At 41.1% G+C, this 72089-nt stretch overlaps 1 pseudogene; it reads left to right on the top strand.

Annotated features, from left to right (window-relative positions):
* Nucleotides 1-47819: 47819 nt before the first annotated feature.
* Nucleotides 47820-48271, top strand: LOC100426611 (protein yippee-like 5 pseudogene; annotated as a pseudogene).
* The last annotated feature ends 23818 nt before the right edge of the window (nt 48272-72089 follow it).

Below are 72089 nucleotides of genomic sequence, written 5' to 3'. Positions count from 1 at the left end.
TGTCTAATGTTGACAGTGGGGTGTTAAAGTCTCCCATTATTATTGTGTGGGAGTCTAAGTCTCTTTGTAAGTCTCTAAGGACTTGCTTTATGAATCTGGGTGCTCCTGTATTGGGTACATATATATTTAGGATAGTTAGCTCTTCCTGATGAATTGATCCCTTTACCATTATGTAATGGCCCTCTTTGTCTCCTTTGATCTTTGATGGTTTAAAGTCTCTTTTATCAGAGACTAGGATTGCAACCCCTCCTTTTAGTTTGTTTTCCATTTGCTTGGTAGATCTTCCTCCATCCCTTTATTTTGAGCCTATGTGTGTCTCTGCATGTGAGATGGGTCTCCTGAATACAGCCAGCTGATGGGTCTTGACTCTTTATCCAATTTGCCAGTCTCTGTCTTTTAATTGGATCATTTAGTCCATTTACATTTAAGGTTAATATTGTTATGTGTGAACTTGATCCTGTCAGTATGATATTAGCTGGTTATTTTGCTCGTTGGTTGATGCAGTTTCTTCCTAGCATCGATGGACTTTACATTTTGACATGTTTTTGCAATGGCTGGTACCTGTTGTTCCTTTCCATGTTTAGTGCTTCCTTCACAATCTCTTGTAGGGTAGGCTGGGTGGTGACAAAATCTCTAAGCATTTGCTTGTCTGTAAAGAATTGTATTTCTCCTTCACTTATGAAACTTAGTTTGGCTGGATATGAAATTCTGGGTTGAAAATTCTTTTCTTTAAGAATGTTGAATATTTGCATGCATTCTCTTCTGGCTTGGAGAGTTTCTGCCGAGAGATCTGCTGTTAGTCTGATGGGCTTTCCTTTGTGTGTAACCCGACCTTTCTCTCTGGCTGCCCTTAACATTTATTCCTTCATTTCAACTTTGGTGAATCTGACAATTACGTGTCTTGGAGTTGTTCTTCTCGAGGAGTATCTTTGTGGCATTCTCTGTATTTCCTGAATTTGAATGTTGTCCTGCCTTACTAGGTTGGGAAAGTTCTCTTGGATGATATGCTGCAGAGTGTTTTCCAACTTGGTTCTCTTGTCCCCGTCACTTTCAGGCACACCAATCAGACATAGATTTGGTCTTTTCATATATTCCCATATTTCTTGGAGGCTTTGCTCATTTCTTTTTACTCTTTTTTCTCTAAACTTCTCTTCTTGCTTCATTTCATTCATTTGATCTTCAATCACTGATACTCTTTCTTCCAGTTGATTGAGTTGGTTACTGAAGTTTGTGCATTTGTCACGTAGTTCTCATGTTATGGTTTTCATCTCTATCAGTTCTTTTAAGGTCTTCTCTGCATTGATTATTCTAGTTATCCATTCATCCATTCTTTTTTCAAGGTTTTTAGTTTCTTTGTTCTGGCTACGTAGTTCCTCCTTTAGCTCTGAGAAGTTTGATCAACTGAAGCCTTCTTCTCTCAGCTCGTCAAAGTGATTCTCTGTCCAGCTTTGTTCCATTGCTGGTGATGAGCTGCATTCCTTTGGAGGGAGAGATGCACTCTGATTTTTTGAATTTCCAGCTTTTCTGCCCTGCTTTTTCCCTATCTTTGTGGTTTCATCTGCCTTTGGTCTTTGATGATGGTGATGTACTGATGGGATTTTGGTGTGGGTGTCCTTTCTGTTTGTTAGTTTTCTTTCTAACAGTCAGGACCCTCAGCTGCAGGTCTGTTGGAGTTTGCTTGAGGTCCACTCCAGACGCTGTTTGCCTGAGTATCAGCAGCGGAGGCTGCAGAAGATAGAATCTTGCTGAACAGCAGGTGTTGCTGTCTGATTCTTGCTCTGGAAGCTTCATCTCAGGGGTGTATCCCGCTGTGTGAGGTGTGAGGTGTTGGTCTGCACCTAGTGGGGGATGTCTCCCAGTTAGGGTATTCAGGGGTCAGGGACCCACTTGAGCAGGCAGTCTGTCTGTTCTCAAATCTCAACCTCCGTGCTGAGAGATCCACTGCTCTCTTCAAAGCTGTCAGACAGGGACATTTACACCTGCAGAGGTTTATGCTGCTGTTTCTTTAGCTATGCCCTGTCCCCAGAGGTGGAGTCTACAGAGGCAGGCAGTCCTCCTTGAGCTGCTGTGGGCTCCACCCAGTTCGAGCTTCCTGGCAGCTTTGTTTACCTACTTAAGCCTCAGCAATGGCGGGCACTCCTCCCCCAGCCTCGCTTCTGCCTTGCAGTTAGATCTCAGACTGCTGTGCTAGCAATGAGGGAGGCTCCGTGGGTGTGGGACTCTCTGGGCCAGGCATGGGATATAATCTCCTGGTGTGCCGTTTGCTAAGACCCTTGGTAAAGTGCAGTATTAGGGTGGGAGTTACCTGATTTTCCAGGTGTTGTGTGTCTCAGTTTCCCTTGGCTTGGGTAAGGAATTCCCTTCCCCCTTATGCTTCCCAGGTGAGGTGATGCCTCGCCCTGCTTCAACTCTCGCTGCTCTGGCTGCACCCACTGACCGGTGCTAACTGTCCAACACGCCTCAGTGAGATAAACCCAGTACCTCAGTTGAAAATGCAGAAATCACCCGTCTTCTGTGTCGCTCATGCTGGAAGCTGGAGGCTGGAGCTGTTCCTATTTGGCCATCTTGGGCATCCCCCCTCTAGTTCTTTTAATTGTGATGTTAGGGTGTCAATTTTAGATCTTTCCTGCTTTCTTTTGTGGGCATTTAGTGCTATAAATTTCCCTCTAAACACTGCTTTGGCTGTATCCCAGAGATTCTGGTACATTGTGTCTTTGTTCTCATTGGTTTCAAATAACTTATTTCTGCCTTCATTTTGTTATTTACACAGGAGTCATTCAGGAGCCGGTTGTTCAGTTTCCATGTAGCTGTGCATTTTTGAGTGAGTTTCTTAATCCTGACTTCTAATTTGATGGCACTGTGGTCTGAGAGACTGTTATGATTTCCTTTCTTTTGCATTTGCTGCGGAGTGTTTTACTTCCAATTATGTGTTCAATTTTAGAATCAGTGCAATGTGGTGCTGAGAAGAATGTGTATTCTGTTGTTTTGGGATAGAGAGTTCTGTAGATGTCTATTAGGTCTGCTTGGTCCAGAGCTGAGTTCAAGTCCTGAATATCCTTGTTAATTTTCTGTCTCATTGATCTGTCTATTACTGACAGTGGGGTGTTAAAGTCTCCCACTAGTATTGTGTGGGAGTCTAAGTCTCTTTTTAGGTCTCTAAGAACTTGCTTTATTAGTCTGAGTGTTCCTGTATTGGGTGCATATATATTTAGACTAGTTAGCTCTTCTTGTTGCATTGATTCCTTTACCATTTTGTAATGCCCTTCTTTGTCTCCTTTGATCTTTGTTGGTTTAAAGTCTGTTTTATCAGAGACTAGGATTGCAACCCCTAGTTTTTTATGTTTGTCATTTGCTTGGTAGATATTCCTCCATCCCTTTATTTTGAGCCTATGTGTGTCTTTGCATGTGAGATGGGTCTCCTGAATACAGCACACTGATGGGTCTTGAGTCTTTGTCCAATTTGCCAGTCTGTGTCTTTTAATTGGTGCATTTAGCCCATTTACATTTAAGGTTAATATTGTCATGTGTGAATTTGATCCCATCATTGTGATGCTAGCTGGTTATTTTGCCTGTTAGTTGATGCAGTTTCTTCATAGTGCTGAGGGTCTTTACAATTTGGCATGTTTTTACAGTGGCTGGTACCGGTTTTTCCTTTCCATGTTTAGTGCTTCCTTCAGGAGCTCTTATAAGGTAGCCCTAGTGGTGACAAAATCTCTCAGCATTTGCTTATCTGTAAAGGATTTTATTTCTCCTTTGCTTATGAAGCTTAGTTTGACTGGATATGAAATTCTGGGTTGAAAATCCATTTCTTTAAGAATGTTGAATATTGTCCCCCACTCTTTTCTGGCTTTTGGGATTTCTGCAGAGAGATCTGCTGTTAGTCTGATGGGCTTCCCTTTGTGGGTAACCTGACCTTTCTCTCTGGCTGCACTTAACATTTTTTCCTTCATTTCAATCTTGGTGAATCTGACAATTATGTGTCTTGGGGATGCTCTTCTTGAAGAGTATCTTTGTGGTCTCTGTATTTCCTGAATTTGAATGTTGACCTGTCTTGCTAGGTTGGGGAAGTTCTCCTGGATAATATCCTGTAGAGTGTTTTCCAAGTTGGTTCCATTCTCCCCGTAACTTTCAGGTACACCAATCAAACATAGATTTGGTCTTTTCACATAGTCCCATATTTCTTAGAGGCTTTGTTTGTTCCTTTTCGTTCTTTTTTCTTTCATCTTGTCTTCACACTTTATTTCATTAAGTTGATCTTCAATCTCTGATATCCTTTCTTCTGCTTGATCGATTCTGCTATTGATACTTGTGTATGCTTCACGAAGTTCTCATGTTCTGTTTTCAGATCCATCAGGTCATTTATGTTCTACACTAAACTGGTTATTCTAGTTAGCAATTCCTCTAACCTTTTTTCAAGGTTCTTAGCTTCCTTGCATTGGGTTAGAACATGCTCCTTTAGCTCAAAGGAGTTTGTTATTACCCACCTTCTGAAACCTCCTTCTATCAATTTGTCAAACTCATTCTCCATCCAGTTTTGTTCCCTTGCTGGCAAGGAGTTGTGATCCTTTGGAGGAGAAGAGGTGTTCTGGTTTTTGGAATTTTCAGCCTTTTTGCACTGGTTTTTTCCCTTCTTTGTGGATTTATCTACCTTTTGTCTTTGATGTTGTACCTTTGAATGGGGTTTCTGAGTGGACATCCTTTTTGTTGATGTTGATGCTATTCCTTTCTGTTTGTTAGTTTTCCTTCTAATAGTCGGACCCCTCTGCTACAGGTCTGCTGGAGTTTTCTGGAGGTCCACTCCAGATACTGTTTGCCTGGGTATCACCAGTGGAGGCTGTAGAACAGCAAAGACTGCTGCCTGTTCCTTCCTCTAGAAGCTTCATCCCAGAGGAATACCCGCTAGCTGCCAGCCAGAGCTCTCCCGTATGAGGTGTCTGTTGACCCCTTCTGGGATGTGTCCCAGTCAGGAGGCACAGGGGTCAGGGTCTCACTTGAGGTGGCAGTCTGTCCCTTAGTAGAGCTCGAGTGCTATGCTAGGAGATCCGCTGCTCTCTTCAGAGCTGGCAGGCAGGGACATTTAAGCCTGCTGAAGCTGCTCCCACAGTCGCCCCTTCCCCAAGGTGCTCTGTCCCAGGGAGATAGGGATTTTATCTATAAGCCCCTGACTGGGGTCGCCGCCTCTTTTTTCAGAGATCCCCTGCCCAGAAAGGAGGAATCTAGAGGCAATCTGGCTACAGTGACTTTGCTGAACTGAGTGGAGTCCACCCAGTTCGAACTTCCCAGCATCTTTGTTTAAACCATGAGGGGAAAACTGCCTATTGAAGCCTCAGTAATGGTGGACACCCCTTCCTCCAGTAAACTGGAGCATCCCAGGTCGACTTTAGACTGCTGTGCTGGCAGTGAGAATTTCAAGCCAGTGGATCTTAGTTTGCTGGGCTCCATGGGGGTGGGATCTGCTGAGCTAGACCACTTGGTTCCCTGGCTTCAGCCCCCTTTCCAGGGGAGTGAATGGTTCTGTCTCGCTGGCATTTCAGGTGCCACTGGGGTATGAAAAAAACAAAAACAAAAACAAAAAAACAACTCCTGCAGCTAGCTTGGTGTCTGCCCAAACAGCTGCCCAGTTTTGTGCTTGAAACCCAGGCCCTGGTGGCATAGGCACCTGAGGGAATCTCCTGGTCTGTGGATTGCAAAGACCATGGGAGAAGCATAGTATCTGGGCTGGAATGCACCATCCCTCAGGGCACAGTCCTTCATGGCTTCCCTTGGCTAGGGTAGACAGTTCCTCAACCCCTTGCACTTCCCAGGTGAGGTGATGCCCCACCCTGCTTCCGCCCACCCTCCATGGGCTGCACCCACTGTCTAACCAGCCCCAGTGAGATAAGCCAGGTACCTCAGTTGGAAATGCAGAAGTCACCCACCTTCTGTGTTGATTTCGCTGGGAGCTGCATGCCAGAGCTGTTCCTATTCCTCCATCTTGCCAGCCCAGTCCTAATTTTTGTATTTTTAGTAGAGATGGAGTTTCATCGTGTTGACCAGGCTGGTCTTCAACTCCTGATGTTAGGTGATCCGCCTGCCTTGGCCTCCCAAAGTGCTGGGATTACAGGCATGAGCCACTGCGCCTGGCCCATGACACACATTTTTAAGGGTTTTGCTGTTTACTGCTCTCCTTCCTTTCATAAGTTTATATGGAGTTAAAATTCTATGATCAGTGTAAGAGAGTGTGTTCCCCTTACACTTTTCAAACTACATATTTCCATTGTGAGTAATCCTTTTTACAGATCATCTCAACTGGCACTCAAATCAATATTTGTCCAGTCCTGCCCTTCCTTGTCCTATGTATATAGGACACACTGCTCCTAGCAAGAAAGTTCACACCCAACAGAAGTTTTTTTGTTTGAACCTAAAAATAAAATGCTGACGGTGATTAATTCATGAAATCTTAATTTTATTCAAATTATATTAGACTATCCTAAAGGAAAAGAGAACAAAGGCAAAATATTTTTTACCTCAACCTATTGTCATATAGATAATCCTCAACTTACTTTCATTTATTTATTTATTTATTTATTTTTAGTAGAGATGGGGTTTCACTGTGTTTGCCAGGCTGGTCTCAAACTCATTACCTCAAATGATCCACCCACCTCGGCCTCCCGAAGTGCTGGGATTACAGGTGTGAGCCACCATGCCCAACTGATAAACTTCAACTTTCAATCTGCTGATCTACTTGTACATTTGCAATTCTTCAGAAATGCGACATGGCTGATATTTTACCTCCTTTGAAGAAATTTAAACTTCTTGAGGTCAGGAGCCATTCTTCTATACCTTTTATAGAATAAGTTAGAGAACCATAAGATGGTAGACCTGGAAATCGCCTCTGTATTTCTCTAGTCTGAATTTTTCTACAGATGGGGAAAATGGGTCCCAGAAAGGTGGAAGAACTTACCCATGATCAGGAGCTATTTAGAGGCCACCAGGTATTAGAACCTGTGTAACCTGACTCCTCTTTCAATGCTCTTAGCAGTGCCTGCCCTCAAAGGTAAATCTATGAAGAAAAGAGAACACTGCTTGTCTTATTTAGAGTAGGTTAATAAAAAGTGCTTCTCTGAATCATTCTGAATCTATTAGCTAGACTCATACAATGTTTGCAAGACTTGAATGAAATGTCCATTTCCAAGTGGTATGGCTTTCTCATGCATCACTGGAAGGGATTATTCATAAATGAACTCTCAGGAAATGGTATGGTTCATCCACCATAAGGAGTTACTGAATATCAACCAATTAAATCTTGGAGTCTGTTCCATCCAAGGACAATCATTTTTGGTTTGTTGTGTTCGTGTTGTAGATCAAACCTTTTATCCAATCTTCTGTTGGCTGGTATGTGCTCACAACTCACCATCCATCCAAGGCAGATAAATACTTTGGAACATAAGAAAAACATATTTAGTTTATTTGCATCCTCTTTTTAAATGACTTTTTTCATGAACTATAAGCATTCAGATTAATAAAATAAAGGTTTTAAATGGGGATGTACAATTAAGAAAGAGAAAACTAATTTCCAGACACCATAAGAGGCAAAGCAGTAGCTGGGATTAAATATAAAACTTGACTAAGACTATGGTAGTCATAGAAAGAGATTAAGAAAGGGAAAAGAAACAAAAAGGAAGAAAGAAAAAGAGACAGAAGGATTGATATGGAATAATTCTCATTATCTAAGAGGAGGAGGTCTTAAGCGATATCAGGTTCTCTATATCAACCTCACAGTGAACAAAAAAGTTGAATTCATAAGGTTAGTTCTCATGACAATTTTTTATAAAAGCCAACCCCTCTACACAAAAACATAAATATAGTAAAGGCATTTATTTGAGATGGTAAGGTAATGAGGTTCAAGTTTATAGATATTTGGTAGTCCAGGCTAATCTGACAATAAAAGTTAAAATATTTAGAGGTATAGATAGATATCATGTTTCTCAGACTCTTAACTAAATGCTTAATAAATATAATAACTTCAGCTAGGTATGACTTGAGAGTTGAAGTTAGACTTCCAGGAAGCTGTTCTATTTTGCTAATTAAAGACAAATGTATATGCTTGGGAAAATAGATAAATGAGTGGAAGGACATGTGTTATAGCAACAAAGGAACCTACCAATAATCTGATGTGGAAGGAAATCATGCTTCTTCTAAATACAGGTGACCCGCTAGGATCTGTGCTTAATGAAAACTCCAAAATTTGCTAGAATGGCATGAATATTTCAAGTTGAGCCATCACAGCTTGGGCAAAACATTTTTAAGACTTGTGTGGAATGTCTACTTCCAAGTAGCATGACTTCCTCATGGGCCACTATAATGAATTAGACTTAAATGAACTCTCAGGAAATTGTATGATTCATCCACTATAAAGAATTATTGGATATCAAGCAATTAAATCTTGGAATCTGTCCCATGCAAGGACAATAATTTTTGTTTTGTTGTAGTTAGTGTTTAGCTCTTTTTCCTGGTTAGTGTAATAAAACCATGCTGTCCGCATGTACACTTGGGCTGTCCACTTAAAACTGGGACCTGATACTTCTAAAAAACTGTTCTTGCCTTGCTGATTTTGGCAGTGGAGTTAGAATGCAAATTTTGTAGCTCTCTCTGGGAACCTACATGGAATTCTTTTACAGCTTAATTCACGACCAGTGAATAGGAGGGATACATTCTTCCTATTAGCTAGACTTGTGAAATATTTTTAAAGGATGTTTTGATTGATTGGTTGCTTCATTGTGTTAACTGGGTGGCGCCTCTCCAGAAACAGTAGGTTCTGAGGCATCTTTTACATAAAAATCACAACAGGTCACTCTGCAGTCAAAAAATCTTTCATGCCAGACGTAGTGGTTCATGCCTGTAATCCAAGCACTTGGGGAAGTGGAGGCGAGTGGATCACTTGAGACCAGGAGTTTGAGACCAGCCTGGCAAACATGGTAAACCCCCTCTCTGTTAAAAATACAAAAGTAGCCAGGTGTGATGGCGCATGCCTGTAATAGCAGCTGCTTGGGAGGCTGAGGCACAAGAATCAATTGAACCCCGGAGGCAGAGGTTGCAGTGAGCCAACATCATACCATTGTACTACACCTGGGCACAGATTGAGACTCTATCTCAAAAAGAAATATGTGTGTGTGTGTGTGTGTGTGTGTGTGTGTGTGTGTGTGTATGTGTGTATTTCATATCCTTACCTCACTCTTAGGTGAAATCTAAAGTCTTCAACATGATCCGTTAGGCCTATGTGATCTGGCTCTGCCTCAGTCTCCAGCCACCCACCTTTGCTATACAGGTTGAGGATCCTTAACCTTAAAATACAAAATACAAAATGCTTCAAAATTCAAAACTTTTTGAATGCTGACAAGGTACCATAAATAGAAAATTCCATACTTGACCTTATATGATGGGTTGCAGTCAAAACACAGTCAAAAGTTTGTTTCATGCACAAAATTATTTAAAATATTGTATAAAATTACCTTCAGTCTATGTGTATATGGGATACTTGGAACATAAATGAATTTTGTGTTTAGATTTACTATGGATATGCAAATATTCCAAAATTCAAAAAAAAGTCCCAAATTTGAAACACTTCTCGTCCCATTTTGGACAAGGGATAATCAACCTGTACTAGACTTTCTTATCTGCTTTTCCACCATGAGGCTTTTACCCCAACTATTCCTGCTGTCTGAAATGTTCAACATCTGGATAGTTCTTTCTTGTCTTCTATGTCTCAAGTTAAATGTTCCTTCCTAACCCCCTCCAATCCCAAATTAGATTCTCTAAATATGCTCTGTTACAGTGCCCTGCACATTTTCTTTGTAGTATCTACCACTGTTTTCAATTATGGCATTTATTTGAATAATTATAGCTTATCAGTGAAAGACAAGTTCCAGGATTTCAGAGACCTGTTTGTTCTGCTCAATGCCGAATGCTCAGGTGACAGGAATTTAGCATCTCCTGAATGGTTGGAGGTTTACAGTGTCAGGGCATTGGCTTTCCTGATTTTGGTCGGTCCAGTAGGCATTGTGCTTAAAATATTGTTCTGTTTTATTTTGTTTTATGGAGTAGGTTCTTTCCCCGCGCCCCCCCCCCCCCCCCGATACGGAGTCTCGCTCTGTTGCCCAGGCTGGAGTGCAGTAGTGCAATCTCGGCTCACTGCAACCTCCGCCTCCCGGTTTCAAGTGATTCTCCTACCTCAGCCTCTCGAGTAGCTGGGACTACAGGCACATGCCACCAAGCCTGGCTAATTTTTTGTATTTTTAGTATAGACAGGGTTTCACTGTGTTAGCCAGGATGGTCTCGATCTCCTGACCTCGTGATCCGCCTGCCTTGGTCTTCCAAAGTGCTAAGATTACAGGTGTGAGCCACTGTGCCTGGCATCAGTTTAAGACAAATGGGATAGCAGACATTCTTTCCTTTCCGGCACTCCCTCTACCATGCCATCATGGGGAAACATCTTCTTCCATGGACAGTGGGAAAGGGTGCTCACTCTGCAGAGAGGACAGATGGGAGCCCAGGTGCATGATCCAGGGCAGCATCTTCTTAGCTCAGAGGAGGGGTTGAGCTGTTATGGAAGGCCAGGTAGAGTCAGGACCCAGTCACCAAAAACCTGTATCATCTGGGTGCCACCCATGCCAGAAGCAGCTAGCAGTAGCCACCTGCCCTTTCTCCCCTGGGGCAGCTATGGGCTGACACCTGAATTCTCCCTAGAGCCTCTAGACCTGAGGCCACCCTCAAGAGCAGTGTCCTCTGAGGGGAAGAAGTGACCACATGGTACAGAAGCCTCGTAATGGCCTGTAATCAGTTTTTACACTAAAGGAAAAAGTAGTTTAACCTAAGGTCTTCCTACTTCTTCATCCACCAAGGCTGAAAAAGTAAATATTATTTTATTATGGGTTTAAGTTGACCTAGAAGAAAGGAGAACCAAAAATACTGTATCCTTTTGGGAGGTATTGTATGCCAAGAGGAGCCAGGGCAGGTGGTGTAGTAAAAGCACAGGGCCAAAGAGTCAGGAGGTTTGAGTTGGAGTCTTTGGTTCAGGCCTCATCAGCTTAGTCACTTCCCCACTCTGGGGTCCTCAATTTCCTCATTTTGAAATGAGGGGCCTGAGTGAGATAACAACTAAGATCCCTGCTGAGTTAACACAATGTTATTTTAGAAGAGAGAAAGAAGGGATGGAAGGAGAAAAAAAAATGGAGGAAAGAAGGAACGAAGAAAATCAGAAGGAAGGAAGGATGGAAGGAAGGTGGGATAACTTCTAATATCAGAAAGTAGGGTAGTAGAATAGAATTAATTTAACTGTAAGTGACAGGAAACTCTAAATAACAGGGACAAGCAAGTTTGAGGCTTATTTTTCTTTCACATGGAAGTCTAGAGATTGGCTAAAAGGGAGGGTCAGGGACCCAAGTTACTTCTATCTTGTTACTCTGCCCAGCATGGCTTCCATTGCCAAGTTTGTATCATGATCCAAGCTGTTGGCCAGCCATCTACTTCCACTCCATTGATGAGAACTTAGTCTTATGGCCACGCTGGCCTGCAAGGGGATCTATCATATGTAGTTTTTGTTCTGGTTAGCCATGGGGCTCCTGCTGAGGAGTAGGAGGAAGACAGATATTAGGGGATGTATAACAGGCCCTGCTAGAGTGGGCTTCCCAGGAAGGGTCAATTAGGGAGATGTCCAAAAATTGTAGAGCAGAATATCGGTACTGTAAATGGAATCAAGATCATTTAGAATCTGCCTGTTTAATAGTTTGGGCAAAATATAGGGCAAATGGAGCAATTAGCTTACTCCACATCTCAGGGAAAGGGAGAGGCTTTGGTTTTGTACAGAGGGGAAGTCATGGTCAACAAAGGAAGAGAAAACAGACTCTTAGGGTCTTCTGTAGACTTAGGAGGCAGGACAACATAAAAGAGTATGCAAGGAAGGAAAAAAAATTAAATAAAAATAAAATGAATGGATGAACAAGATTCCCACTGTCCCTACTTACTATCCAGTTAAATTTTTTTTTAATTAAAAAAAAGAAGACTATGTAAGGAAACAATGAACTTTGGCCCTTTAACAGAAAGAATCCAGAATCAAAAAACTTTAAATAAGACTGAGGGAAAATTAAAGTAGCCAAAGCAATACTCCAACTAAGCCAGATGCCTAGAATTTGCTTTCTTATTGTAGCCTATACCTAAGATTCCTTGTGTTATCATTTCTGTGTCTGAGATTGCTGGAGAGTCACAAAAGAGAAGGAGGTTAGAAAAACTAAGGCCTTTAGTCTCATGGTTGTAGCCCAAAGAGGGCATCCCTGCCTTCCTTCCCCACCTTCCACAAGCTATGAAAAAAAGTGGAGGAGCCGGTGCCCAGGAAGCTAGGAGATGACAAGTGAAACTTGCAGCAGGGAAGAGAGGGCCTGACACCCCACCACGTGCTCATCTGTTAGGAAATTTCAGCTCCCTTACATATACTTCTGCATTAGGAGGGAGACACCCAAACCAACAACCCAGGCAGAGGAAAGAGAGTAAAGCCACTTGAGAGAGGCCCATCTTCACCATTCAACTGTGTCTTCTGACCATGGTCACATCCTCACCCTCCTCTCTCAGTCCTTTATAACTTCAGAGAGGAAATTGCACAGAAAAAAGAAAAAAGACAAAGACAGGTAAATATGTTAGTTAAGGTATGTGAGCTGCTGTAACAGCATAACACAATAAAAGTTTGTTTCTGTCCCACCAGTCTAATGCGTGGGAAGGATAGGGGAATCCAGGGAGCCATAGCTCTGCCATCTTCAACACATGACTGCCAGCGTTGCCCTGAGCATCGGCATCCCACAGGCAGATGGGGAAAGAGCTTGTGAGGTTGCAAGTGGGAGGCTTTTATCATAAACCTGGAGGTGGCACACATCACTTCTGCTCAGATTCCACGGGTCAGAACTCAAGCGTGTGACCACATTTAACTCAAGGGAGACTAGAAGCTGTGAAATACATGTTTGCTCAGGAAGAAGAGGGAATGAGTTTGTGATCAGTCAGCAGCCTCAGCCTTAGTGGACATGAGAGGGCAGGTAGAAAATTCGGGAGTGATCTGTACCCATGGGGTAGTGAGGGTGCAAATCTAGTTTTGCCTAAAAAAAGTATTTCAGACCACAGACTCAATTAGAAAATAGAAGGTTACACTGGTTAGTCCTCCTTCACAAATCTTTGCTTTGTTTCCCTTAGTCCCTTGCATCATGACCCCAGTGTTCAGCTCAGATCCGATTATCTCAGAGAGTGAGTGCACTGTGATAAACAGCCAGAGTCTTAGGGTTGCTAAGAATGCCAGTAATTATCAGGCACATCTAAAAGATTTGTGAAAACCTCTGTACAGTTGCTGCTAATACTTGAATACTTTCTGCTTGAATACTTTCTATCCTGGAGAACTTTTTATCTTAAAAGACAACCTAAGCCATTAATTTACTAATTAAATGTTTTTTTTTTTTTTTTGAATGCGTACCCTCCACCAGGCACTGGGAATACAAGGTCACAAAAACCTAGATCCAGTTCTTAAGAATATCACAGTTTTGTACAATTTCTCTACTGTTTATGTTTATTACATTGGGCCACAGTTCTGCTTCTGCTGATGGTACTTCTCATTACCCTCCATTGCAGAGGTTGCCCAGGTATCTGAGTGAATTCCAAGCACAATACAGTAATCCTCTCTCAGACCCCAATCAACCTCACCCTAATTACCCCTCGAATCACCCTAATTATCCCTAGAAAAGTCAATCCTGGCTCCCATGCGACATTTGAAAATTGCCTACATGGCATTTTCCAAACCCGCTTATCCTCAGAGGACTTTTTGGAATCAGTCATTTGTCTAGTTACCAAATTACTTCTCCTCTGCCTTTCCAGTTTGGTTTTCTAAATTCTGCCTCTGGGTCCATTTCAAAACCTGTAATTGGATCTTTCAGGGGCTGAGCCTGCTGCGAAATGTCTCAGTGCCCTTGTTCATATTCATCTTGGAAAATCCACCCATCAGAACTCATTTTATGTGGCAAGATATGCCCATGCTTTTCATTTCAAAACCACTGCAGGGGCTGCATCTGAAGAATGGCCACCCATCTCACAGCCGCCTCCCACTTTGTGTTGCTAATTCAAAATATAATCTGTGCCTGGAAATCACGGGGGCTTTCAAAATTGTTTTAGAAGATATTCTAATGATGAGTTGCAAACCCTCAGGATCCTCTTCCCTGACTCCCCATGGCCCACTCCCTCACTTTAGCTCAGCCTGCATATGATCTTCCAATCTTTGCTCTTGGCCCTGCCACTAGGAATTCTTCCCTGTTCAGTCTACCAAACTCTGCTTTAAAGTTGGCATTTGCGGGTTGGTAAGCAAAAGTTATTCCTAAATGTCCCTATTTCAACATTTAGGCAAAGCCCAGTATGGTTTTTAAACTCTACTTACTTCCTTCTACTGGGCTTTTCCTGTTGTAAGTGGCCCTGAAAGGTTTTAATGACATGAGGAAACCAGCAGGAGCACCAGCAAGTGACAGATGCCCCTGGGCACCTGGTGTGCAATATCCCACTTAGTCCTCCCCACCATCCTGTGAGGCTGGCTCTATCGTCCCAAGGCTGCATGTGAGGAAGTGAAGCAGAAACAGGTCAAGTAACTTGTTTGATGTCACCAAGCTGGCAAGTGGAATTCGAATTCACATAGGCCTGACTCCAAAGCCAGAGCTCTTTCTACCACTCCAGTGAACTAACATCCTTATTTGAAGGTTGGAACTAGTAAGGCATATAATCAGGGACAAGGCAATTAAGCACCTCTGAACCTGGGGTTTCTTCACAAATGAAGGTGGACTAGATGAATGCTAAGGTCCCTCTCCCTAAAATTTTCTCTTTCTATTGATCTAGGGCTAGTGGACTCTGGAGGGAGAACTCACACCAATCTCAAGCAACAGCAGCAGGTATAGTATCAACAATAAACATTTATTTAGTGCCCATGCTACATAAGACAAATTATAGCTTTATTTTAATTATTCTAACAAGTCTGTAAAAGCCTGATTATTATCCTCCTTTTTATAGATGAGGAGACCAAGGCTCAGAGTAACATACCCAAAGTCACACAGTTAATAAGAAGCAAACCCAGGAATGTCTGACTTTTAAGTTCACACTCCCGTGTCCACCACTTTATATTTGTAGGGAAGGTGGGGAGAGGATGGAGGGCAGGTATTGTAAGATTTGGTCATTTAAGGCCAGAGAATTACCTTACAGAGTGGTCACCTGGCAGAGTGGTCAGAGGTAAGTCAGTTGAGATGAGAAGAGGTGCTTAGAACAGGTAATTAAAGCCCTGTTCTAGTCTCTCTCACTAGACTTTACTCCCAACCACAGGCAGATGTGCTACTTATTTCCACACATGGAGTCCTGCCCTGGAGGAAGCTTTGCCTAAGAGAGCTTGGCTTGGCATCCAGTCTTGCTCATGGAGACTGCTATCTTCTAAGTCAATAAACCTTTTGTGCACCACCCCACAAGCCCCCGCCATCTCATACTTGTCTTGCCTCTCCGGACTTTAGCCTAGGTGACTTACAGAAATGCCAGACTTCCAGCCCAAGCCCTGTCATGCACAGCACTTTTCTGGGGCTGCTTCAAGGCTTGGTGTATACTAGATAAGGCTTGCTGGAGTATGATATCACCCGCTGTAATGGAAAGGAACAATCAGTGGTGAAAAAAAAATGAGGCTTGAAAAATAAACAAGGGTCCATGCCTGGTTATTCCAAGGTCAAGCCGGGTTTGCAAAGCAGATGCCCAGCCTGATGGAGCACAAGCATGGGCTTTGGAACCAGATAGATCTGGATAAGATATGGCTAGCCCCCATTTCTGGCTTCAACTTGGAGTGTCAGTCAGTAAAATGAGGATGACTGGAACCTTGTAGGGTGGTTGTAAACATGGAAAACATGCACGATGCTTTAAGCACTTTGGAGAGACGGAGAGGAGGCAAGTCCTGTTACCATTAGTGTTAAGGAAATAGCATGAAAAAGCCTTTTCCCTGCTTTGAGTGCTCAAGCAAGGATCACCATTTTTCACACTGTTTTGCTTCTCCAGAAACTGGGATGTGGCTATTTGATGAGTAACACCAACAATACCCACTGAACACTAATGTTCAGAAGGTAGCCAGTCTCTGGAATTGAAAACCAGCTCCTGGAGGCTGCTGGAACACACCACTCAGAGCCTTAATGAAGGGGTCTTACAGCTTTTTAAAATTTTTATTTATTTATTGTTTTTTATTATTATTATTTTTTAGAGATGGAGTCTTGCTCTGTCTCTCAGGCTGGAGTGCAGTGGCACCATCTCGGCTCACTGCAAGTTCTGCCTCCTGGGTTCACGCCGTTCTCCTGCCTCAGCCTCCCGAGTAGCTGGGACTACAGGTGCCCACCACCACACCTGGCTAATTTTTTGTATTTTTAGTGGAGATGGGGTTTCATGGTGTTAGCCAGGATGGTCTCGATCTCCTGACCTTGTGATCCGCCTGCCTCAGGCTCCCAAAGTGCTGGGATTACAGGCATGAGCCACCGCGCCCGGCCAGGGGTCTTACAGCTTTTTACATACGGAATTTTCAAAACTCACCTTTTTTCACTTCAAAATAGAGGTGTGATAACTGCCTGAATGTGATTATTATATAAGAAAATGAAGGAATATAGGCTAAAACCAGTAAAGAGGAAGGACAGGTCAGACATAGCAAAAATATGTCGTCTGCGAAGCAGGGCGGGTCGAGAAATGTGGGAGGGACGTCCGGGATGGTAAATGGTCCCCTCATCATGCAGGCAGCCCTATGTCCTGGTTAATGTCTTTGTCCTGGAATTGTTTTCAAGAGCACTGCCTTTAATTCTTAGAGCCGTCCCAGTGTGGATGATAAAGTCTTGGGTCACCTAGACATACAGAATATAGAGCAATATAGGATATCACTCCCACATTTATGTGGGAGGGGCAAGCTATATATGCTCTTTGGGCTACAAAGCCCCAAGTTACCCCAGGCAGATGGACACTCAGGTAAGGAACTTCCATAGCTGTGCTGTCTGAGCCAGGGCACTCTTCCTCATATTTCTACTAAACCCCTCTGATTGTCACAGGCTCATTTGCTGACTGGTGAAATGGAAGTGGATACAGAGGAGAAAACAGAAGGGTGTGGGGGCAAGGGAGGAGGGATGGGATAAGCCTGAGGAGTCATAGGATCATCAGTCAACTATTCCATGCTATGGTATCAAATGGGGAAATGGACTCAATGACTGTGCTTGTCTGCTGTGGTTCAGTTTGTCTTTTTGGAAGGCAAAGGGATTGCTTAGAGCATGGCGCCATTAGTCAGTGGCCTGGCTTGGCCTAAGTCAGTGTCTCCTTACTTTACCCTTTGTGTTCTGAGATTCCTAGGAAGGATCCTAAAGAGCTCACCAGTTTCTGACCATTCTGAGGCTCGAACGTGGGTTTTTGGTATTTGTCCCAGTCCCATCAGAAGTGAATATGTGTATACATGTGTCCGGTGGGCCTCGTGGATGTGCCTTGCTGATCCAGGATGAGCACAAAGGCCTCCTAGTCTCCATGCCCCACCCTGCTAGGCCCCTGTGTTCTATTTTAACAGCTCCAGGGTAGCCTGATCTGAGGTCCTTCCATCCCGTCCCCTCCTTGTTTACTGGAACATTGGGTCACCGCAGTGCAGCTGGAATGCAATCTCTGGGCAATTCAGTAAGGCTGAGGCGGGCCCTGCAAGGCGTCATGTCATTGCGTTGTTTTTCCTCCCCTCCCACTGAGTTTTCTTGGAAGTTCTGAGCCAGGCTCAGTGTGTATCTCCAAAGATGCATTCCAAATTCCCAGCTGCTTGCAACTCAGCAAGTCTCACTGCCTCTCCTTTTAAAACCCAGGCACCCTGAAAGGTTAGAGATTTTAAAAAGCCCACACATAAGCAGAGGGGGAGTGAAGCACTATATGGGGCCCGGAATGGGGATGTCAAGCCTCTTGTGGTTTGTAACTGCCCACTGTCACATAGCATTCAACCATGATTTCCTCTCTTAAAAGCAAAGAGGAAAACAATCTCTGTGTAAGATGTTTTTGTGGCTTCATTGAAAAGAAAGAAGGGCAAGTTTGTCCCTAGTCTGTGCATCAGGCCCAGCTGAAGGGCCTGGAGGTGGCTGTGCTGCCCTTTTCCTCCCTGAGCACAGATCTTGCCTCATTCTCCACCATCCTGAACTCTGGTGATCTATCTCTGTCCATCTCCCTATTTCCTACCAGCTTCCCTGCCCCTATACTTTTTTCCCTTTCGTCTTTGTCTCTCCATTATGATTGCTTCCTTCCTTCCTGGACTAGAGGAAATAATGTAGGGCAGGGGAGAAATAGCCAAACACATCAACTATTTCACATTTATTTTTATCAAGAGTGAAAAAGGCACTGTGCTTTTCTTAGATTTGTTCTTGCTGTTGAGTGATATATTGATAACTTAGGGATGAACCTTGGGATCTCAATGGGTGATCATCCCCTGACCTACAGCATCAACAGCCTCGGAACTTGCTAGAAATGCGCATTCCCCAGCCCCACCTCAGACCTCTTAGGGGTAAGGCACAGAATCGGAGTTTTAACAAGTCCTTCAGGTGATTCTGCTGTGCATAAAAGTTTGAAAACTCCTGGTGTAGATGATTCTCCAAGGGGCTGGGCGTGAAAGGAGGTGTTGAGGTTTCTTTCTGCCCTCTGGATGTGAGGAGGATGGGGTCTGTCGTATACTGGTTTGGCCTGGCTCACACACCTTGCCTTTCAAACTGGGGCAGGGGTGAGAGTGACAGTAAGGAGAGCAAGGACTGGGAGGGAGTTAATTATAGCTCTGCTGGTGTTCCTTGTGAGCTGGATTCATGAGCCACCCTCTGGTCAGGGATCTGCAGCTTTCTGATCTTCATATTGTGCTCAGTCTCCCTCGGAAAGCATGCGAACACCTGACACATGTTATGTAATGATGTGGATTCCATCACTCTGCTTCTCATCTGACCTTCGGCAACTAAGCTGACCACTGGTTGTAGATGGAAGTTGTGAAATCTATTGTTTATTTCTTTTCTTTTCTTGAACTAAAGCAAATAACTAAAAATAGGCTCTTTACCTTGTCAATTCTGTTCCTATCTTCAGAAAGACTTTCAAAAAGAGCTCCAAAGATTATGAAGAGTGTTGGGATTATGAATTTAGACTTGTGATGTTTGGTTTGGTAGCTACTGGCCACATATGGCTATTAAGCAATTGAAATGTGGACAGTTGGATCTAAGTCAGGCTGTAAGCGTACAACACCCACCAGTTAGCAAAGGCTTAGTCCAAAAGAAAGTGTAAGTTATTTCATGGATAATTTTTATGTTGATTTCATGTTGAAATGATAATACTTTAGATATATTGGGTTAAATACAATATTTAAATTAATTTCACTCATTTCTTTTTATAGTTAAAAATGTGGCTACTAGAAAATTTAAAATTATAAATGTGGCCTATATTCATGGCTCACATTATATTTCCATTAGATGGTGCTGGTCTGGTATTCTGGGGTTCTGGGGGAGACTGTGCCAGAAACAAATACAGGTAGTGAGTGTAAATTATAGCATGAGTGTTCAGGTGAGGCAATGTAGCATAAGGTGTGGTAGCTAATCTCTTGGCCTTTAGAGAAAAATATACTAGGGTTGAATCTAGATTCTGCCACTTACTTGGACAGTAACTTAACTTCTATGAACTTCAGTTTTCTCATCTGTAAAATGGGGTTGTCTGAGTTCCTAAATCAGAGGGCTTTTGTGAGCATTAGTTAAGAAAATGTAAAATATTCCTGACTGTTACTATGTTCTCAATAATACCAACTCCCCTTAAGTAACAAGAAATTCTGTTACAAAGATGGTATTTGGCATTGATTGTGGACTCTTTATTTCTGAGGGCCCTTTAACATGTACCTGATGCTCCTCTATCTGGAATGGTTTGTGTGTCATCCTGCCCCAAAGTATTGAATACTTACAATACCTTCTCAATGCTTCTTCAGCTGGAAATCCACAGCTGACTATGCCCCACTCTCAACATCCCCTACCATGATACTACAGGTCCTTGTGGTGAAGAACTGGATTACATGGTGGACTGTTTCTGAACAGAGACCAATCTGGTATATTATGCTTACAAAACTTGACAGTATATATGGCATAGACAGTGAATGGGCTCTGCCAGTGACAAAAGCCGTGTACTTTCTGAATGAGGAAAGCAGAGTCTATTCATTTGCAAATACTCCAGTTGAGCAAAGTCAGGACTGAGTGGAAAACTGGGAGGAAACTGTGGTCCTGGCTTTGTGATTATTGACTAGCCACTACAGAAGAGTTTTAGCCCTTCTGTCCATATGATAGCACAAAATATCTAAGTTAGAGTCTTCCAAAGAGAAAACTGTTCTCTAATGAAGTTTGTATGTAGACTGGAATGAAAGAAAAGGATGATAAGTGAGATGAAGAGTGGGGAAAATATCAAACAAAAAGGTGATATGCCAGATTCCATTTTGAAAGACACTGAATGTTGCATCATAGTAGCATATCTCCAGATGCAAAGTCTCTGAGTTTGCAGAATGCTTACACTATGATAAAGCCTGTAACAATTTGTTAGCCACTAACAAAAATGGTCCTGAGTTTTCTTCCATGAATACTGTTCAAAACAATTACACGAATGAAGAAGCAAAGATCATGCAAGGTGTTTCCATCCAAAAGTAGGCATCTCATGTCATCTGCTCTGGCCAGTATTTAACCTTGAGAAAAGAAGAAGTGTAGAGATGATGTTCTTGCATGAGGAATGGATTAAAGAGTCTCTGGTCTCTCTCTGAATGGTACTATTAAATTTATCCTCATCACCATCATCATTGTCATTGTCATCATCATTGTCATTGTCATCATCATCATCAAAACAGGTACCTTTGTTTAGTGCTTCTTACATGCCAGAAATTTTGCTAAGTGCTTTTTATGGTTGATCTCGATTAATTTTCTTGAAAGCTCTTAACTACTATTAGTAGGCTATTTTTGCAGATGAGGAAGCTAAGGCATAGAGACATTAAGTAACTTGCTCAAAGTTAACGCCCCTGCCATTAGGCTTGCTGGAATTTTCATGCTCATTAAACAGAATTGCAAGCTGAGAGGGGTTGCGTATTATTACAGATCACAAAGGGAATCCCCAGATTAGAAGTCCTTAACCTTATGTCAACTGTAAGGTACCTTTTTATAAGAAATATTTCATAATACTACATTTATCATTCAGAAATAAAATTAATATTATATAATCCATCTAAATGCACAATATTTGAAAATCAATATTTTGTCATAAAGAGACGTGAAATAGATATGTTTTACAATGAAGTAAATACATTTTAATAAGTAAACATTTGGGCACAATGAGATCATCAGACACTGGCACTTGTACACAGAATCACCATGTAAACTGCATCTACAAATGCTGACTACTCAAAATACCAAAAGTGATATTGACATAGTGATATGACTCTCTGAAAAGGTAAGCAACTCTTAGTAAAGTTTTAAATAGAATAAAGTACAATTCTACCTTAATTTATATGTTGATTACATTCTGGGAAAATTCAATGTACATTAATAAAAACCGTGCAAAAAATTCTTTGTGGTCATATGTAAGGTAGAGTTAAGTTCCAGATCATATAAGTTTTTCAAGTTTATTAATTATCCAGTAGGACATTCAAAAGGTGGAACCATTTTTCATTGTGAGGGAACTGTTTGAGGCACTGTAACAACATTGAACACATATCCCTGCCAAGAAAATGCCAGTAACACTTTTACCTCAATGATGGGGATACCAGGGATACTTTGCAAATTTCCAAAACACCTTTGGACAAAGGTTCTCTGCCAGTCTTGGCTGCACATTAAAATGAGCTGAACTTTAATTCAAATATCAATTGGTGCTTGGGCACCATCTGCAGATACTCTGATGTAATTGATCAGGCAGGACTGCTGCCTTGCCATGAGGGTTTTTTAAGCTTTTCTGTTGATTTTATTTAGTAGCCAAGGTTAAGAACCATGCCTTAGGGATGGTTCTGTCCCTTTGAGTACAACTGCCCCTAGTTGAATCAGATTACAAGATCATTGACCTGGTAGATTTTTGTCTTATTTGCATCACAGAGTTATTTTCTATCCAGATAGAGTCCAAGTCCCTCTTAATCTAAGGAAAAACATCTCTAATGTTTATAAGATAGGGAAGGGGGTATGTGACTCTAGGATCTGAGAAGTCAAGAACCTACTTTCAAGAAATCTCACAAGTCGGGCGGGGGGACGCCCAAGATGGCTGAATAGGAACAGCTCCAGCCTCCAGCTCCCAGCATGAGTGACACAGAAGACGGGTGATTTCTGCATTTTCAACTGAGGTACCAGGTTCATCTCACAGGGGTGTGTAAGACAGTCAGTGCTGGTCAGTGGGTGCAGCCCAACCAGGGAGAGCTGAAGCAGGGCGAGGCATCACCTCACCTGGGAAGCACAAGGGGGAAGGGACTTCCTTTTCCTAGCCAAGGGAAACTGAGACACACCACACCTGGAAAATCGGGTAACTCCCACCCTAATACTGCACTTTACCAAGGGTCTTAGCAAACAGCACACCAGGAGATTATATCCCATGCCTGGCCCAGAGGGCCCCACACCCACGGAGCCTCCCTCATTGCTAGCATAGCAGTCTGAGATCTAACTGCAAGGCAGCAGCAAGGCTGGGGGAGGGGTGCCCGCCATTGCTGAGGCTTAAGTAGGTAAACAAAGCTGCCAGGAAGCTCGAACTGGGTGGATCCCACTGCAGCTCAAGGAGGACTGCCTGCCTCTGTAGACTCCACCTCTGGGGACAGGGCACGGCAAAAGAAAAAGCAGCAGAAACCACTGCAGATGTAAATGTCCCTGTCGGACAGCTTTGAAGAGAGCAGTGGTTCTTCCAGCACAGAGCTTGAGATCTGAGAACAGACAGACTGCCTGCTCAAGTGGGTCCCTGACCCCTGAATAGCCTAACTGGGAGACAACCCCCACTAGGTGCAGACCGACACCTCACACCTAACACGGCTGGGTACACCTCTGAGACGAAGCTTCCAGAGCAAGAATCAGACAGCAACACTTGCTGTTCAGCAATATTCTATCTTCTGCAGCCTCTGCTGCTGATACCCAGGCAAACAGGGTCTGGAGTGGACCTCAAGCAAACTCCAACAGACCTGCAGCTGAGGGTCCTAACTGTCAGAAGGAAAACTAACAAACAGAAAGGACACCCACACCAAAACCCCATCAATATGTCACCATCATCAAAGACCAAAGGCAGATGAAACCACAAAGATAGGGAAAAAGCAGGGCAGAAAAGCTGGAAATTCAAAAAATCAGAGCGCATCTCCACCTCCAATGGAACGCAGCTCATCGCCAGCAACGGAACAAAGCTGGATGGAGAATGACTTTGACGTGCTGAGAAAAGAAGGCTTCAGTCGATTAAACTTCTCAGAGCTAAAGGAGGAACTACATAGCCAGCGCAAAGAAACTAAAAACCTGGAAGAAAGAATGGAAGAACGGATAACTAGAATAACCAATGCAGAGAAGTCCATAAACGAACTGATACAGATGAAAACCATGACACAAGAACTATGTGACAAATGCACAAGCTTCAGTAACCAACTCAATCAACTGGAAGAAAGAGTATCAGCGATTGAAGATCAAATGAATGAAATGAAGCAAGAAGAGAAGTTTAGAGAAAAAAGAGTAAAAAGAAATGAACAAAGCTTCCAAGAAATATGGGATTATGTGAAAAGACCAAATCTACGTCTGATTGGTGTGCCTGAAAGTGACGGGGACAATGGAACCAAGTTGGAAAACACTCTGCAGGATATTATCTGGGAGAACTTCCCCAACCTAGCAAGGCAGGCCAACATCCAAATTCAGGAAATACAGATAATGCCACAAAGATACTCCTCAAGAAGAGCAACTCCAAGACATGTAATTGTCAAATTCACCAAAGTTGAAATGAAGGAATAAATGTTAAGGGCAGCCAGAGAGAAAGATAGGGTTACCCACAAAGGGAAGCCCATCAGACTAACAGCAGATCTCTTGGCAGAAACTCTCCAAGCCGGAAGAGAGTAGGGGCCAACATTCAACATTCTTAAAGAAAAGAATTTTCAACCCAGAATTTCATATCCAGCCAAACTAAATTTCATAAGTGAAGGAGAAATACAATTCTTTACAGACAAGCAAATGCTTAGAGATTTTGTCACCACTGGGCCTACCCTACAAGAGATCCTGAAGGAATCACTAAACATGGAAAGGAACAACTGGTACCAGTCATTGCAAAAACATGCCAAAATGTAAAGTCCATTGATGCTAGAAAGAAACTGCATGAACTAATGAGCAAAATAACCAGCTAATATCATAATGACAAGATCAAGTTCACACATAACAATATTAACCTTAAATGGAAATGGACTAAATGGTCCAATTAAAAGACACAGACTGGCAAATTGGATAGAGTCAAGACCCATCAGTTTGCTATATTCAGGAGACCCATCTCACATGCAGAGACACACATAGGCTCAAAATAAAGGGATGGAGGAAGATCTACCAAGCAAATGGAAAACAAAAAAAGGCAGGGGTTGCAATCCTGGTCTGTGATAAAACAGACTTTAAACCAACAAAGATAAAAAGAGACAAAGAAGGCCATTACATAACGGTAAAGGCATCAATTCAACAAGAAGAGCTAACTATCCTAAATATATATGCACCCAATACAGGAGCACCCAGATTCATAAAGTAAGTCCTTAGAGACTTACAAAGAGACTTAGACTCCCATACAATAATAATGGGAGACTTTAACACCAGACTGTCAACATTAGACAGATCGAGACTGAAAGTTAACAAGGATATCCAGGAATTGAAGTCAACTCTGCACCAAGAGGACCTAATAGACATCTACAGAACTCTCCACCCCAAATCAACAGAGTATACATTCTCAGCACCACATCGCACTTATTCCAAAATTGACCACATAGTTGGAAGTAAAGCACTCCTCAGCAAATGTAAAAGAACAGAAATTATAACAAACTGTCTCTCAGACCACAGTGCAATCAAACTAGAACTCAGGACTAAGAAACTCACTCAAAAACACTCAGCTACATGGAAACTGAACAACCTGCTCCTGAATGACTACTGGGTACATAACGAAATGAAGGCAGAAATAAAGATGTTCTATGAAACCAATGAGAACAAATATACAACATACCAGAATCTCTGGGACACATTTAAAGCAGTGTGTAGAGGGAAATTTATAGCACTAAATGCCCACAAGATAAAGCAGGAAAGATCTAAAATTGACACCCTAACATCACAATTAAAAGAACTAGAGAAGCAAGAGCAAACACATTCAAAAGCTAGCAGAAGGCAAGAAATAACTGAGATTAGAGCAGAACTGAAGGAGATAGAGTCACAAATATCCCTCCAAAAAATCAATGAATCCAGGAGCTGGTTTTTTGAAAAGATGAACAAAATTGATAGACCACTAGCAGACTAATAAAGAAGAAAAGAGAGAAGAATCAAATAGATGCAATAAAAAATGATAAAGGGGATATCACCACCGACCCCACAGAAACACAAACTACCATGAGAGAATCTATAAACACCTCTACACAAATAAACTAGAAAGCCGAGAAGAAATGGATAAATTCCTGGACACATACACTCTCCCAAGACTAAACCAGAAGGAAGTTGAATCCCTGAATAGACCAAGAGCAGGCTCTGAAATTGAGGCAATAATTAATAGCCTACCCACCAAAAAAAGTCCGGGACTGGATGGATTCACAGCCGAATTCCACCAGAGGTACAAGGAGGAGCTGGTACCATTCCTTCTGAAAGTATTCCAATCAATAGAAAAAGAAGGAATCCTCCCTAACTCATTTTATGAGGCCCACATCATCCTGATACCAAAACCTGGCAGAGACACAACAAAAAAAAGAGAATTTTAGACCAATATCCCTGATGAACATTGATGTGAAAATCCTAAATAAAGTACTGGCAAACTGAATCCAGAAGCACATCAAAAAGCTTATCCACCATGATCAAGTGGGCTTCATCCCTGGGATGCAAGGTTGGTTCAACATATGCAAATCAATAAATATAATCCAGCATATAAACAGAACCAAAGACAAAAATCACATGATTATCTCAATAGATGCAGAAAAGGCCTTTGACAAAATTCCACAGCCCTTCATGCTAAAAACTCTCAATAAATTTGGTATTGATGGAACGTATCTCAAAATAATAAAAGCTGTTTATGACAAACCCACAGTCAATATCATACTGAATGGGGAAAAACTGGAAGCATTCCCTTTGAAAACTGGCACAAGACAGGGATGCCCTCTCTCACCACTCCTATTCAACATAGTGTTGGAAGTTCTGACCAGGGCAATCAGGCAAGAGAAAGAAACAAAGGGTATTCAATTAGGAAAAGAAGAAGTCAAATTGTCTCTGTTTGCAGATGACATGATTGTATATTTAGAAAACCTCATGGTCTCAGCCCAAAATCTCCTTAAGCTGATAAGCAACTTCAGCAAAGTCTCAGGATACAAAATTAATATGCAAAAATCACAAGCATTCTTATGCCAATAACAGACAAACAGAGAACCAAATCATGAATGAACTCCCATTCATAATTGCTTCAAAGAGAATAAAATACCTAGGAATCCAACTTACAAGGGATGTGGAGGACCTCTTCAAGGAGAACTACAAACCACTGCTCAGTGAAATAAAAGAGGACACAAACAAATGGAAGAACATACCATGCTCATGGATAGGAAGAATCAATATTGTGAAAATGGCCATATTGCCCAAGGTAATTTATAGATTCAATGCCATCCCCATTAAGCTACCAATGACTTTCTTCACAGAATTGGGAAAAAGTGCTTTAAAGTTCATGTGGAACCAAAAAAGAGCCTGCATTGCCAAGACAATCCTAAGCCAAAAGAACAAAGCTGGAGGCATCACGCCACCTGACTTCAAACTATACTACAAGGCTACAGTAACCAAAACAGCATGGTACTCGTAACAAAACAGAGATATAGACCAATGGAACAGAACAGAACCCTCAGAAATAATACCACACATCTACAGTCATATGATCTTTGACACATCTGACAAAAATAAGAAATGGGGAAAGGATTCCCTATTTAATAAATGGTACTGGGAAAATTGGCTAGCCATAAGTAGAAAGCTGAAACTGGATCTTTTCCTTACTCCTTATATGAAAATTAATTCAAGATGGATTAGAGACTTAAATGTTAGACCTAAAATCATAAAAACTCTAGAAGAAAACCTAGGTAATACCATTCAGGACATAGGCATGGGCAAGGACTTCATGTCTAAAACACCAGAAACAACGGCAACAAAAGCCAAAATTGACAAATGGGATCTAATTAAACTAAAGAGCTTCTGCACAGCAAAAGAAACTACCATCAGAGTGAACAGGCAACCTACAGAATGGGAGAAAATTTTTGCAATCTACTCATCTGACAAAGGGCTAATATCCAGAACCTACAAAGAACTCAATCAAATTTACAAGAAAAAAACAACTCCATCGAAAAGTGGGCAAAGGATATGAACAGACACTTCTCAAAAGAAGACATTCATACAGCCAACAGACACATGAAAAAATGCTCATCATCACTTGCCATCAGAGAAATGCAAATCAAAACCACAATGAGATACCATCTCACACCAGTTAGAATGGAGATCATTAAAAAGTCAGGAAGCAACAGGTGCTGGAGAGGATGTGGAGAAACAGGAACAGTTTTACACTGTTGGTGGGACTGCAAACTAGTTCAACCATTGTGGAAAACAGTATGGGGATTCCTCAAGGATCTAGAACTCGAAATACCATTTGACCCAGCCATTCCATTACTGGGGATATACCCAAAGGATTATAAATCATGCTGCTATAAAGACACATGCACACATATGTTTATTGCGGCACTATTCACAATAGCAAAGACTTGGAATCAACCCAAATGTCCATCAGTGACAGACTGGATTAAGAAAATGTGGTACATACACACCATGGAATACTATGCAGCCATAAAAAAGGATGAGTTCATGTCCTTTGTAGGGACATGGATGCAGCTGGAAACCATCATTCTCAGCAAACTACTGCAAGAACAGAAAACCAAACACCGCATGTTCTCACTCATAGGTGGGAATTGAGCAATGAGATCACTTGGACACAGGAAGGGGAACATCACACGCCAGGGCCTATTGTGGGGAGGGGCGAGCGGGGAGGGATAGCATTAGGAGATATACCTAATGTAAACGACGAGTTAATGCATGCAGCACACTGACATGGCACATGTATACATATGTAACAAACCTGCATGTTGTGCACATGTACCCTAGAAATTAAAGTATAATAATAATAATTTAAAAAAAAAGAAATCCCGCAAGTCAAGTAAAGGATTAATAGGTTACTTGCAAATATAGAACAAACAGGAAAAGAGTTAAACTAAATAAAAAACAAATAAACTGATTATTTGAGAAATAAACTTGTACTATAGTATGGCTAAGCCCCTTCTAAAACCCCTAGTCATCCCTCCTTAGGCTAGACTTGGGCCTTGGTCTTTGTAGGAAAGATATACTTAAAATCAGTCTTCCTGGTCTGGAGGGGATGTCCATTGAAGCCTTAAATCAGAATGGCAGGTACATTTTATCTCCACCAACAACTTAATATGGATCAGATGTGGCTGCCTGGAGAGGGATTTGGAGCTCAGTCCAGGCTAATTGAAGAATACTAGGGTGGGTTGTTTAGTGATACCTGTCATGGGCACAGAATAGGGAAAGGAAGGGAAGTACCCTCATTTTTCCCTTAGACCCTAAGATTACTATGGGAAGGATGCACATTTCTCAAGAAGAACAAGTAAGCTGCCTAGTCCTGGTCAACTTTTGGAACCTGATTGGAGTTTATCATCACCATCATCATAATCCAATAGTTTCCATTTACTGAGGTCCAGTTATATGCCTTGCACTTTACACTTTATTTATTACCTCATTGATTCTTACAACAACTCTATAAAGTAGACATTTTAATCAGAGTCTGGGGTCCCACAGGTGCTAGAAAAACTAATTTTCAAATCTGGTACTACCTGACTCTAAAGTCCTATACTAAAATAATATAGAGCAAAACATGGTCTCAGAACATCTTCCAAAGTGCTAATATTCTTTATCCTGCATCTGCACTGCTAAGATTTTTGTTCAAATGGTATGAGAGTTAACAAACACTAACTGTCAGGCTTATTGTACACATTCTTTTTTTTTTTTTTTTCAGACAGAGTCTCTCTCTGTCATCCAGGCTAAAGTACAGTGGCGTGATCTCGGCTCACTGTAACCTCTGCCTCCCAGGTTCATGTGATTCTCGTGCCTCAGCCTTCTGAGTAGCTGGGATTACAGGTGCCTGCCACCATACCCAGCTAAGTTTTGTATTTTTAGTAGAAATGGGTTTTTGCCGTGTTGGCCAGGCTGGTCTCCAACTCCTGACCTTGAGTGATCCACCTGCCTCAGCATCCTAAAGTGCTGGGATTACAGGCATGAGCCACTGCCCCTGGCCTGTTATTGTACACATTCTTTTTCTCAGCATTTTCCATCCTTTCCTAGTATTTGATCCTGTCTGTGAGTTTAAATAAAAAATTACTTTTAAATAATAGGGATATTTTTCTTATTGCTAATCTTTCTAAAATGTGTTTTCCTTCTCCAGTGCAGTATAATAGAGGGAATGCAATCCATTGCCATAATACAACAGCTAGGGGGTACTGGCACATAATATATAATAAATACTTGAATGAATTAATTAATGTAATTAACATTTTTAAGAGAGAAGTTTTTAATTTTTATGAAGTCCAGTTGATCCATTTTTTCTTTTATGGTCTCTCCTTTTTGTGCTGAATCTAAGAAATCTTGGCCTAATCCAGTGTCACGAAGATTTTATTCTATGCTTTCTTCTAGAAGTTGTATTGTATTAGCTCACATTTAGCTCTCTGATTCATCTAATAGGCATTACTTTTTTTATTAAGATTTTTGTAGACATCAGGGTTTGCTCTATAAGCACACCTTAATCTGCTTTGCAGACACACATGCAGCAGTTTAAGAGTATACATGTGATTTTCCTCTCTTGAAACATGGTCTAAAAGTTGTTTTTCCAGACAAAAATCTCTGACAGCATTCTCACCTTTATCATTTGACTCTTTCTTCTCCCCTCCAAAAATCTCAAGAAACAGAACACTCTAGTCTAGCTAGTGGTGTTATCTGATATTTTTCTGTTTCAGACAAACCCTGTCTAAAAAAATAAAAGAGGTATTGCTCAATATTTTCTGCCCTCCATCCACTTAATCACCTAACAGCCCTGAGCACCACTCTCCAAAGTAATCTCCACATAGTCAACAAAATAATCTTCAACCCAGGGCTCAAGAAACAGACCACTGATAGGAACGTGAGGCCTGTGCCGGGGAGCTGCATTTACAAAGGCCAAAGGCCTTCCATTCTGGTTAACCTCTAGCTACTCCTACCTCATGCTGTGAACACCCCCTGAACAAGACCTCACTACTTAGAGACTTTTTTTTTAGGAGTTGAGGGTAGAGTACGTGATTCAAAGAATCTTGTCCTGTGAATTTGTACAGCCCCTCAGAAGACTTGATTTCATAGCTGGAATGGCAACCAAGGTTTCTGTCCACTTACAATTCCAGTTACATTTTGTTTGTTTTTGAAACAAGGTCTCACAGTCACCCAGGCTGGAATGCAGTGGTGCCATCATGGCTCACTGCAGCCTCTACCTTCTGGGCTCAAGTGATTCTCCCACTTCAGCCTCTCTAGTAGCTGGGACTACAGGGGTGCACCACCACACCCAACTAATTCTTGCATTTTTTGTAGAGACAGGGTTTCCGTATGTTGCCCAGGCTGGTCTTGAACTCAAGCAATCTGCCCATGTTCGCCTCCCAGAGTGCTGGGATTACACGTGTGAGCCACCGTGCCTGGCCACTTACTTGCAAATTTGTACAATTTTACCCTTCTGACATTCTGGGAAGAACTGAGCAAAAGAAAATGGACTTTGTTAGATCTTCATTGGGTATATGAAAGAATGTTTTGCCTCTCACAGGTGGGCTTGTGTCCTTTACTGTTTCTTTCACACACCCTTGCTCACAATCACTCTCCTGGAAGAAGGACCTTCCCTTGCCTCTTCAAATCTTACCTACCCATTGGCCAGGACCCAACCCAGGTCTTTTTCTATGAATCTGACTGCTCAGGTATTTTCAATGATCTCCCATGTCCCTATCCTAAAAAAGAGCACTAATATACTCAAAGGTCCAGTAGCTAGGAGAGATGCTTTAGTACATAGAAAAAGAAGACACAGCTCATAGCCATCAGGAGCCTAGCGAAGGGGACAGACACCAAAAGCTTATTATAATAAAGTGTTGGGATAAGAGACATACATCAGAGTCAATGGGAACACAAAGACTTGGCACTTAATACAGAGCAGGCTAGGCCAGAGGGTAGCATAAAGTCAGGGAGTGTTTTATGATGGAGTCAATAGCTTTTGTTGCATTTTGAGATTGACTTAATGTAGAGTAGCAGTGGAGTGGTTCCAGATAAAACTGTCAAAAGCACAGACAGAGCATGGGAAATCCAGAGAATACAGGTGGTTCAGTAAACCATGGCCAGCCCACTGTCAGCTGGTTAATAATTAGGTACTTCTTTTAACCAGTTTTATTTAATTTTGTTTAGAGGAGAAGCTAGATGTTACAACGGTGGATAAAGAAGGCTCTCTGATGGCAATATGCAATTGTTCTTCTCTGTTTTCCCAAGCAATTCAATTCCTTGGTCCCTGACTCAATCAAACAAAATTCTGATACTGGGTGAACCTACTCTTCTTAGAAAGCAGTTTGATTTTTTTTTTTTAACTGCTACTTAAGCATGTCACTGGGGGATATCACTTCCCACCCTTAGCAGTTTATTAGAGGATCTCACAAGAAGCCCTGTCTGACAATTCTCTTCTCTATGACTTGCTAGATTTCATGTGTTAGAAAGCCTTAGCGATTGGCTTACCTGAAGGGCCTACCCTTAAGCCAGTTTCAGGAGTGGTGGAAATACGGAACGCAAGACAGAAATGGCAAGAAATGTGGTTGAGTAGGACGTGGGTGGGAAACCAGATTATAAACGCCTTTGAATGCCAAATTAAGGAGTTTGGGCTTGCTCCTGGGGACAGGGGAGTCCAAAAGAAGATTAAGCCATTGACACACAAACTGAACCATACAGATGGAGAATTGCTTATCTCAAATTGTTTTAAGCTACAACCCAGTCTCTTCTACTGAACGATGCATATATTTTCTAAGGACAAAATTACTGACTAATATTTTCTTGGTGTCCTCTTTTTTTCCTTTTCTTTTTAAAAATAGAGACAGGGTCCTGCTATGTTGCTCAGACTGGTCTCAAACTCCTGAACTCAAGCAACTTTCCCATCTTGGCCTCCCAAAGTGCTGGGATTGCAGGCATGAGTCATCGTTCCCAGCCACTTGGTGTCCTCTTTGATTCCAGGCCCATGTTTGAACAAATAGGAAGTTGTCAAAAATATGTTGATTGGTAGGTTTGAACAGCTACCAAGAGAGGCTGTATAGATGTTCAGAAAGAGATCTTGTGCCTTATATAGAATTAGATCATTAAACAACAGAGAGTAGAGTCTGCATTTTTACCCAGGATCTGAGGATCCTCTTGAATTCCTCCAGCCTATTCTAAATGGCTGTTTCTCTCAATTTGTCTCCCACTAGGAGGCATCATCATTTCCTCTGCCCTCAGCACAAGCAGCTTTTTAAATAAACATACACAACACATATAAAATTATATGCACATTCCCCCAATATAAACAAGCACATCAAGTTTTGACCTTGATTGACTAGAAAAATGTTTCTCGGAGTCTTGGCCAATTGGCTTCAACCTAAAGACAGAGGGTTCTGGAACATACAACTCTGACCTCCAGCTATCCTTGGAGGAGCTGCCTTTTATACTAATGAAAACTACTTTCTGAGAAGCATTTTCATGCATGGTATTAATAGATTGATTTTGTAAGCAGGAATTGGCAAACCTGATAGAACCCTATGGTAGAGAAAGAGCATTTGGACAATGTTGGATTGCCTTCCTGTTACATTTTATGCAACCTTGGGTCCTTAGGGAGTTTCCCGAGAAAGTTGGTTCAGAGTGTGCTGGCTCTTGTGTCCCAGCCTGCTGTTTATTTCACAGTGGCTGCAGTAGAGCAGCATTTATGCTTGTGTTAGCAACTTAAAGCTTCTTGGAAAACTTGGAAAGTAATGCTCCAGCAAATAGCCCAAGTATGCTCTAAGCATGTTTTTCTCAAGGCCTGGGTTTTCCATATTACCTCTGCCAGGAGTGACAGGAAAATTCAAGAAAAGCTATTTAATTTGATCATCATGGTTGATATACTTGTTGTACATTGAGAATCTCAAGCTGTCCTGGGAAAGATTTGTCAATCAGTTCAGCAGAACTTCTCAAAACTTGTTACATCAGATGAGTTCAGGTTATTTCTGTGTCACAAAAGGGTACAGCCAAGGCCAAGAACATGGTCAGTCCCACTCACGTACAATTCTGTCAAAACAAAACCTTGGGCTGGCCTCCCACTTAAGCCTTTTTAAGAATAATTTGCTTTGACAGGCGACTGGTGCCAAGGCCAAAATTAGAAGCTCCTATATGTGTGGGAGGCAGAGACCGAGAAATGTTTTAGGAGGAAATTCAGCTTTTCCTCTTTTGGCCTTTGCTAAAGTCCCTCCAAGGTTTTCAAAGGGAAAGCCAACACCATTCCTGCAGCAAACATGTGCTGAGCTTGAAATCTTGACAGGGCTGAGGACTGTCACAGTCTTGGAGTACAGCTTTGTCCATCACACCTGCTGCAAACGGGCTTGCACTCCAGCTAAGAAGCACAGGCAAGATCAATTCCTTCAGCTTTCCGTGTAGCACATTCATGAGAATAGATAATAAAAATAAAGGAAATACTACTTTTGAGAAGGAAATAAACATGAAAACAAGACAAAGACACCAACCCTGATTTCTAAGAGCTTCTATTATAGCGGAAGAGTCACATATGTATATAATAAGATAAATTACCATAACATAGATAATTGCCACCCTTATAGGTATTTTGTAAATTACTATGAGGATGCAGAAGAAAGAGTTATTGAGAGGAGCTTAACTCTTTTCCTACAAAGATTTTGTAATACAAATGATGGAGAAAGCCTGGTGGAATCACCTACCAGGAAGATAGAGGCCTTAGCTTCTGGCAGATCTTATTCATTTACTCTACAAATATTTACTGAACATCTATCATGTGTTGTTAGGCTATTGGAATCCATCAATGAATCAAAGAGAAGATCCCCATTCTGATATTCTAGGAAAAAAACTAAAGCTAAAACAAAATTGGCAATGACCAATTAAAGCATTTCTTCTTTGATAACAGGTAGAAATTAATTGGTTTTTGGTTGATGGGAATACTAAAAGCTGTAGAACATACCTGTTGATCCTGAAATCTCACTAAATGACCATGTCAAGCAGTATGCTAGAATAATGACCCACCCCAATATCTACATACTGAAGACCACCATGCCACTTCAAGCTACCAATGAGATGTCTCTGAACATACAGTTGGGAAGAGATGCATATAATAAAATAACCACAGAAACACAAAGCCCTGAATCTTAGAACCAAAGCAACATTCAGTAGGTAAGGTGTCAGTATTGATAAGAAATACAGTGTTGCTGGCTGGCTTTCAAAAGAGAGGAAGGAGGTCACAACCCATTGAGTGTGGGCAACCTTTAGAAGCTGAAAAATACAACGAAGCAGATTCTAACCTAAAGCCTCCACAAGGAATGCCATCCTGGCAACACCTTGATTTGAGCAAGTGAGATCTATGTTGGACTTCCAAACTATAGAACTGTAAGATAATACATTTAGGTTGTTTCAAGCCACTACATTTGTTACAGCAGCAATAGGAAACTAATACACAAGTGCTCCTCCACATTTCCTAGCCTCCATACCATGTAGGTGGGGCCATGAGACTTCATGGAATGTGGGTAGACATGATGTGTAGCCCATCCAGGCCTGGCTTCTGAACCTTCTTGTGCAACCTCCTCATAATCTCTCTCTCTGCTGGTTGGAGAACCAAATGCAGGAACTCATTGGAGGATTTCAAGTAGGCTCTAGTGAATGGCAGAACCACTGGACACAAGCAGCCTGGGATCCTAAGTTACCATTTAGAGATCTTTCCATGTCAGCATGTAGAGAAAGACCCAGTTCATTTTTTAGCAACTGGAAGATGATCCATTTTATGGAAGCATCATGAAGTATTCAACAAATTCCTAGTGATAGATTGTTTGTAGCCATTTGTTACTATAAACAACAGTGTGGTTATATCTAGCTAGCTAGCTAGTTATCATCTATTTATATCTGTTATCTGTATAACGATTTCTTTGCATACTTACAAGCCCATTCTTACAAGCGGGATTTCTGGCTAAAGGGTACTTGTATTTCTAAGGCTTTGTACCAGCTGTCCCTCCAGCCTGGACTGTTCTTTTTTTAGATCTTCACAAAGCTAGCTGCTTCCTATCATTCAGGATTCAACTTAAGTAGTACTTGATACCATATCACCTGCTTTATTTTTACCATAGAACTCATCACCACCCAATCTTTTATCTTTTGATTTACTAGTTTATTTTTCCCTCTCTCCACTAGAATGTAAGCTCCTCTCGAGAGCTCCATAAATATAATTGTTGAAAACATGAGTAAATGATGAATGAATTAATGAATGAATAAATGAGTGAGTGTTACATGTAGAAATTAAAACAAGGCAGCAAAATATTAACTGAGGCTATAGATGTTTTATTCTTTATGCTTATCTAAATTTTTCAAATTTCTTGACATAAAAATATATGCTTTTGTAATCAGAAAAAGATCTGAAAAAAACCTATATTTTTAAAGCATGGCTGAACCCACACAACAGTTGGGAGAACATAGTGAAAAATATCAAGAACCAAACTTAAATATAGTTTTGGAGACAAGGAATAATGCAGAATATTGTTTACAGGGTATGCCTGGTTTTTATTTATGTTTTTGGATGGAGATGGTCTCATTTTGGCTGTTTAGTGTTTTCTATATTTAGTGTTTGGTTATTTAGTGTTTAGTGTTTTAGAATTTATTATAGATCAAGTATATATAGTAATTAATAGCTACATAATGTTTTTGCTATTTAAATTGCAAATATGCTTAATTTAAAGAAATCTGTTAAAAAAGATAGGAAAGTTATTAGGATAAACCAACAAAGCTGAAGTAAAAATGTTTATAAAATCTATCTTTTTACATTTTTTGCCTTAATTTTCACCTTAGAATGACCTTCTGTTGGAAACTGGTTGCTCTTTATTTTGACTTAGACTCATTTCTTTCTCTTTTTTCCTTAATTTTAGAGACAGGGTCACTCTCTGTCCCCCAGGCTGGAGTGCAGTGGTGCCATCATAGCTCACTGCATCATCAACGTCCTGGGCTCAAGCAATCCTTCCACCTCAGCCTCTCTAGTGGGTGGGACTACAGGAGTGCATCACCATGCCCAGCTAAGTTTTTCAATTTTGTAGAGATAGACTCTCACTTTGTTGCCCAGGTTTGTCTTGAACTCCTAGTCTCAAGCAGTTCTCCCATCTGGGCTTCCCGAAGTGTTGGGATACAAGCATGAGCCACTTCATGGGACCTGAGACTCATTTCTTGTGTCTGATGAGGCCAGTTCCTCCTCCAAGGTGACATGCCACAATCAAGGCACTGTAGCCCAAGAGTAAATGTTGCTTCACATTGGAACTGGACAGCTGGCTTGTGGTTTCATAGATTTCATAAGCATGTTTCAGGCACCAAGGTATCTGTTGCAACTCCAGATGCTAAAGCCAGCAAGGAAGCCAGTTCCATAATGATCAGCTGGAAAGCCAGAATTTGAACTCTGGGCCTGATAAACTCCCTGTGTCAGCTTTAGGAGATGAAATACAAATTGCTTGGGAAATCTAAGTAGCACATTTTTTTCCCCCAATATACATGCCATGGCAGTACAAATTTAACTGAGATAAACTGATGGTCTGGGTAGGTTAAAGGAGATAATCACATGAGGTCAATAGCCGGGCTGAAGTAACTCTTGAATTTACCTGCTGTTGCTAAGCCTTGACTGCTGTTATGATGCAAGTAAGCCTCTGGGATATTTCCAACTATTTAAGAAATCTATGGGGTGATGCTATGGACTGAACATTTATGTCCTCCCAAAATTCATATGTTGAAGCTCTAACCCCCCAGTGTGATGTATTTGGAGATAGAGCCTTTACAAAAGCAATTACAGTTAAAAGAAGTGATATGGTTTGACTCTGTGTCCCCACCTCAAATCTCACCTTGAATTGTAGTAATCCCCATTTGTCAAGGGTGGGACCAGGTGGAGATAACTTAATCATGGGGGCAGTTTCCCCCATGCTGTTCTCATGATAGTGAGTGAGTTCTCACGGGATCTGATGGTTTTATTAGCTTTGCTCAGCTCTCATTCTCTCACCTGCCACCATGTGAAGAAGATGCCTGCCTCCCCCTCACCTTCTGCCATGATTGTAAGTTTCCTGAGGCCTTTCTAGCCATATGGAACTGTGAGTCAATTAAACCTCTTTCCTTTATAAATTACCTGGTCTTGGGTATTTATTCATAGCAGCGTGAGAATGAACTAATACATCCATAAGGGTAGGGCCCTGATCTGACACAATTAGTGTCCTTAGAAGAAGAGGAAGAGAGACAGGAGGGTGCTCTTGCTTTCTCTCTGTGTGTCTCTGTCTGTCTGTCTGTCTGTCTCTTTCTCTCTGCTCACCCACACCGAGGAAAAGCCACATGAACACACATGGAGAAGGTGGTCATCCACAGACCAGGGAGAGGACGCTCACCAGAACCTGACCTGGCACCCTGATCTCAGACTTCCAGCCTCTAGAACTGTATAAAAATAAATTTGTTTCTTAAGCCACCCAGCATGTGATATATTCTTTTATGGCAGTCCAAGGACACTAAGACAGATAGGGATAGAAAGATGTCTGTAGGGAGAGAAGTCCCACAGTAAAGGTTAAAAAGAAAAGTACCCATTCTAGTAAAGCACATGTGGAGGCATCTTAGCCAGGGTCACCCTTTTTAAGCACAGGTCAGATTATATCACTCCATAGTATAGAAACCTTCCAAGATTCCTTGGACCTTACAGGACAAAGTTGAAACTTTTTGCATGGCTTAGCCCTCCCAGCTCTACTACAGCCTACATTTGAGGGCTCTGCTTCAGCCATCATCATCTTGCCCTAGTTGTGGCATGTCACCTTGGAGTAGAAGCTGGCCTCAAAGGACTCAAGAAATGACCTTGGATCAAAGTAAGAATCAACCAATCAGCGTTTCCAACAGAAGGTCCCTCTAAGGTGGCTTCAGCTTCTCTGCCTCAGAAGTTGGACACAGCCAGTGATAGCAGTCTACTCATGGGGCCTTCCCTTCTGTCTTCTCATTGGTCTCACATTGATCCTCTCACGTTGCTCACCATATCCCCCCTGACTGAAACATTTCTTCTGCTGATCTTTCAAGGCCACCCGACTTCCTCTGTGAAACATACACTGATGCCCATTTCCTCCATTGCTATTCTACTGTTTTTAAGATGCGCATCTGCTCACATCCTATTTTCTGTAGCAAACATTGTTGGTGTTCTGCCCAGATCCTCTTGGATTCTTTGTACCATTCCTGTGCACCTCTCCTCATATGAATGTGGGCTTCTGCTTCCAACTGTCTGCCCTTGCTATTCTCTTCAAAAGACTACTCTCGGGCTGCCCAGAGCAGAGAGCTGAAATATAATATGCCCAGGCATCCTTGGCCCAGGACTAGTGCAGAAGTATGAAAGTCCAGTTCCCTGCCCCAAATCAGGACAGACTCTGAGATGCAACTTCCACCCCAGAGTTCCCCTGTGGAATAAAGCTGCAGCTGCTGTCTGTGGGATTGTGCTTGGCTTCCTCCCCTTCCCTGGCCTGCTTTCCTTATTCCCTTATTGGGTTCTGCTGGGAGCCCTTCCTAATTAGTGAGTTGCACATGAATGTTGGTCTCAGGGTCTATCTCTGGGAAACTTGACCTAAGACACAATTTCTAAAATTGGAGGTCATCTTCTTATCAATAGCATATTAAATTTGGTAAATAAGATAATAGCATTCTTAATTGAGTTCTCTTTTTACTATATACCAGCTCCAAACATAGCATTTTTCACATGAAGATAGTTTACTGCAAATGCATGGGTCTCTCTCATTTGGCTCTGAGATCTTAAGGCTGTGCTTAGCATTCCTTTATCCTTTTATCTTGATTTTCAAGAATTTATCTGTAAATGTGTGTTTAATGAACACATTAAGCACAGCAGAAAGAAGGAACATGACTTTTCTCCCCCATACCGAAACAGAGGCTGTACCATACAGTTTCTTTCTATCTTAAGATGTAATTATTTTAGGCCAGGCACGGTGGATCACACCTGTAATCCCAGCACTTTGGGAGTCCGAGGCAGGTGGATCATGAAGTCAGGAGTTCGAGACCAGCCTGGCTAACATGGTGAAACCCTGTCTCTACTGAAGATACAAAAAATTAGCTGGGTGAGGTGGCACGTGCCTGTAATCTCAGCTACTTGGGAGGCTAAAGTAGGAGAATCACTTGAACCTGGGAGGCGGAGGTTGCAGTGAGCCAAGATCATGCCATTGTACTCCAGCCTGGGCAATAGGACGAGACTCTGTCTCAAAAAAAAAAAAAAAAATTGCTTTATGAACTGACCTAGCCATGTGAAGGGAGCAAAGAGCAAAAGCTATTCCAAAGTGAAACTCTGTTGTGTGTGCATGCGTTTTAGAGTTGAATAGAAAAAGTACTCCATCAATAATATAAATAAATAATGTTTCAATCTGTGAGACTGTTATCACATCACTGAAAATAACTCATAGGATTTTCATCCAATTTGAAGAATAAGTTTGGAGACAGGCAGCCTTTTCCCAGAGCAAGTGAAACTAAGGGCCAGCAAGAGACCTATGTGTCCACCAGCCAGGAAGATGTGCCTTGGACAGTGGTTTAACATATGAGCCTGCATAGACGGAGAAGGGACAGATGATCTGGATTGCAGGTATTTGTGTTCAAACTGCTCTTCACTTCAGCAGTTTTTATATGGTGTCCTCTCTATAGCGTAAGAACATCAGATATCTATCCACTTAACAGTGGTTAGTTTCCTGAGAAATGCTGGAGAGATCCATCTGCTTATGGATAAAAACTAAAATAACTATCATTTATTGAGTGCTTACTATGTGCCAGGCACTGTGCTTAGCACTTCATATGCATGATTTCATTTACACTTCACAATCCCACTATGAGGCAGATACTACTATTATCCTCATCATACAAATAACAAAACTGGAGCTTAGAGGGTTTGAGTTTCCCAAAGTTAGCAGGCAAAGGGGCAGTATTTAAAATCTAGGACTGCTTGACTCCATAGTTCCTCCCTAACCTGAAAGAACCTATCTATGCTGTTGAGTAGTTTTTATCATTTTTAAAAATGAGAGAAAGAGAGGATGGGAGGAAGGGAGAAAATCAAATTATTTGAAGGTACCTTGCATTTTTGTCTTGTTACAGACCATGTACAATCCAAGCCTGCCACACAAGTCGTTACCCTACATAAGAGTCCATGCCTGCTTGTCCAGAGTTTGGGAAAAGCCAGAGCACAGCCTAGAATAAATGCAATAATGTATCACATGTATTCTTTTCCCTCTTATTTACATTTCTTCTGACAGAGCCCTGTGCTGCTTGTAGGACAAAGATGAGCTCCAATTCTTAAGTCTCATTATGTGTAACTTAGTAAAAATGTGAAGTTAGAAGCAAAAAACCACATTATAAGTGCATAATGACTGCAACTCTTTAAAGACATGAATATTTGGTGGAAGGAGGAAGAGAAGGAAATAAGCAAAAATGAAAATGGTCCTATTAGAAAAATGGCATTATGAGTGATTTTTGCCGCAATTTTTCAAACTTTCTGTGATCCTGCATGATTAGTCCATTCACTGAGTTGGTTGTGTAGTGATTGCCTACTGTGTGTAATGCTCTGTATTCGGCAGTAGGGAAGCATCAGAGAACAATGCAATCCCTGCCTACTGGAAGCTCATCATCTAGTGGAGCTCATCATCTAGCAATTCAACAATAAGATCCATTAAAGTGTGACGAGTGCTATTGAAAAGGAAGTTCATTGTGCCATAGGAGCACATACCGTGGATAATTAGCCTACTGAAGGAAGGGGGAGAAGTCTTCCTGCATGAAGTACAAGAAAAATGATACCTGAAGGCCAGCTAGGGTGTGGGGAAGGTGAGGATCATCCTAAATTAAAGCAGCAGCACATTGGTATGAAAGCCTAGAGGCAAGAACTTGATGAGTTGCAAAGACTGAAGAAAGCACAGAGCACATTGTTAGGAAATGACAGGGGCAAGACTAGAGAGGCACAGAGAGCTGAAGCTGTTAGAGGCCAGGTGAGCGAAGGTGCTGAGCAGAGCTCTATCCCAAGGCAATGGGGAGCTGCAGAAGGGCTGTAAGGGCAGAGTGATCTGATCATTCTTGGATGAATGACTTGATCATTTTTGGATTGTAAAAGGGTATCAGCCCTTTGAGAAGAACAGAGAAGTTTTGATGTAGCTATCTTAGGAGAAAGGAGAAAGACCCAATTTGTGAACCAATGGTGGATTGGCCCATGTTTTCCAAACTCAGCTGGTTGCTGAAGGTCATCATCTAGCAATTCAACAATAAGGTCCATTAAAGTGTGATAAGTACTATTGAAACGGACACTGAAGGTCCAATTGAGTTTGGAAAACATGTTTAATTAAAGGTTCAACTGAACCATCTATTAGACAAGCTTGTCCAATCCGTGGCCCACGGCCACATGTCACCCAAGATGGCTTTGAATGCAACCCAACGCAAATTTGTAAACTTTCTTAAAACATTATGAGTTTTTTTGTAATTTTTTTTTAGCTTATTAGCTATCATTGGTGTTAGTATATTCTGTTTGTGGCCCAAGACAGTTCTTCTTCTTCCAATGTGGTCTAGGGAAACGAAAAGATTGGACAGCCCTGTGCTAGAATCCCAGTAAAGAACCAATATATATCAACCACTGCCTCCAAGAAGCTGGAGTTTGGAAATGTCTGAGTGAAAAGGGATCAATGTGTGGTCACTCTGATCAGAGCAATTGCTGGTTCTGAGGTGCTTTCAGATCTCTGTCCCACCTAAATCCACATCACCATCTCTTTTTTTTGTTTGTTTGTTTCTTTAAGTGAGAGAGATAGTGGGCTGAGCACGGTGGCTCATGCCTGCAATCCCAGTACTTTGGGAGGCCGAGGCGGGAAAATCGCTTGAGCCCAGGAGTTTGAGACCAGCCTGGGCACCTCTTCTCTACCAAAAAAAAAAAAAAAAAAAAAGCCAGGCATGGTGGTGCATGCCTGTAGTCCCAACTACTCAAGTGGCTGAAGTAGAAGGATCACTTGAACCCAAAAGGTCTAGGCTGCAGTGAGCCATGATTGCACCACTGCACTCCAGCTCAGGAGACAGAGCCAGACTCCATCTCAAAAGAGAGAGGGGCAGAGGGAAGGAGGGAGGGGAGAGGGAGAGGGAGAAACTGCCAAGGAGACTTAAAATCTGAGCCTGTGAAAGACTTGAGAGAGGTATCTCCTGGTTCCGGGCAGTAAGACATTGTGACTGCAGTTTTTTACCACCGGAGGACATTGCTGCTCTCAGTCTTGCCTTTCCAAAAGCCAATGACAAGAAAAGAGTTTTAGGGAACTGGCGATAAAGCATAGGTCCCTGCTCTCTAATTTACTTAGATGATGCCACAGAGGCCTATAGAAGGATGAGGATGAGAGAATGTGAAAGGAGAAAATATAGAGGAATAAATATGTCACTCTGTTTTCCAAACTCACAATGGCAGACAAAGGTTTAACAGACAAGAATTTATTAGCCTGCAAAATGTGACAGAGTATCTGAAATTGGCATTGTGCAGTGTCTTAGTTTGTGCAGCTCTAACAAATGCACCATAGACTAGGTGGCTTATAAACAGCAGAAACTTATTTCCTACAGTTCTGAAGGCTGAAAAGTCTGAGATCAGGGTGCCAGCATGGTCATGGTCAGGTTCTGGCAAGGGTTCTCTTCCAGGTTGCACACTTTCCATCTTTTCATTGTATCCTCTCCTGTTGGGAGGAGAGTAAGAGAGTCTGTGGGGTCTCTTTTATAAGGTACTAATCCCATTCATGAGGGCTCTACCCTCATGACCTAGTCACTTCCCAAAGACCCCTCCTCCTAATACCATAATATTGGGAATTAGGATTTCAACATATGAATTTTGGGGGACGTGAACATTCAGTCCATTGCATCAAGATGTGAGTCATCTATGTTATTCTCCATAGTACCCACATCATCTAGCACAGTGCTTAGTCCAGAGAAGATGCTCAAAATAATTGTATAATGAGTGATTGAATGGTGTCCCTAGGTGGGGGACAGATCTGCTCATCTCAGGGCACCTGCCTCCTTCTGCCCTATGCCTTACACTCATGGAAGGCTGCTTTTTTCCCCTCTAAATATCCATGGGGATTTGCATGTTGGAAAAAAAATCAGATTCTTGGCTGGAAGAGAATTTCTTAGCCTGGTGACATTAAAACCAATAAGAGAAGAATGTTGAGCCAAGGCAGAAGACAGTGGATTCAGTGTACAGACTCTGGGTCCAGTCAGGCTGGCAGGAAACCTGAGAACTTCAAGGTTCCAGGTCTGTCTGAAATGCCTGTTGCTATGGACTGAATTGTGTCCCACCACCAAATTCAGATGTAGGAGCTCTAACTCCAGTGCTCATTGTGATGGTATGGGAGGTAATTAAGTTTAGATGAGGTCACGAGGGTAGGTCTTCATGATGGGTTGGGATTAGTGCACTGGTAAGAAAAGGAAGAGACACCAGAGCTCATGCACTCTCTCCTCCCCACCCCAACCTCTCTCTCTCCATCATGGGAGGACACAGGAAGAAGGCAGCCATATGCAAGCAAGAAAGAGAGACCTCATCAGAACCTGATCATACTGAGACCCCAGTCTTGTACTTTCAGCCTCCAGAACTATGGGGAAAACATTTCTATTAAGCCATCCAGTATGTGATATTTTATTATGACAGCCAGAGCTGACTAATATACCCATAAATCAGCTGTTAAGGAGTTTGCCCAAGGGTCATTCTCACTTGTTCAAACTGGTTTTGGTGGTGAGCTGCTAATGTCATTCTGGTGGTGTGATGCCTGCTACCAGAAAGCTGCCATTAGAAATTCTCCCTGCATGAAAGTACAGCCCTTTCCAGCTGAATGAGCTTTGACAAACAAATTAGATGATTCATCCTATGCCTGAAGGCTGTTTGGCTTTGTTGGAATCCTTAGCATACCACTACTGAAGGATTTTTTAAAACATTATTTTGTTTTAAATAGAATCTATGTCAAGCATTAATTGTTATCTATGCATTGATGCTGGAAAAATTTATCATCTTCTCTGTCTGTAATGAATTTTTTTAAATTAACTTTATTTTTTATTTTAAACTAATGTTGAGCACTAAAATGGTAAGCCTTCCTCTGATCTTCTAAAATAGGAAAAAGAAAGTAAATGAATAACAGCCACATACTAAGTTTTTGAATTGCAAGTGAGCCAATAAATACTTAGATTTTGTAAGCATTATTGTACCCTAAGAATCATAGATAATGCATGGGATCTTCAGTAGATAACAGCCCCTGCTGCTTTTGAGGATAATACATGGGAAGAAGTTCGCACATTTATGGTTTAAATGTGCCCCCCGCAAAAACCATGCGTTGGTAACTTAATCTCCATTGCAACTGTGTTGAGAGGCGAGGTCTAGTGAGAGGTGATTAGGCCATGAGGGCTCCACCCTCATGAATTGATTAATACAAACCCATAAGATTGGGTTCATTCTACAGGGGTGAGTTTGGTCCCTGGTCCCCAGCCCCCTGTGCCCTTCCACTATGAGATGACTTAGCAAGAAGGCCCTTGCTAAATGCCAGCCTTTCCATCTTGGACTTCCTAGCCTCCAGAACCATAAGCCAGTACATTTCTAATCTTTATACATTATCTCAGTCTCAGGTATTCTTTTATGAAAGCACAAGACAGACTAAGGCAGGATGGTTTGCATATGTCAACTTGATTAACCTGGAAGTATATTTCCCAGAGTTCCCCTCCCTATATGGTTCTGGATTGGAGTTGTCAAAAAAGAAATGTGCATGAGATTTGAAAGACTAAAGCAGCATGATTACCTCTGAAAGTCATTGTGATTAGACATGATGACAGATGCAGAGGTGTTGGCAGGTTCCAGTTTGTCCTTGCTGCCATCTGCTCTACATTCTACCTATGTTCCAACTGTTGACCCCACTGATCAACAGTGGTCTGAGGGTCCAGGCCTATCACCATATGTTGGCAGTGGTGGCAGTTTCTCATGGGCTTCCCATGAGCTTGCCATCGCAGTTTCATTTCTGCAGTGGGACATGCATGACTGTTACTTACTCTTGCTCTGATCTTTCAACTCTCCAGTGGCACTTTCACTTTCTCGGCTTCTTCCATAATTATGTAAGGTCTAAATTTCATAATAAATCCCCTGTTTCATAACTGACAGTGGTTCTTCTTTCCTGTTGGAATCCCAAGATACCCTGTGGGAGGGAATTATTGTTAATTACTGGAGGATTCCTGCTTGGAGAAGCATTACAGTTTGGACTCAGAGATACTGGGTATCCACCTCAGTTCTCCCACAAGCTATCTAACCTCTCAAGCCCTATTTTTAAATTTTATTTTATTTTATTTTTGAGATAGGATTTGAAGTGCAGTGATGTGATCTCGGCTCACTGCAACCTCCACCTCCTGGGCTCAAGTGATCCTCCCACATCAGGCCTCCTGAGTAGCTGGGACTACAGGTGTATACCACCACCCCTAGCTAGGTTTTGTAATTTTTGTAGAGATGGGGGTTTCACCATGTTGGACAGCCTGGTCTTGGAACTCCTGGGCTCAAGCAATCTACCCACCTTGGCCTCAAAGTGCTAAGATTACAGGTGCGAGCCACTGCACCTGGCCCCCATTTTATTTTCTTATAACCAATAACATATATATATACACACACACACACATATACACACACATATATATATAAAATAACATATAAAATATATTAACATATAACAAATAGCCAATAACATGAGCTACCTTATATTAGAGAGTCTTTGTGAGGTTTAGATGACATGTTGCATGTAAAGCACTTAGTCTAGCAAATAGTAAATGCTCAGTAAATGTTAATTTTTTTTTCACTGACAATTTGTGCTCCAAAATTGTTAGTTACTATTAAAGGAGCTTAATGCCTGAAGGGGAACCAGGTACTAGAGCCTAAAATATATGAAGAAAAGCAAACCGTTGAGCATAGGTGTTTTAAGGTTTGGGGAGAGCTGAGGTTGGCAAGACAAGCAGGAATCAGCAATAGGTGGAGCACAACAGGGAGGCAAGATGGAGGAATAGTGCAGCTCAGGAGAGAAGCTGTAAACGTCAAGTACCCAAGCACCAGGGGAACAGAGACATAAAACTGCAGGTTCAGAATGGGCATCTCTCACTGTCTGCTGCGGGTCCCTCCTGCTAAGTCAAGCCAGGTCTCCCTGGATCACTGGCTGCTATGTAGGATTTAGCATAGGGGGATTTCTGGATCACTCTGCTGGCTCACAGCTCTTACTCTGCTTCAAGTATTGAAGATGTTTTTGGTGGCACTAAAAGAAATGCAGAATGGCCAGCACCCACTTGGTCCTCTCTCAGAGTGTCACAGCAGCCATAATGGGGGAAGGAGGAGTTATGTCATACAGAACCTCACACCTCAACCCTAGTAAAAAGAGCAGAGATTCAGGGTGAATGTGCATGTGTGTTGGGGGAGTGGTGAAGGGGACAGGTATAATGAGTGATAATAGCTAGGTAGACACCCTGTTCATAACCTCTACCTCTTCAAAGAGATCCAAGAAACTATGTTTGAGTTGGAATCATGCCTATGTTGGAGAAGAAAAAAGCCCACACTTCCTTCTTCCTGAACTAACTGCATTAGGATCATGTGCCACTAAGGCATCACCCATGGGCAATGAAAAGGCTTTAAACAAATGGAAAAAAATCTGGATATCACATGGAATGAGAAAACATGATTAGAGAGAAGTGTAGATGTGTGACTTTACAGAAGGCTCTGGACGTACCTAATAGCTATCTTTGGCTGTCTGAAATCCTTCATGGGAAGAAAGGTTGGAGATCAATGAATGGAAATTAAGAGAAGGTAGGTTTGTCTCAGTGTATCTCTGTCATTGAGGATTTCCAAGCAGAAGCCAGATGAAGAAGAGGAAGAGAGTGATGAGGAGGAGAAAAGGAAGAAGAAGAAAGAGGAGGAGGAAAAGGAAGAAAGAGGAAGGGGAGGAGGTCGGCATTCATTGAGCACTTCCTATGTACCAGGCATTGTTTTAAATAAGCTACATATATTATCTTATTAAAATCTTACAGTATCACAACCCAGCTTCAGGGGAAGCCCAGGCCAGCCTAGTTACGCCCACTGTGGGTTGTGTCCTACCTTTCACTTGCTGTTGGGAGGATTGGTGTGCTCTTGCAGCCCCTTTATTCTACTCACCTATGCAGGTTTTTAAAACTTCAGCTCTAAAAATGGACAGAATTTTCCTTGATCATATTGGCAGTACCCATCTGTTTTCTTGTGCAAACTGTGATATAATCCTGACCAATGGCTCAGAACTCAATTCGTCTCTACTAGGTGCACAGGCACCACTAGCAGGGCATTTCTTTGTCACAAAGTAGTTAACCTATAGTATGGTGAAGTTCAAGATCAGATCATGCTCACTGGCTCCCACATAGTTCAAGATGTGAGCTACAAAAACTGCAACAGCCAACTGGGATGGATCTGTGAGTTTGCCACTGAAGACAGCCAGCATTATAAGGAAGGCTGTGTGATCCTGAAATGTGCTCTAGTTTGAGAGAATGAGGGCTTTGAGGAACATGTACCATTCAATAACTCTTGGAAGAAAATGAGCTCAATCCATCTTTTCCCAGGGTTTCCTTCACTGAAAACAAAAATCTGCTTACACACACTGCCAGCTTAGCATCAAGAGTCAGGTTCATAAACTGTGGAACAAGAGGTTGTGAGAATCTAAGATGGAACCTTTCTTTTTAAAAAAAATTTTTTTTATTTTCCTTATAATGGCAGAGTGTGGAAAGAATATTATGTAGATGCCATTAATTTTTCCCTGTGTTTACATCTTAAGGCAGAAGAGTCTGTCTGCAACTATGCGATGGGCTGTGTAAAGAAAAAAATCTGGGCTATTAAAGTGGAAAAGTAGGTTTTATATAAAATTTGAAAGGAAATATGTCAAGAGCATGGGTTTTTAACTTGAGCTTCATTTTAAACTTCTTTTTTAAAAACCCAATTATTTTACCTGACTTGCTAGCTTCAGAGAAGAGATCCAAATCTGGGCCCAGCACTAAGGACTCAGTTTTAGAGTGACCTGTGCTGGCCAAGGTGCCATATTCTTGTTGGAGATGAACCATAGCATTTTCCTTGCCAGTCTTGACCCAAAGGTGCCACCATTCCAGTTATTTATCACCATATAATTGGTGTTGATTGCAAACTTTTTCTGAAATGGGGCAAAATTGCTTGGTTGTCTTTTTCTTCGTAACAAGCATAGTAATATAAATAAAGTAATAGTTGGGAAAAAATCTTACAATATCCTTATAAAGTATTGAGGCACAGAGAAGTTAAATAAACTGCCCATATTTACAGGATTTGGGATGATGGAGCTGAGACTTAAACCCAGGAAAGTCTGTTTCCAGATGCTATGCTCCAAACTACTACATTCTTTGATTTATAATGCAAGGAGATTCCTGTATCCAGCAGGAGTTCAGGTGTTATTATTTCTGAGCTTTCCTCCAACTCAGACCACTAAGCTCTTTCCAGGGCTAAGATGGTTGGTGTCCAGTACCATTCAACAGTTATGGAACACTGATCATTCACCAGGCTCTGGGGTGGGCGCTAGGGGCATTCAGATGAATAAGACAAGACAGTCCTGTAATAGACAAAGGTGCAGGGAACTTCCGTGGTCCACAAAGACAGAATCACAGTCTTTCCTCTGAGAGTTGGCAAGCTTGTAAAGAAGGCAGTATTTGCTTTTGAAACACCCTGCTCTCACCTTAGCTCCTTTTGTCACCACACTCTCCTTTCTAGTGTCAACCAGCAAACCCACAAACATCCCACTGTTGAGTGAGGGTTCCTGACCGTGTGTGGCACTAAGAAGGCTGAGCAGCAGAGTGAGCGTGTGTATAACGAGGCAAACTTGTTTTCGAGGTTCAGCTCAGCCACTGCTGGGTAGAATAAATCATGTGTTTAAGGTGAAGCAGCCAGAGATATTAGCCCCCCTCCCATACCTGCCAGTTATGACTCATTCTCCCCGCTTCACCTAAAGCTATCAGATCTGGACAGGAAAATAAAGAGGTATTGTGTAATCTGTGTAATCATTTTGAATTCTGTAAACATGGGCAGTACATTTAACTTCTCTGTGCCTCAGTACATTATGGGGCTGTTGTAAGATTTTTTTTCCCTACTATTACTTTATTTATATTACTATGTTTGTTACATGGAAAAGGACAACCAAGCAGTTCTGTCCCATTTTAGAAAAATATATAGGTACACACACACACACACACACACACACATATATATACACACACACACACACGTATGTATGATTGTCCTATAACTAAAGATATTTATTGAGCCCTTGCTATATGCCAGGCAATGGATATATAGGTAAAGTAGCATTCATGAGCTTTACCCGTCTTAATTCATTAAATCCTTATCACAGCCATGTTGGATCAGTGTCATGGCAGCTACATTTTACAGATGAGAAAATGAGACACAGAGAAATAAAGCAAATTGTTCAAAATCACAGGGCTAGTAAATAGGGAGTCAGTTTAGCACATAAACAATACTGCTTCTGTCACTAAAATAGAAAATTGAACTCTGAGAATTAATAAATTAACCTGAAAGCCACAGTAGGGCAGTGAGAGGGTCAGAATGCCACCTGATAAGTATGTTCACCATGTAGGGGCCTGTTTCTACCACTCCCGTATCTCCCAAGAGGACACAGAAAAGATCCTCGGCAATCCTTCCCCCAATAAACATGGTGTGGTGGCTTTGTGTAGTGATATACATTCCTCAATGTCTATGTATGCTCGTGTATATGTAGGTTGGTGCAAAAGCATTTGCAGTTTTGCCATTGAAAGTAATGGTAAAACTTCAATTACTTTTACACCAAACTAATACTTGCTTTTCAGGGTCCCAGCTGCATAAAGGCTAATCCCTCTGCTCATCCATTTTTAGAATGTCAGAGACTAATCACTGCCAAAGAAGTGATTCTTTGCATTCTTTGCCAAATGCAGAAAATATACAAAATGCATATTCTCTGCATTTTGCTCCAAGCATTGATCCATCAATTGCCTTTGCTCTTCACAGAAGTGAAATAGGACAGTGGAGATACAAACCGTGCCAAAAATCCCTGCCCCTAAGGGAAGAAAAGAGGAACATTGGATTGTCCCCTTCATAATCTGACAGGCGCTTGAGAAGAAAGAGCCCATATTTAAAATGGTTAATGCATTTTGACTTTAGAGCAATAACATTTTTCATAGAAAAAGAAGGGTAATATATTTGAAGAGTAAGAAGTCATACCATCAAATGAGAAAGTTCAAAGTATATCCATGAGACAGGAACTTAAATTCTGGACTGATTATACTTGTGTAATCTATAGGAGGTAATTAAACTCTGTGAATCTCAGCTTCCTCATCTATGAAATGAACCGAGTTTTATAGATGAGGAAAGTTTGTGTCGCACAGCATCACAATGCAGTAAATGCTAGTTTATGTTTCAGTAGTCAGAAAGAGTACTGGGCAAAAAATGCATATTTTCATATATTTCTCTCTCTCTCTCTCTCTTTTTTTTTTTTTTTTTTTTTGTTTTTGAGATGGAGTCTTGCTCTGTCGCTCAGGCTGGGGTGCAGTGGTGCGATCTCGGCTCACTGCAACCTCCACCTCTTGGGCTCAAGCGATTCTCCTGCCTCATCCTCCCTAGTAGCTTGAATTATAGATGCACACTACCACGCCCAGCTATTTTTTGTATTTTTGGTAGAGATGAGGTTTCACTGTGTTGGCCAGACTGGTCTCAAACTCCTGACCTCAGGTGATCCGCCTACCTCGGCCTCCCAAAGTGCTGAAGTGATTGCTTTAGTGTCTATCACCCAGAGACAGAATTAATGCAGTTTTAAGATTGCATGAAAAGATTCTCTGAAAGTCAACAAAGCCTCTGGCTTCATACCAAGCATCTCAACTCATGTTAAAAAGTTCAAGGAAGTAAATTTTGAAGTTGAAATTATAGAACTTTTAGAAAAGAACCTACATCCAAATTCCTGCCATTTGAGGATAGTCAAAAATTTGTTAGACTCAAAAAGCATAAAGCATAAAAAGTTAAAAATCGATACATTGGATTTCATCAAAATTAAAAATTTCTTCCCTTTGAAAGGCATCATTAAGAAAATGTAAGCCAAATACTGGGAGAAAATAGTCCCAATTCATATATTAGCAAAGGATTTGTATCCAAGACATATAAAGAACTCTTGCAACTAAATCATAAGACAATCCAGTTAAAATGGACAAAAGACTTGAGCAGACATTTCACAGGAAATATATGAAGGGCTCCTAAAAGACACTTGACATCATTAGATAGATACACCCAAATTAAAACCATTCTGAGATACAATATGTATTCATTGAATTACTAAAATTAAAAAGACAAACAAAATGTATTAGTTTCCTATTGCTGCCATAATAAATTACCACACACTTACAACAACACAAACGTATTGCCTTACTGTTCTTGAGGTGAGACATCTGAAATGGAGCTTATAGGGCTAAAATCAAGCTGTCTGCAGAGCTGCATTCCTTCTGGAAGCTTTAAGAGAAAACCTATTCTTTGACCTTTTTATTTTTTTAGTGGCCCCCTCATTCCTTAGCAGATGACTACATCACTCTGACCTGTTTTCATCCTCACATCTCCTCTAACTCTTCTGCCTCCACTTTCCATCTTTTAAGGACCTTTATGATTATTTTGGCTCATCTGGATAATCTCTTCATCTCAAGATCCTTAACCAGGCTGGGCATGGTGGCTCACACCTATAGTCCCAACAGTTTGGGAGGCTGAGGTGGGAGGATCACTTGAGCTCAGGAGTTCGAGAGTAGCCTGGGTAACACAGCAAGACCCTCTCTCTACAAAAAATAAAATAAAATAAATAGCCGGGCATGATAGTGCGTGCCTGTAGTCCCAGTGGGAGGATCGCTTGAGCCCGGAGGTTGAGGCTACAGTGAGCCATGATTGCACCACTGGACTCCAGCGTGGACAACACAGAAGAGTCCTCTCTCAAAAAAAAATCCTAACAAAATAAAAGATTCTTAATCACATCTACAAAGTCCCTTTTGCCATGTAAGGTAACATATTTACAGGTTTTGGGGATTAGAACATGGACATCCTTTGGGAGCTATTATTTTGTCTACTGCAAATATCAACTGTTGGTGAGGATGTTGTGATGGTTAATTTTATGGGTTAACTTGAGTGGGCTAAGGGATGCCAGATAGCTGGTATAACTTTTTCTGGTATGTCTGTGAGGATATTTCCAGAAGACATTAACATTTGACTTGGTAGAAAATAAAGAAAATCACCCTTCAATGTGGGCAGGCATTGTTCCATCCATTGAGGACTCAGATAGAACAACAACAACAACAAAAAACTGAGGGCAAATCCACACTCTCTGTTTAAACTGGGACACCCATCTTCACTATCTTTGGACAAGAGTACTCCTGTTAGACCTCCTAACTCACTACTGGCTTTCTTGGTTCTCCAGCTTGCAGACAACTTCTTGCCCTCTGTAATTGTGTAAGCCAATTCCCATAATAAATTCTATACATATATAGAATCTCCTATTGGTTCTGTTTCTTTGGAGACCTTTGATTAATACAGAGGTAGAATACCTGAACTCACACTGTTGGTGGGAACGTAAAATGGTACAGCTATTTTTAAAAGCTATTTGCCAATTTCTTGAAAGTTTCTTACCTAACCACCCAGCAATTTCACTGCTAGGTATTTACCCAAAAGAAAGGAAAACATATATCCACACAAAGACTTGCACACAATGCAACTTTATCATGTTCACAACCTGGAAACAACTAAAATGTCTATCTACAAGTGAACAGATTTTTTAAAGCTATAATATACAATATTATACTCAGTAATAAAAATGAACAAATTATGGGTATATGCAACAATATGAGTGAGCAAAACACCACCAAACACAGAAGAGTACATATTGTGATTCCGTTATATAAAATTCTAGAATAAGCAAAATTAACATGTAATGACAGAATCACTGAGGGCCCAAGTGGACTGTAGATAGGCAAGAAGAAATTCTTGGGGTGATGAAAATGTGCTAAATCTTGATTGCAGTAGTAGTTACATGAGTGTATTCATTTGTCAAAACTAATTGAACTCCACCCAACAAAGGAGTGCATTTTGTTATATATTAATTATACCTCCATAAAGTTCAATATTTTTCTATTCTGAGAAGGATATTACTTGCCCTCTCTGATGAGGCTAAATAGCTTCCAGGAATCTCTTCCTGTCTAGCAAGAAGTGCTTCAGTGGCCATTAGGCTCCATTTCCTCTTACTTTGCTCTCAATTGAGATTAAACAAAAAAACAACAAAACTCTATGGAACTTGTATCGCAAAGAGATATCTGCACTCCCATGTTTCTTGCAGCATTATTTACAATAGCTAAGGTGTGTAAGCAACCTAAGTGCCCACCAACAGATGAATGGATAAAGGACATGTAGTATATATACACAATGGAATACTATACAGCCTTGAAAAATGAAATCCTGTCATTTGCAACAACACGGATGAACCTAGGGGATGTTATGCTAAGTGAAGTAACAGGCACAGAAAGACTAATTTCACTCATATGTGGACTCTAAAAAATTTGAACTCACAGGCTGGGTGTGTTGACTCATGCCTGTAATCCCAGCACTTTGGGAGGCCGAGGCAGGTGGATCACTTGAGGTCAGGAGTTCGAGACCAGCCTGGCCAACATGGTGAAACCCCCCCATCTCTACTAAAAATGCAAAAAATTAGCCAGACGTGGTGGTGCATGCCTGTAATCCCAGTTACTCAGGAGGCTGAGATAGGAGAATCGCTTGAACCTGGGAAGCAGAGGTTGCAGTGAGCTGAGATTGCACTGAGAGTCCATCTCAAAAAATTTTGTTTTTGTTTTTGGAACTCATAGAAGAAGAGAGTAGAATCGTGGTTATCAGGGACTGGGAGGTTGGGGGCAGGAATGGTGAACTCTTGGCCAAATGGTACAAAGTTTCAGTTAGACAGGATGAATAACTTCTGGAGATCTCCTGTACAGTATGGTAATTGTAATTAATAATAGCATATTGACTATTTGCAAATTGCTAACAGAGTAGATTTCAATTGTTCTCACCACAAAAATTGATAAATGTGTGAGATGATTGCTATGTTAATTGTCTTTATTTAATAATTTCAGTATGTATACTTATATCAAAACATCATAATGTACACTGCAAGTAAATACAGTTTTGTCAATTATAGCTTCATAAAGCTAGGGGGAGTGGAGAATGGCTCCTCAACAATCTTCAAATGTTGTAAGGCTCTTAGTCAGGACCTAAGTCCCCTGAAAACCATTCCTCCAGGAGGCTTCCTCAAACCGTAATTTGCCCTGTGAGTATGCCCATTCTCCCTACTGTGAAGAGCCCTAAGTTGCTCACAATTGGAGAAATGACTGAGCCAAAACAAAGGGATGAGCTGCAATGTGATCACAAATTTGGAAGGAATCCTGATGGACTGTCTCATTTTGATTTGTTCTGCTTTCTCCAAGCTGGGTCTGTTTTACTCAAGCAATTGAAAAATGTCCATGAAATGCCGCGTGCTATGCCTTGAATTAATTATGACAGCAGCTCTCATTTATTCAGACCTTATTCTGTCCCAGGGGCCAGGCCAACTACTTTATGTGCATTGTATATAAATTAGTCTTCCTGGCAACCTCATGAGACAGCTACTATTACCACCTTCATTTTATGGATAATGGATTAAAAGTCAAAGTGGTTAAGTGCCTTCCTCTTTGTCAGTGGAGAACCAGGACTAGAATCCAGGGTTTTACAGCTGCAGAGCCCATTAAACCATTGTCGTATACTGTTGATCCTTGTTTTCACAGATTTCAACATGTTGGGAGGATGACATAGAAACCTGAAACTAAGCATACAGGGAAGTGGGCTCTAGCCTATTTGAAAAGGCTCTGGAGGGCTGGGCATGATGACTCACATCTATAATCCCAGCACTTTGGGAAGCCAAGGTGGGAGGACTGCTTGAGCCCAGGAGTTTGAGATCAGCTTGGGCAACATGGTGAGACTATGTCTCTACTAAAAATTAAAAAATTAGACCAGCATGCCTGTAATCCCAGCTACTATGGAGGCTGAGGCAAGAGGATCACTTGAGTCGGGAAGGTCAAGTCTGCAGTGAGTCTTGATCACACCACTGCACTCCTCCCTGGGTGACAGTGAGACTTTGTCTCAAAAAGAAAAAAAAGGAAAAGGCCAGGCACGGTGGCTCATGCCTGTAATCCCAGCACTTTGGGAGGCCAAGGCTGGCAGATCATGAGGTCAAGAGATCGAGACCATACTGGCCAACATGGTGAAACCCCATCTCTACTAAAAATACAAAAATTAGCTGGGTGTGGTGGTGTGCGCCTGTAATCCCAGCTACTCAGGAGGCTGAGGCAGGGGAATTGCTTAAACCTGGGAGGCAGAGGTTGCAGCAAGCCGAGATTGCCCCACTGCACTCCAGCCTGGTGACAGAGTTAGACTCCGACCAAAAAAAAAAAAAAAAAAAAAAAGGAAAGAAAGAAGAAAAGGCTCTGGAAAAACCCTTTTCTACTCTCCCCTCTCTAACCTGTGCTTTTTCCACCCAAGCATCCTAGGCTTTTGTAATTAGCAGAATGCTTCCAGACTGATGAGCTGCATGCCTCATCAAATTCCTGATTCCTGATATACAGAAGAGAGACATGAAGGAGATGCTTTTTAAAGAGTGCTTGAAGAAAGCAAGAATATGACATTCATTCACTTAATCATTCACTTATTTATTGGACATCTAGTTAACCATTCTGGAGCTATTACTAAGCCAAGTCATTGTGTTGGTGCTGAGGATATATTAAACAGACTTGGATCCTATTCTCAAAATGTCATGTTCTAATAATTATCACCTCCTATCACACCTTGCCTGTTGTTGGCCAAATTTCACCTCCCAATCGGAACTGTCATCGTAGCCTGACACAGCCAGCCCTGGCTCTGGGTTGACTCTCTGAGTACTGCTTCCCTGCTGGGAGTAGGATGGCTGAGGTGTGGGGTTCCTGTGGATCGGCCAAACAATCATTCAGGAAGGAAGGAACTGGTCTCCCCTTTCCTGTTCTGCCCTCCTTTCTCAGTGAACTATAAGGAAACGGTGAAATAGTGGTCTGGGACTAGCCACAGGAACCCTTAATAAATTGCTTCTACACATCCCTCTTGCTTTTTAATGGAAAGAAAAGGGGTGGAGTAAGTCTCCTGTACAATTTCAAAATTGAATTGAGTTCAGTTCTGTAAAATAAGTTCTAAGTTACATCATGATGGTATGGGAACATAGAGATCTGAGCCAAGGAGACATGAACAGACTGTTCCTAAAAATAAAAAATAAAAAAAAGTCTTGGTGCAAGAGCAAACATGAACAAAGGAGTGATTAGCTTCTCCAGATGCTGGGAGTTACATCTCCCTGAAAAGAAAGAAGTTCTGCAAAGCTGAGCCTTGGCCAGAGGCTCAGACTGACAGTGAGTCACTCGCACAGAGCCTGGCACATAGTAGGCACACTCTGCAAGTGGTTGCAGCTGTCTTGATAGTTACAGAGGACACACTATTCAGGATAGTACCTACTTTAGAGGGAGCATTTCTGAATTTATTTATTTTTTTTTATGTTTCTGTAGAGACTAAGTCTCGCTATGTTGCCCAGGTTGATCTTGAACTCCTGGCCTCAAGTGATCCTCCTTCCTCAGCCTCCCAAAGGGCTGGGACTACAGGTGTGAAACAACATGCCTAGCTTTGAATTTACTTGTGAATGAATAAACAAACCTGTCATGGGAGGCCTTACTCCATAGAAATGGAGCAGGGCTACATGATAATTTAAAAGATACCATATGGCTGTGTCTGCCAAAAAAAAAAAAAAAAGATGGTTTTACTAAAATTCAGAAATGCATTGAACTTTTACTGCATTCTGAGCACATGTTATGGTGAGGGCAACAGTGAGTAAGAAATAGTACCTATTTTCTAAAAGCTACAATTTAGCCTATGCATGTGTATGTATTTCATGTATATGGGTAAAACCTGGTGCCATTTGGAATTTAAATGGCCACCATGAAATGAGAAGCGTGAGCTAGTGGGAATCAGAGGCCTTAGATGGACTCGCTGGTTTATTCATCCAATTTGGAATTCATCCAAATTCATCACAATTTGTACTGAGGGGTGGCATAGGAAGGGTCAGTTATAAATGTAATAGGTATTATGAAATAACAACTGTAGAGGAATAAAATCTATCACTCCTTGGAGAATCTAGGAAGTCTTTTTGGAAGAAGTTAAATTGACCTGAACTTGAAGGAGAAGTTAGGGCAAACATTCAAAGAAAAGGGAATCCCCACACAAAAGTAGAAAGCTGCAGGAATGGAAAGAATATTTGGGAAAGGGCTGAAAGACCCTGTAGAAACAACAGTGAGCTGTTTGTCTTTACCCTGAAGCTGTGAATCCTCAGTGCTCTGGTAAGCAGAGCTACTGCAAGACCTTCATAAGCCCCAAGCATAGAAATTATTATGGTATATCTCTATATGCTATTTCAAAGTACTAAATTACAAAATAACGTTAAGTCCAATAAAGTTCTCATTTTGTCCATTAAGAATAGTTTAATCCTTTAAAAAAACCCAAATATCCAATTCTTTTTTAAAAATTTACTTCCGAATCTCTGGTTTGAGATATTATTTAGAATAGAAGAAGCTTTGCCTACAGCAAAAATGAGCTCTAAAAACTCAATGGTTTAACACTCATGAGTTTGGTCAAGGCAGCCCCTATGGGCAATTCTCCAACTGAATTCCACCTTTTCAAATTTATTTGTAAACTCAGAGATATGAGAGTTTGGTTTGCCATACACTTGCAAATATTCACTCTCCCTTTCATCCAACAAAACTTCCAGAGAGGCATGTGAAAGTGATTTTTAAAACCATATGGTGCACCCTTCAAACGGAAACATTATTATCAACAATAACAAAGTGGAAAAATGCATACACTTTTAAATAATGTTATCAAGATACTCCTCTGAGCACCTTTATTCATTGGACTTCAGATTGCACTTCCAACTCCACAACCTTCAACTAAGGAAATGCTCTGTCTTGGTTTCCAGGATGCAGGGCTGAGTAGACTCGGTCTATGTTCTGGATGAAAAAACCAGCGAGTCCATCTAAGGTCCCTGATTCCCACTAGCTCACCCTTTTCATTTCTTAGTGGCCATTTAAATTCCAAATGGCACCAGGTTTTACCCTTATACATATAATAAGGCCTTATATTCCAGTGACATTCTCAAATGAAGAAACGACATGCCTCATAAATTCAGAATATAATCCCAACTTCAGAAATGTTCAGCAGTAGTAGCGTTGTAGAATACCATTTTTCTGAACTACATCACTGTTACATGGACCCAAATGACTTTTCCACTGAATTCATTTGTTACTCAGAAAATATTTGAGCACATCATATGTTTCATACACTGAGAAGTGGATGAAAGTAACAGTTACCATATATGTACTGCTTACTATATTCTGTACATTTACATAAACTTACTCATTTAATTCTCATAATGGTCATATGAGAGAGCTACTATTATGAGTCCCATTTTACAAATGGATAGGATGACTTTCTTAGAAAACTAAGGTGCAGAGGCCATAAGTAACCTGATTATTCCATACCAGTGGTTCTCAACCCTGGGGTGATTTTTCCTGTCTTCCAGGGGACATTTGGCAATGTCAGGAGACATTTTTAATTCTCATGATAGGTGGTGCTGAGGGGCTATAAAGCCCAGGGATGCTGCTAAACATTCTATAGTACACAGAACAGCCCCTGCAACAAGGAATAATCCAGTCCAAAATGTCAGTGTTACTGCTATTGAGAAGCCTTGATCTATACCAATTAGCACATGACATCCTTCTGGCAACCGTTATTAGGCCAATGATGAATGTATGACTTAATTTGGCCCAATCAGAATAAAGGAGGGGCCTTTGGGCAGAGGTTACTTCCATTCATTCTTTCCTACTGGATATGAACAGGAAGTGTGTGGCCAGCTGATATCCAGTGGCTGCCATCTTGTTGAATGAACCCATGCTGAGGACAGCAGACTGGAAGGACAGAAATAACCTCTGTCCCTGATGACATTACTGAATAGCACTGAACTATATCTTTCCTGAAACCCAAGCCATCTCTGGACTTTAAGTATGTGGGACAATACATTTGTTTGCATTTTTCAAGCTGTGTGAGTGGGAGTTTTCTGTTTCAGGCAGCTGAAAGTGTCATAACCAACATATTTGGCTAATCACAGAGATTTCTTAGAAAATGCAGCAAAGGCTCTTCCGCATGATCAGATTCCTCTTCTGAAACTTATGCTTCTCCTTTCTGGCTGAACTTTGTCTTACGAGAAGATTAGGAGATAATGCTGTCACCTAGGTTCTCCTTCTGTCTGAAAGACGATACAAGGTTGAGACTTCCTGGCACCCGTCGACAAGCACTTAGAATACATGCCAGAGAAGGAGGGGAAGGCCAAAGGGGGTGCTGCCATCTATGTAGAAACATGGAGTAACAGACACATGGAAAAAACAGAGGGAAATGAATTGCTGAACTCTGTGGTAACGACATCTGTTTATGGGAATAGATGAAATGGAAAAAAGGAGCGGGATATATTTGCAGGAGATGAGCTTGGGAAGGAAGGCCATTCACAGGTGTCCCAGGTGACTTGGGACAATGTATTGAAGGAATTGGAAGAGATAATCTTTAAACATTGTTATAGCCTAGCATTTTATCATTTGAAACTAACAGAGATGCCAGCCTGAACTGTTTGGCACTCATACAGCATCCTACGGACTCTGATGGTGGCAGTGCCCATTATTTATTCTGGAAACCACAATCTTGTTACTGCCCAAGTACCTGTATGAGGTAGCATAGAGGGGCCCACCTCCTTTTAGATCATTAGGCACATCTTTAGAGAAGGGAGATAGAAAGTAGTTTGCCTTAGGAAGCCTGAGAATGCCTTAAAGGAAGTATGTGGAATGACTTTCTTAAACATCTATGGCACATTAGGGAATGTTCTGGAGCTGGCATAGACAGGGATCATTTTGTTTTGAATGTGAATTATTAGTTTGTGGTTTTTTTTTTTTCTTTTTCTTTTTTTTTCTTTTGGAGACAGGGTCTCACTCTCTTACCCAGGCTGGAGTGCAGTGGTGTGCTCGTGACTCACTGCAGCCACCACTTCCCTGACTCAAGCGACCCTCCCACCTCAGCCTCCTATAGCTGGGAATACAGATATATGCCACCATGCCCAGTTATTTATTTTTATTTTTTTGGTATAGACGAGGTCTTGGCATGCTGCTCAGGTTGGTCTCAAACTCCTGGCCTCAAGCAATCCTCCCTCCTTTGCCTCCCATAGCCCTGGGGTTACAGGCATAAACCACCACACCCAGACTTAGTTTGGTTTCTGCCCCCTGGAAAATATCATAATCGAACATAATCTGCCAAAAATAACGTGTATTTATGGCGCCTGGTACTTGTCTCTTCATTATATGTGCTTCCTCACATGATTTCAATGAATGTCAATTCCCATTCTGGGTTTGACTATGAATAGCCAGTAAGCACACATTTCCCAGGGGCCTAACTTCCTCCAGACCTCTCTGACATGCACAGAAAAAAAATCAATAGAGAAATCAGGCAAGATGTGCCAACATTCTATTTCCCAGATCCCTAGACAACACAGCAAGAAAGACAGAGTTAGAAGCATGGATAAGTGGGTGCAGAAGGCTCTGAAAAGTACAGGTGACACCACATCTGCATTCAAAGATTTCCTGACTTTAAATTATCTCTGAAAAACAAGCATAGTCTATGGACTCCTCTTTAATGAAATCTTTAGCAAGACCGCAGAGTTTCAAGTTTTTGCCTTTTCCCCGATTTCCCAAATTAGCTTTGATTTTATGATTTTGCAGTGATATCCAACAAGGGTGGATTTGGCTGATGGTCCATATTCAGTGTTCCTGCTGAAGTGCAGACACATGGTCCCAGGCTCTCCTGCTGAGCCTTGCCTGTAGACCCGTGGCTCACACACACTCGTTTCACAGTCCATTTCTGTGCTACCACATCAGGTTTTTTCCCTCTGAGACTGAAGAGAAATCGACCTACCCGATCAACTCTCTCCCTTGCATAGTCCTCTCTCACCTGTCGTTAGTCCTCTGGAGCAAGCAGTTTCGTCTTAACCCAGTGGTGAGAGCATCAGACACACTTCAGGAATTTTCAAACTGCAGATCTAGACCTATTAGCAAGTCCTAAAACAAATGTAATAGATTACAACCAGCAGTAATCCCAGCTACTCAGGAGGCTGAGGCAGGAATATTGCTTGAACCTGGGAGGCAGAGGTTGCAGTGACCTGAGATTGCGCCACGGCACTCCAGCCTGAGCGACAGAATGAGACTTCATCTCAAAAAAAAAAAAGAAAAGAAAAAAGAAAAAAAGTGAAAGAAAGTAGATCAGATCAGAACTGTGGAAAGGGGTGGCCTAAAATCTTAGAGTGGCCTTCATGTAATAGGGGCAAGTATTCTATCACAAAACTTCAATTGTTTATTCTGTTATATAAATGCATCAGTATGAATGCACACATTAAGTCATGATGTAAAATTCATTTCTTAATGTGGGTTGCAATCAAAATAATTTGAAAGCTACTGAAATATTTCATTGGAATATTGTTCCACTATCTCCAAATCTCTTTCCATTGGGAAGTGGCAAGTATGTTGTTTAAGCAACTGGAGAGAAATGCTTTTAGTCATCTACTACATAAACCTATGGACCCCGATATTTCTCTTAGGGAGTCTGTGCCACATGCTACCCAGAAAAATGCTTGGTAGTTCAGCCACCTTCCCTTCAGTTGGTTCCTTCTGCCTCCTTAGCGGAACCCTCAAGAGGAGCAGGCATTGGGACTGGAGAGCTAAATTGAAAGATTGGAGCAGATTCCACATCCCTCCAATGAAATCCACTGAAAAACATTTACTATAACATCTGTTACAGTAAACATCTGCTACTGTACAAGATGAGAAAAGGACAACCATTCTGTAATAGGCCCAGAGCAGCGCAGCTGTGCAAAGAGCGAGCAGAAACTTTATCCACTGCTTGGACATCATTCTTCTTGATGCTTCAAGTTTTTGTGTGTGTGGAGGGGGGAGAGGGGGATAAAAATATACATCACATGAAATTTACCTTTTTAACCATTTTGGTACCAATTAAAAAGCAGTTTAGTTTCACAAGAAAAAGCATGCAAATCCAGGTATATTGTTTATTCTATGTTACTTCACGACCCTAATAGTACCGGGTGGCCATTCTAGAAATTACATTACCATATGGGTCCAGGAGAGATATAGGAAAATAAGAAAAACCTTATGCATAGACACATGGGTGACTCTAAAACACCTTTTTCTTATGTGGTAAAGTGCATATATAAATGAAACACCATGCCATTTTAAACCATTTTTAAGTGTGCAGTTCATTGGCATTAAGTATATTCACATTGTTGTATAACCATCACCATTCTCCATCTTCAGAACTTTTCCATCACCAGGCACAGTGGCTCATGCCTGTAATCCCAGCATTTTGGGAGGCCAAGTCAGATAGATCACTTGAGCTCAGGAGTTTGAGACCAGCCTAGGCAACATGGCAAAATCCTGTTTCTACAAAAAATAAAAAAATTAGCTGGGTGTGGTGGCTTGTTCCTGTGATCCCAGATATTCAAGTGGCTGGGGTAGGAGGATCGCTTGAGCCCAGGAGGCAGAGACTGAAGTGAGCCAAGATTGCACCACTGTACTGCAGCCTCAGAGACAGAACAAGACCCTATCAAAAAAAAAAAAAAGAAAGAAAGAAAAGAAAAACTTTTTCATCATTCCAAACTGAAACTCCATATTCATTAAACAATTCCCCACTTCCCTTACTCCTAGCCCCTGGCAAGCATCATTCTATTTTCTGTCTCTATGAATTTGACCACTCTAAATACTTCACTTAAGTAGAATCATACAGTGTTTGTCTTTTTGAGACTGGCTTATTTCATCAGTATAATGCTGTCAAAGTTCATCCATGTTATAGCATGTGTCAGAATTTCATTCCTTGTAAAGGCTAAATATCATTCCATTATTTGTATATATCCAGATGTCATTTAAAAAATACCTTTGCTTCTCCCTGGCATTCACTGTGTCATACTCATTTTGGAACAGGAGCAGAGGGAAGAATGCTATGAAGCTATTATTGTTAAAAAATAAAAAAAAAAAGACCTGGAGACAGTGGATTGAAAATCCTACAGCCAAAATGCAATCTGGTGACTCCCTTCTCTGGCTCTCATTTGCTGACTTTGGAAGTTTTAAAAGGTTAGAACAACATGCTTTGTTTGTTTGTTTGTTTTTTAATTAGAATGCCAAACTTCAAAACCTTTTGAGAATATTTTTAGTTCTTACCTCTAGAAGGAGGACCCAGCATCCCTTGAAAACAAGTGATTACACTCGCTCCCAGAAAAGCATCTAAGCATCTGTTAGTGGGAAACAGGGTAATGTGCCTTCTTTGGTTTCTTTGTTTCTCTCATTCAACCCCCTCATCCCATTTTCCTTAATGGAACTTAACTGATTTCTAGGGAAGACATTGTGCTAAGTGTAGTTCCTCTCTTTTCCTCACTGTGCAGGTTCTGGACAACCTAGATGCTCAGTAAGAAAGTGAACAGGACATTCATACAGAGTGGAGTTGTTAGAAATGCGACTGGAACAGGGACAGAGCAAGGAATCCTCACGTTTAGTTATTTGATCTCATTATACTGAATGATTCAGCAACACATTCAGGTGTAAATGCTGCTTGATAGGAGACATAGGCACAGTTCATGTTCTCAGGAGCGGAATCCCATCTGAGCATGTCTGTGGGGCTAGGAGCTTTCTTTGCCATAAATAGGGTAACTAAGGCCAGATGAGTCTCAGAGCAAAATTATTCACTGCGCACAAAAATTAAAATAACTCCATTTAAAACTAATCAGCACCAAAGAAGAAAGCAAGGTCAACACACACATTTCCTCCATTTCCAACATAAGAGAAATCCCTCTTGGCTTTTTAGTCATGCTCATTTCTGTTCATTTTTTGGTTCATTTCATGTGCTTTTCCCTGGGTCTGATTTGGGTTGTTAGAATCAGAAATGACAGTCAGAGAACTTTCACTTAAGTCAAGCATTGTATGAAGTCTGTTCTTGGAGAGCCCAGAGCCACCCTGGAAGAGGGAATAGATCATGTATTCATCAAGAAAACTGGAACCTCCTTCTTTTGAAAAGTTTTAGCGTCGGCTGAGAGACATTGAAGGATACTCAGCAGCTCCAAAGGGCTGGAGGAGCGCACACCCTGGGGTTGGGAAGGACCTGTCCTCACACCAAAGGACATTTTCTCCTGCGTATCTGCCACCCTGGCCCAAATATCCTTGGAAGTCAGTTGATCCCATGAACCTGGCTTCATTCCAATCCAAATGACCCCTGAGATAGTGTTTCTTTTTTGTTTTTTTGTTTTTGTTTTTATTATACTTTAAGTTCTAGGGTACGTGTGCACAACGTGCAGGTTTGTTACATATATATACATGTGCCATGTTGGTGTGCTGCACCCATTAACTCGTCATTTACATTAGGTATATCTCCTAATAGTTTCTTTAGTGTGTGTCTAGCATCCACTAAAATCTGCATAAACCTACGTGGGAATAATGCGAATTTTTAGAACTCCATTCAAGGCATAATGACTCTGAATCTTGAAGGTGGGGCTCAGGAGTCTACTGTCTTTAACATTCCCAGGGTGCCTTTCCCTTTCCTTTAATCTGTCAGCCACTGAAAGGGCAGAGGGACTTTGGCCAGCTCAGATTTAGGGGAGGAACCATTAATTGACTTGGGAACAGTATCGGGCAGCAGAGCATCCCTTCCAGCAGGCAAGAATGATGATTAGGAAGGGCCAAGAGGAAGTAGTGACCAGTGGCCTTTGGCCATAAAAGAGCCTTGGGCAAATGCCAGAAGTGGAAGGAAAGTTGGGCTCAAAAAAAACACAGCCTGATTAAAATTTGCCTAGGGATCCAACAGCTTTTATTTCTCCGACTTCATGTGAAAACCAGATTTCTTCTTCCCATTCCTCGACACCCCCTCCAATATATACCCCCATTCCCAGCACCTCTTATCCAACCTAGACATTATCCGAAGTGTAGGTTAGATCCAAATGGCAAGTTTATTAGGGGAAAAGAAGGGGATGTGGAGGTGCTAGGGAAGTGTTGGTTGCCATGGGAACCCCGCCTGCTGCAGAGTCTGAATGGTTGTCTGTTTGCTGACGTCCAGTTCTTTAGGGCAGGCCCTGGCATCGGCAGGGACTGGGCACCACATCCTCTGTGTCTCCCGTTTCCGGCATCCGGCCCAGTGGCATCCACTCCAGCAGGTCTCCTGGTAGCAGGCAGGGTGTCCGGGATTGAATGCTTCCTCCTGACCTCTTGTCCTGCTGCTGCCACCCTCCCCAGCTGGGAAATGAAGGGAAGCAGAGGGTGTTTCCCAACTGTTTGAAGAGAGAGTCCTTGTTTTCCTCTTGCATTTCATTCTTTCTTCCCTTGTCATCCAAACATGAACCATTGGCCATTTGCCTGTCTCCTGCTGGCCAGCTGTCCTTGCCATTCTCAATTCTGAATTTTTATTTATCTTGTAGGAACTGTGGAATTTGTTTTCACTCAGCATGGTATAATGGATGAGCTGTTGCTGACTCTAGTTTGTCCTCTTACATGTCACCTCCAGAAGCTGATTAGAAAGGCTGAAATGACCACCATCCAAAAGATATAGGGGCATATTTCATGGTTTTAGTCTATGTGAAAGGTTGTTAGAGCAGGTTAGGAAAGACCAAGGCCTCTAGCTCAAAGTGGTCAGCTCATGCTGTGTATGGACTGTACACCATCGTGTTGTAGGCCACTAATCTCCATGCCAATCCTTCCAAGTGCCACTGGTTTCATATTTCTAGGCCTTTACATGGCCCATTCCTTCTGTTTGTAAAGTCCTTGATGCTCATTTTTACTTTGGCCCACCAAGCCCTGAGTGCACTGTTCTTTGCTTCCCTCCCCAGCAGCAAATCACAACCTCTCTCCTTTTCTAATTCACCTTGTTTGACACCAAGTTCTTTCTGCAATTTTAAAAACAGGCTTAACTATTTTCTGCTTCAGGGTCTTTGCACACCCATGACCCTCTCTCTGGAACTGTCGTACCTGGCTTTTCACGTGGTTCATTCCTTCTTATCTTTCAGAAACTATCTAACAACCTCCTCAGCAACGACTTTCTTGATCTCTGACAGGCCCCCTTCTTGTTCTCCCGATCTTAGCATCCTTCCTAACTTCACATTTTATAGATATCTGTTTACCTTTTTATTGCCTGACTTCTAACTAACTGTAAGGGCCAGTGAGACACGAACTATCTTAGTCTGTTTTGTGTTGCTATAAAAGAACACCACTGAGTTGGTAATTTATAAAGAAAAGAAATGCATTTCTTACAGTTCTGGTGGATGAAAAGTCCAAGGTTGAGGAGTCTACATCTGGTGAGGATTTTCATGCTGCGTGATCCCCTGGTACAAGGCAGAAAGGTAAGAGAGCAAGCATGTATGCATGTGAGAGGGACCAAACTTGCTTTTAGAACAAACCCACCCTGCACAATAATGACATTAATCCATTCATGAGGTAGAACCCTCATGACCTAATCACTTCTTAAAGGGCCTACCTCTCAACACTGTTGCATTGAAAATTAAGTTTCCAACACCTGAACTTTGGGGGTCACATTCAAACCATAGCAGGGACTTTTTCTGTTTCCACCAACTCTGTACTTAGAATGCCTTATCTCAGTATATGGTGCATAGGGTACTCATTGAATATTTATTGAATATACGAAAGAGTGGTAATTTCTACTCATCCTTCTAAATTCCACCCTGGAGTCAGTTGCCTCTTTCTGTAAATCTTCCCCGACTGCCTCTCCCACAACCTAGCTCACTTTGCAGATCTAGGTTGGTGTCTGCCTGGGTGCTCCCCTGTGCCCTGGGCCTACCTCCACTTGCTGCCTCATGGTGCCTGTTGGCAGTCCCTTTCTTCAAGAAGATGATGAGCTTTGTAAAGGCAAGATTATAACTTTGGTTTCTATATCACAGGATCCAGAAAAATACCTGACATATAGAGATTGCTTTACTTGACCAATGTTGGTAATATGAATGCCTGGATGATTAAATAAATGACTGTTAGGTGACATTTCAGAGATGTATAGAAAATTTGGTGGGGGGCTACTACCAAGTTCAAACAGAGACAGGGATAAGTTTCAGTTCTTATGTTTCCTGGTCCTTCATTTTATCAGATGATATTCCAGTAATTTAGACAGGAAATAATTTGGCAAAAGCCTTAAAGATAAATTAAACCAAGGAGTCCTGAATCTTTTATGACTGAAAAGACCCTATGTTTATAGGATATCATGATGTTTAGTTTCCAAATGTTGAAACACTTGAGCGGGAATTGAGTTTCAGACACCTCTTTGGGCCTCAGTTTTTTTCATCTGTAATCAGAAGAATGGAGAAGATAATCTCTAAAGTATGTTCCAGCTCTAACATTTTGTGATTAAAAATAAAAATCAAGGCAACTAACATTAACCTTCCAATGCCTTGAAAAGTTCCTAGTGACTTTGGAGCTCACTAGAGATGCTCTAGGGAAGAAGAGAATCCTGACTGAGAACCTCAGCTTTGAGCATCTCAGGTTTGCTGCTCTTCCTCAAGCTCAGAGTCACCTCCTTTCCCACATGAAGTGGGTCTTGGTTCAAAAGATTATGGGGGGAAAGCAGAATGTGAGACAAAGCATATTAGGAGCAGAAGAGAGACTCTCAGAACATGACTCTAACTCCGTTGTTCCAGGGAGGTGTGATGCTAAGGGGGCCAGAGGCAGGCATGGCTACTTCAGAGAGCATGAGAGGGCTCAGAAGGAGAGAAAGAACAAAGATGGTGGAGACACTGTTATTAAAGTTCACATGAGTTGAGAGGAAGAAACATTGAAACAAACAAAGGAAGAAGAGGATAAGAATAAAATGTAGCAGAAAGGTTACAAGTCCAGGGGTCAAACTTTGTATGTGGCTTAGCTTGGCCACTAATAGTTGTGTGAACTTAAGAAAACCTCTTGACATCTCTGGTCCTCGATATCTGAATCTGTAAAATTGGGACAATAACACCCTTCCCACAACACAGACTATTTTTCAGATAGAAATAAACATATGTAGGTGAAAGTGCTTGAAAAGAATTTTTTTAATATAATAATTGAAACAACTAGATAGAAGATAAATAAGGAAATAGGGGACTTAAACAACACAATAAATCAACTAGATTTAACATATACATATAGAACACTCTAGTAAACAACAATAGCATTCACATTCTTCTCAAGAACACATGGGATATTTTCCAAGATAGACTGTATGTTAGGCAGCAAACTAAGGCTCAGTAGACTTAAGAAGATAGATATTGTACAAAGTATCTTCTCCAACCACATAGGGATGAAGTTAGAAATCAATAACAGAAGTAAACTGAAAATTTTACAAATTTATAGAAATTAACACAACCTTTAACAACCAATGGATCAAAGAAGAAATCAACAGGGAAATTAAAAATTACTTGGAGATGAATGAAAATGAAAATACAACATACCAAAACTTATGAATGCAGTAAAAGTAAAAGTAAGGGGGAAATTTATAGTATAATTTATTACTTTATTTTTAAATTTAATTTAATATATATATTTTTTGAGATGGAGTCTTGCTCTGTCATCCAGGCTGGAGTGCAGTGGCATGATCTTGGTTCACTACAACCTCCTCCTCCCAGGTTCAAGAATTCTCATACTTCAGCCTCCAAGTAGCTAGAGCTACAGGCATGTACCATTACACCCAACTAATTTTTGTACTTTTATTAGAGATGGAGTTTCACCATATTGGCCAGGGTGGTCTTGAACTCCTGACCTCAAGTGATCGTCCCACCTCAGCCTCCCAAAGTGCTGGGATTACAAGTGTGAGCCACTGCACTTGGCCTAATTTCCTTCTTTAAAAAACAAGAAAGATCTCAAATCAATAGCATAACTTTACAACTTAAGGAACTAAAAAAGGAAAAACAATAAAAAAATTAAGGAAACCAAAAGTTGGTTCTTTAAAAACAGCAATAAAATTAACAACCCTTTAGCTATATGGACTAAGAAAAAATTACTAAAATCAGAAATGAATGCGTGAGCATTACTACCAATTCTACAGAAATAAAAACAATTAAAAGAGAGAACTATGAAGAATCACATGCCACCAAACTGGAAATGGACAAATTTCTAGAAGCACAAAAACCTACTGAGACTAAATCATAAAGAAATATAAAGTCTAAACAGACCTATAATGAATAAGGAGATTGAATCAGTATTCAAAAATCTCCCAACAAAGAAAAGCACTAGACCTGATGGAATCACTGGTGAATTCAACCAAACATTTAAAGAAGAACTATCCAACCCTTCTCAAACTGTTCAAAAATTGAAGAAAAGACCAACACTTCCTAACTCATTCTATGAGGCCAGCATTACCCCAATACCAAAGCTAGGCAAAGGCACTATAAGAAAAGAAAATTACAAATCAATATTTCTTATGAACATTGATACAAAAATTACCAACAACATACTAGCAAACTGAATTCAACAGCATATTAACATGATTATTTATTATGACCAAGTGGGATTTATTTTTGTAATGCAAGGATGGTTCAATATACAGAATTGATCAGTTTAATATACCACATCAACAGAATGAATGAAAAAAAGATCACATTATTGATGCAGAAAAAGCATTTGACAAAATTCAACACTCTCTCATGATAAAAAAACACTCAACAAACTAGGAGCAGAAGTAAACTACCTCACCATAATAAAAACCATATGTAAGAAACCCACAGTAAACATCATACTTAATGGTGAAAGACAGAAAGCTTTTCTCTAAGATCAAGAAAAAGTCAAGGATGTTTGCTTTTACCATTTTATTCAACATAGTACTGGAAGTTCTAGCCACAGGAATTAGGCAAGAAAGAAATAAAAGAATCCAAATTGGAAAACAAAATGTAAAACTATTTGTTTGCAGATGATATGAACTTGTATGTAGAAAACACTAAAGATCCCACAAAAATTGTTAAAATTAAATGAGTTCAACAAAGTAGCCAGCTAAAAAGTCACCACAGAAAAATTAGTTGCATTTCTATACACTAACAATGAACAATCTAAAAAGGGAATTATGAAAATAATTTCACTGATTATGGCAGCAAAAAGAATAAAATACTTAGTAATTAATTTAACCAAAGAGGTGAAAGACTTGTATGATTAAAGCTATAAAACATTGCTGAGAAAATTCAAGAAGACATAAATAAGTGGAAATACATTTCATATTATTGAATTGGAAGACTTAATATTGTTAAGATGGCAATACTACCAAAAGCAATCTATAAATTCAATGCAATCACTTTCAAAATCCAAAATTTTTTTTTGTAGAAATAGAAGAGCCTATCCTAAAATTCCTATGGAGTTTTAAGGGATCATGAATAGCCAGAATAATCTTGAAAAAGAACAAATCTAGAGGATTCATATTTCCTGACTTCAAAATTTACCACCAATCTACAGTAATCAAAACAGTGTGGTACTGGCATAAACATAGACATACAGATCAATGAAATAGAATAGTGAGCCCAGAAGTCAATCCTCACATATATGGTCAAGTGATTTTTGACAAGGGTGACAGGATCATTCCATGAAAAAGGACAGTGTTTTCAATAAATGATGTGGGAAAAACTGGATATGACATGCACAATAATGAGGTTGAATCCTTACCTAACACTATATACAAAAATTAACTCAAAATGGATCAAATATCTTAATATAAGACCTAAAACTATAGAACTCTCATAAGAAAACAGGGCAAATGCTTCATGACATTGGATTTGGCACTGAATTCTTGGATATGACACAAAAACACAGCAATAGAAGAAAAAATTAGACAATTGGACCTTATGAAAATTTTAAAATTTTGTACATCAGAAGATGCTATCAACTTAGTAAAAATGAGGTCCACAGAATGGGAAAAATATTAGCAAATAGTATATCTGTAGAGATTGTATCCAGACTATAAAGAGCACTCCTAAAACTCAATGAAAAAGCAAATAACCAAATTCAAAAATGGGCAAAAGACTTGAATAGACATTTCTCCAAAGAAGATATACAAATGGCCAATAAGCATATGAAAAGATGTTTAACATCACTAATCATTAGATAAATGCAAATCAAACCCATAATAAAATACCACCTTACCTCCTTTAGGTTGGCTACTATTTAAAAACAAAATAATCACAGAAAATAATGTGTATTGGTGAGAATGTGAAGAAATTAGAA

The sequence above is a fragment of the Macaca mulatta genome, chromosome 1, assembly GCF_049350105.2.
Source record: "Macaca mulatta isolate MMU2019108-1 chromosome 1, T2T-MMU8v2.0, whole genome shotgun sequence".
NCBI classification, from domain to species: Eukaryota; Metazoa; Chordata; class Mammalia; order Primates; family Cercopithecidae; genus Macaca; species Macaca mulatta.
Note: the sequence above shows the minus strand (reverse complement) of the source record. Positions and strands in the feature narration are given on the sequence as shown.